At 46.0% G+C, this 71,345-nt stretch overlaps 2 protein-coding genes and 3 gene segments (V, D, J or C); 2 read left to right on the forward strand and 3 right to left on the reverse strand.

Moving 5' to 3' along the window:
- Positions 1-23,163: 23,163 nt before the first annotated feature.
- On the reverse strand, positions 23,164-24,003 carry LOC137359834 (T cell receptor beta variable 30-like). The segment is given in 2 exon segments: positions 23,164-23,576; positions 23,956-24,003. Coding segments are annotated over 2 exon segments (459 nt in total).
- A 728-nt stretch (positions 24,004-24,731) lies between these two features.
- On the reverse strand, positions 24,732-37,301 carry LOC137359835 (uncharacterized). Its single transcript, XM_068025534.1, has 3 exons — positions 34,588-37,301; positions 32,039-32,372; positions 24,732-25,126 (listed from the first exon to the last, which is right to left on the reverse strand). Exons 1-3 carry the CDS (start codon positions 34,657-34,659, stop codon positions 24,732-24,734), a joined length of 801 nt encoding a protein of 266 aa, XP_067881635.1. The 5' UTR covers positions 34,660-37,301.
- LOC137359854 (immunoglobulin heavy variable 4-34-like) lies at positions 37,302-38,914 on the reverse strand. The segment is given in 2 exon segments: positions 37,302-38,522; positions 38,781-38,914. Coding segments are annotated over 2 exon segments (678 nt in total).
- A 213-nt stretch (positions 38,915-39,127) lies between these two features.
- On the forward strand, positions 39,128-41,511 carry LOC137359836 (uncharacterized). The gene is made up of 4 exons (XM_068025535.1): positions 39,128-39,215; positions 39,997-40,195; positions 40,584-40,675; positions 41,144-41,511. Exons 1-4 carry the CDS (start codon positions 39,128-39,130, stop codon positions 41,509-41,511), a joined length of 747 nt encoding a protein of 248 aa, XP_067881636.1.
- Positions 41,512-48,582: 7,071 nt separating this feature from the next.
- LOC137359837 (T cell receptor beta variable 30-like) lies at positions 48,583-49,420 on the forward strand. The segment is given in 2 exon segments: positions 48,583-48,629; positions 49,008-49,420. Coding segments are annotated over 2 exon segments (459 nt in total).
- The last annotated feature ends 21,925 nt before the right edge of the window (positions 49,421-71,345 follow it).

Raw genomic sequence — 71,345 nt, forward strand, 5'->3', positions numbered from 1 at the left:
TGTTTAACAAAACTCTAACAATCTTGGATTTGAACTTATCAATTGACCACCAGTCTCAACAGTATTTTATTTTGTTGTGGGGGTGCGGGGAGAGTTCCTGATATCACCCCTGAACGGCTCGAATTTCAATTGTTCTGGACTCCCCCCAACCTGAAGAAGCAGTTTCTCTCTATCTATCCAACACCTCAAGCACCTCGATTATATCAGCCCTTTAATGATCTATATTCAAGGGACTGTCAGCTTAGTCTGAGTAACCAGTCCTCATGATTTAACCCCTTTCTGCATCTAATATCTGAACTTACTCCCCGCATATAAACCTAGATGTTGATCTGATAGGAAGAACAGAGTCCCTTACCGAAAACTGTTAACTTGGTCCCGTCGCCGAAGTAAGCTATGTTTCCTGCACAATGGTCTAAACCCAGTCATGATCTGGCCCGGGAACTGTTCCATTTGCAACTGAACGGGTCTGTGCCGGGCGGTTTACCGGGGAACACATCGCCAAGGGGGTGTCCCGTTGGACTGGTCTTTGCGAACCAGAAGGAAGGGCCAGTGTCGTTCCGGGGAGAGAAACACCGCGCCAAAGTGACAAACGGATGCTTGTGGCAGGAGGGAAATTAGGCGCAATTCTCGGCGGTCATGAGACAGATCTAACCGGCTGCCTAACTCGTTAAACTGTCCGGGGAGGAGGGGGGGTGGGGGCAGTAAGCTTGGAATGCACACAGCTAGACATGAAGGTAGAGAGAACAAAAGACCCCTTTATCTTACCTAACACCATCAGTTTGGTGCCGGTCCCGAAATTGAGTGGTGCTGTTGTAGCACATCAGCAAATCATGTTGCACGAACCCAGTCGAAAACAGTTTGCTAAAAGTGACCTGCTCAGCGTTTAGGAAGCACTGGTCAAGACAATCAGGACACACAAAGCAGCTTACAGCCAATGAAGCAGTTTGTTTAGGAAGTGGTCACCACAGGGAGACAGAGCAACTGATATTGTACCAAGGAAGTCCCATCAAACAGCAGTGAGATTAATGAGTAGATCATTGTGATGTTGGTTGAGCATCAATATTGGTCCCAAGACACCGGGGTGGTGTTTCAGGGGTTGAAGAGTAACCAGTTTTCACACAAATAACACACAGTTATTCTCTTTTCCAGAGGAATGCTCTACGTTATAAAGCTGGACCATTCTGAGGCATCTACAAGATTGAAAGGGCCCAGCTCCCGCCATAATCCAGAGGAGATGTTTATTCGTTTACTCTGTTGCCACTGCTCTTCTGCTAATCTTCCTCGAGGTATGCAGAGCGAGGTTTTTGTACGGAGGCTGCATTGGATTCTATCACAGTGTCCCCCCTGTCCCCACGGTGATAGACACTCATACAAAAAAGAACGCGAATTTTGCAAGGCCCTGCCTCTGAAAAGACTCCCGAGGGCTTCACTTGGTGAAGTCAGTTGAGATTGAGCTGCTGAAAGTTTTTTAGTCCTTTGGACCAAAATTAAAGGCCGTTCATTCCGTCTCAAAACTGTTAGCAGGAACAGGAGGTGGCCATTCCGCCCCTTCTCAGCCTGCTACACAGGTGCAGCAAGAGGCCATTCAGCCCCTCTAGACCTTGTTACACAGGAAGAAGAGGAGGCCCATTCAGCCCCTCTTGAGCTGCTTACACAGTAACAGGCCCATTCATCCACTCAAGCCTCCTTCCTTTCCTCTACTTCCTTCCTTCCTTCCTTCCTTCCTTCCTTTCCGTCCTTCCGTCCTTCCTCCCTTCCTTCCTTTCATGGTTTTTTTTCTTGCTTGCTTTCTCTCTTGCTTTCTCTCTCTCCATTCCATCTCTCTGTTGCACCCCTTCTCCCCTTCACCCTCCCCCATCCCTTACCCGCTTCATGATCCGCATTCTCTCTTCGACAACCTGCAGGACCTCAGGACATACCGGCCACGGGACCTCAAACAGAAGCCACTTACTCTAGACAGTAAATCGTTCACACTGTTATCTCTTATCTTATCACTCAGAGAGACCCATATCTGCCAAACTAGTGCAAGTTTCCCAGGTGTCGTGTTGATGTGTGCGGTGCTGTTATCATTCCTGCAGATCTCATAGCACACCAACCCCCATCGCCATGCACCTGACATGAGGGAGAAAGGAATAGAAGTTTAGATGGAGTAGGGTGGGGGTGGGGAGAGGAGGCTCGTGTTCAGTATCACCACTGGCTTCATGACACATTTCTGGGGGGATTTGAGCAAATTTTGAAAATGAATAATCCGCCCTCTGAGAAAATGGGTCAAAAAAGGAACTCCTTCCTTAACAACACTGTGGAAATACCTAAACCACATTGAACGCAGGCGTGACGCTAGCAAAATGATAATGTTGCTGGGCTAGTAATCCAGCAGCCCGGGTTAGTGTTCTGGTTGTGTGAATTCAAATGGCCGCAGATGGAATTTAAATTCAGCTGATTCATAAAAATCTGTCAGGGTGCCATGAAACTGTCGTCGATTGTCATAAAAACCCATCTACCATCTTATATGGGACTCCAAACCTGCAGCATGCAGTTGACTGTTAACTGCCCTCTGAAATTGCAAAGCACTCAGTTCAAGGGCAATTAGGGATGGGCAACAAATGTTGGCCTTGCCATCGGTGCCCACATCCCATGACAAGAATAAAAACATGGCCTAACAAACCACTCAGAAGGCAATTATGGGTGGGCAATAAATGCATCCCAGCACGAATTAACAATGACTTTTCCTGTTCATTTTTGTCTGTATTTTGCTCCCCATCTGTGTCTCTCTGTATATGGTTGCCTCCCTAGCCTTCCTCCATTCTCCACCTCGCCTTTCCTCTATGTTTAATTGTTTTAACCTTTGCTTCTTTACTGTAATGCTTACGGTTTATTTTTACAAATTTCATGTTCTCTCCCCTTTCTTCAAACGGAAGGGAGCAAACTGCCCAACAGTTTCAGTGCTAATTGAGCCCACTGATATATTTCGACCAATATTCTACTCACCCAGGACCGTTAACTTCGTGGCATCTCCAAAATATGATGGATGGTTACTTCCTGCTCCCACATCACCATGTCCTAACATTCCTCAATAGCGTCCTGCGAATGGGCATTGTCCCTATCATTAATATTTGATATTGGCCTTTGAGTGACATAAGCCAAAGCGAACTCATAAACTAACCAGGGTGTTTGGCAATTAAAACTAGCAACATTCCCAATACTGGCTCTCCATCAATGTATGGACCAGTTAGTCAGATGTCCACAGAAACAGCTCTGACAATACTGGACAATTTTACTTGGAGTTCGTCATAATTATTAAGTAAGTTGTGCATGCAGGATGGGGACCGAATAGTTCAGTTAGCTGGATGGCTCACGTGTGATTCAGAGCAATGTCAACAGCAGGGGTTCAGTTATCGTCTTGGTCAAACTAAAGTAACGGGAAACCGCCTTACCTACCTTTTTCCCTTGTCATTCTCATCTCTCCTGCTGGAGAAAAGGAGCAGAGAGCCATGGACGGAACATCTGCATGGCACAGGCAATATGAACCCAGCCATCCTGGCTTAATCGTATAAACATCTAACTCACCCAAAACTGTTAGAGTCCAGCCTTCCCCAAAATGCTGGGTGTTCCCGCCTACACTATACTAAACAACAGTACCAAAACACAGCGTTGGGTAGACAGGTACAGTCTCAAACAAGTAATGTATCGATATCTAAACACATAGATGGATGCACAGATACATTGTGGATCGATCGAACAATGGATATTTGCACATTTATGTAGATGGGATATTACCTAAAACTTAGATCCAGTTCCGAAGTATTAATATCAGCAGAGCAAAAGCTAAATCCCTGAATAAAACCTCTCACCTCTCTGTGGTTCTATCCCAAGAGAGCCTTTCACAACAATGGAGAACATACAAGTACAGGAATATTGGCTGACAGCAGCACGAGAGCATAAATTGACCGTTCAGCCCTTCGAGTGGGATCCGACATGCAAAAAGATCATGTATCTCAGTATCATCAAGGTGGATGGAAAGAAAGGTGCAGAGCTGAGTGGTTAAGTGCACAGCTCTCAATGGTGGATTGATGGAAATTGGACAGTCCAGAATTTCAGGATCACAAAGATCTCGGAGAGTTGTAGAGGCTGGAGGAGGTTACAGAGATAGGAAGGGTTGCAGGGGCTGGAGGAGGTTACTGAGATAGGAAGGGATGTAGGGGCATGGAGGAGGTTATAGACATAGAGAGGGTTGTCAGGACTGGAGGTGGTTACAGACATAGAGAGGGTTGTAAGGGGGCTGGAGGATGTTGAGGCGCTTTTTAAAAACTCCTTCATGGGATGTGGGCGTCGCTGACAAGGCCAGCATTTGTTACCCATCCCTAGTTGCCCTTGACAACTGCGTGGCTATTTCAGAAAGCAGTTACGAGTAAAGCAAAATAGTTAATAGGTAGAATGAGGTAGAAGTCGTGTTTCAGCTATACAAAGCCCTGGTTACAGCACATCTGGAGTTCCTCTGAGCATTTGTGGGCACCAGACATTAGGAAGGATATGCTGGTCTTGGGGGAAGTGTAGTGTAGATTAAACAGACTGATACTTGGACGCCAAGGGTTAAATTGCAAGGAAAGATTACACATTTCCTATTCTTTGGAAAAGAGAAGGTTAAAGGGTGGTTTGAGCAAAGTTTTCAAGATATTAAGGGGAATGCATGATGTAGATAGAGAGAAACGATCTCCATTAGTTGTGCAGTCTAGATCTACGGGACAGAGTTTAAGAATTAGAGCCAGAACTTTTCAGGCATAAAATTAGAAAACATCTTTTCACATAAAGGATGGTAGAAGTTTGGAACTCTCTTCTGCTGGAACAATTGTCAATTTTAAATCTCAAATTGATAGATTTTTGTTAACCACAGCTATTAAGGGATTATGGGGCAATGGGGGTAGATAGAGTTAGGTCACAGATCAGTCATGATCGCATTGATTGGCAGAACAGACTCGAGGGGCCGAATGGCCTACTCCTGCTCCTGTGTACCGATGATCCTATGTTCCTGTAACTTTTATTTAAACATAGAGTCAGCATTCTGCTTCAGTTAGAGTGTCCCAAATTCTGACAACTCTGAGTGAAAAGGAATCTAGTAATTGTCCTTGTAGATCTTTTGTCAATGATTTTAAATATCTGACCTTTGTTTATTGACCCATCCACCAGTGGAAATAATTTCCCCTTCAAGTATTTATCCAGTCCCCCTTTTGAAAGTTACCGTTGAGTCTGTTTCCACACCCTTTCAGGCAGCGCATTCCAGATAACAACACACCGCATAATTGTTTTATTCATCATATCACCCCTGTTTATTTCGTCAATTACCTTAACTCTGTGTCCTTTGCTTACCAACGAGCATTGGAAATTGTTTCTGAGCACGTACTGTGTCCAAAGCCTTCATTGCTTTGGACACCTCTGCCAAATCCCCCCTTAACTTTCTCTGCTCTAGTCTCTAGACGCAACTGAAGCCCCTCATCACTGGAACCAGTCGTATAAATCATTCGTGCAACCGCTCGAAGGCCTTGACATCCATCCTAACATGTGACACTCACAATTCTCCAGCTGGGACCCAACCAGCGATTCATCGAGGTTCAGCTTAACTCCCTTGCTCAACTCCTCGTCAATCCTTCATCAACGAAGGTGCTTTCCAGCTTCCTCAACTCTTCATTCTAAATCTCTTGATCGTCACGTATTTGTCCCTGTCCCTCACTCCTATCATCAACTCGTATTACGCCAATTTAGCCACATTAGGGACTGGATTAGACCATTCAACCTCTGATATCCAAGGTACTCATCACATGTCGATTTCCACATGCATAATACGTCTCTCGTTCATTTCAGGAAATATTCCATATGGGGCTCGGAAGTAATGCATGGAGTCTGAACACGAATACAAGGTGTATGTTTATATATAAGGTCCTCAGATCCACAACTAGGTTTGAATAATTTTAAATTTCAACCAGACATCCCTCTGATTCCACTTTCCTTTAAAGAGCTAATTCGATTCTATCTCACTTACCTAAAACCATGAGTTTTGAACTGCCCCCAAAAGTATAACCATCGTTGCCTGCCGCAATGTTATACTGTTGGAACACAACTTGCGTTTCTTCAACTCGATACACAATAGTTAATGAACATAGTTGGAACATTTTGTATTGTGTTATATTCATTATTCCACCCTATTGCTCTTTATCTTACATTCTGCTGCAATTGATCTCCTCGTCTCTGTCTCTTTTTTATTGTTTTAAATCTAATTTCCCATCTCCCTCCAGTTCTGTCTGCTGTTTTCTCTCCATCTGGAGTTAAGAAGAATGGGAGATGATCTTCTGGGAAATTCTAAGATTCTGAGGGCGCTTGACAGGGTAAAGGCTGAGAGAATGTTCCCATGTAGAATTAAAGGGCGCAGTTTCAGAATGAGGGGTCGCTCATTTAGGACGGAGTGGAGGAGGAATTTCTTCTATCAGGGAGTCGTGAATCTTTGGAATTCCCTCCTCCACAGCCCTGTGGAGACTGAGTCCGTGAATGCATTCAAGACTGAGATAGAGAGCGGAGCCAAGGATTATGGAGAACAGGTAGGAAAGAGGGATCGAGGCCAACATCAGATCAGCCATGATCTCTGGTTGCAAATTCCTCTCTCACCAGCCCTCCTCCAATCTCCTACATTTAGCTATTTACATTCTTGCTTCTTCAATGCAATGCTTACTCTTTTGCCTGTTTTCACATTCTCTCTCCTTTCTTTAAATTGAAGAGAGTAAACTAGTCGACGTTTTCAATGCTAGTAAGAGACGTATTTTGACTAACATCTCACTTACCCTGGACAGTTAATTTAGTGCCATCTCCAAAATACATAGGTTGAATACCCCCTGCTCCCACATCATCACCTCACATCACAAAAACATTCCCCAACTCTCTTCTGGAAGAAAAGAAACTCACTGGGCCATTCCTTAATATTTGATAGTGGCCTCTGGTTAACGCAAGCTAACTGTAAGTTAATGTAAACTCGTGGACTAACCAGGCAGTTTGCAGTTATAACTAACAGAATTCCCAAGACTGTCTGCCCCGTCTATATGTGGACCTGTTCATCAGTTATCCACCGTGGCAATCCTGACAATAGGAGATTTTCTCTAAGTCCCTCACAATTATTCATTCAATCCTTCTTGCAAGATGTTTACAGGTGACCCTTGCTTCACTGAAAACAAAGAAACTGAACTCACCCAAAATCGTCAACGTGGACACGTCCCCAAAATGTAGCAGGTTGGTATACCCGCCCGCACTGCACGAAACAACAATACCAAAATACAACGATGGGTAGACTGATGTCTTGACAAACAAATAGATAGATAGGTGGACAAACAGACAGACAGATGGATCCACAGTCCAACAAATAGATAGGTACATTGATAGATAGATAGATAAATAGATAGACTTACAGATGAAAAGATGTATTTACATATATAAATATCTACATGTGCAAACATAATCTTACCTAAAACAGTGAGTTTAGTCCCAGCTCCGAAATAATAAATGTCACCAGAGCACAATGATAAACTCATGTATTAAAACATCACCTGTCTTTGAGTCCTTTACCGAAGGAGCCCCACATAATAAGGGAGAACCTACAAGTATAAGGAAATTTTGTCCAAAGGAACATAGCAACTGGGGAACAGGAGTTGACCATTCAGCCCTTCGTGCTTATTCCGACATTTAATTAGATTATAAATCATTTGTACCATAACCCCATCGACCTGCCTTCCTGGTTCCATAACCTTTAGCATCTTTGCCGATCAAAAAATAATCAACCACACATTTGAAATTTTCGACTGACTCCCTCAGCTTTCTGTGGGAGAGATTTCTGGATTCCACGGGGCATTTTGTAAACAGGTCCTTCTTGACATCACTCCTGAATGGTCAAGCTATCAGTTTAAGGTTTTGCTCTCTTGTTCTGGACCCGTCACACCAGAGGAAATATCAGATCCTATCATTATCTTAAACACATCAATTGGATCACTCCTGAATCTCAAATTCTCAATTTACTGCAATCCTACTTTAAACAACACATCGTCATAAATTAAACTCTTTTAATACCGGTATTATCCTGGTGAATGAGGAAAGCTCTTGGGGCCCTTGACACCTCATTGTCCACTGGATATGGATAGCTCACCAGTTCGATTAGTAACTTGAAAATAGTGTGTCTCAAAATAGTTTCATCCATTGCTGCTCGAGGCCAAGAGGGAATATATAGAATTACATAGAATTTACAACACACAAACAGGCCATTCAGCCCATCTGCTCCATTCCAGTGTTTGCACTCCACTTGATACTCCTCTCATCCCCTTCATTTAATCAAATTTTTTTTATCCAATCTACTTTTTTAAACCCACTCCTTGTGGTAGTGAGTTCCACATTCGCACCACTGTCTGGGTAAAGAAATTTCTCCTGAATTCCCTACTGAATTTATTACTGACTATCTGACATTTATGCTCTCCCCGTTCTGGTCTCCCCACAAGTGGAAAAAACTTCGGTGTGTCTACCTTATCGAAACCCCTTTCAAAATCGTGCAGACCTCTACCAGGACACCCCTCAAACTTCACTGCTCTCGAGAAAGGAGTTCCAGTCTGTCCGACCTTCCCCAATAGTTATAACTTCCCAGTTTGGGCAGCACAGCTGTTAATCTGTTCTGATTTACCTTATCCAGAGCCTCTACATCATTTCTTTTATAATATGCAGACCAGAACTGCATACTAAACGATGCAATTGGACATTTTTCATTCTATCTCTGTGTCCTCATATTCTTCTCTCACAAGTGCAATCATTCTATTTGTATCTACATCGCTGTTTGTTCTGTTTCTTTTAGAGACCCTCCCTTCTGTATCCACTCAAACCCCTTCCCTACAGTGAAACAAATTCGGCAGTTGTAGATCTCCCCTTGTAACCTGAACAGACGAAAGAAATTCACCAAATTTCTATATTTTCACTCTTTCGACCACCCCACGTGAATTCCCAAATTGAATCAACTTTTCCAGTATTAGGAATGCATTCACTCACCTAAAACAACCAGTTTGGTCCCATCTCCGAAATATGCTTCGCTATTGGAGCACACTGATATGGGGCTGTCACAAAATCCCCCTCAATCCCCCTAGATTGTTAAGTCTGTTCCATTGAAGTTCCTATTATGTCAATGACCGTAAAGGTCGTAGGAACATGGGGACAGGAGGTGGCCATTCAGCCCTTCGAGCCTGTTCCACCATTCAATCAGATCAGGGTTGATCTGAATCTTAACTCCCGCCTTGGTTCTGTAATCTTCGATACGCAATACTCTATCAATCTTGGATTTGAATTTATCAATTGATCCCCAGTCTCAGCAGATTGTTTTTTATGGGGTGGGGGTGGAATCCATCATTTCCACTACCCTTTGTGTGAAGAAGTGCTTCCTGATATCATCCCTGAAAGGCAATAATTTAAACTATTCTGAGCTCCCCCCAACCTGAGGAAGCAGTTTCTCTTTCTATCTATCCAACACCTCAAAACACCTCCATTATATCAGACCTTAATGTTCTAGATTCGAGGGATTATCAGCTTCGTCTGAGTAACCATTCCTCATGAGTTAACCCTTTTATGTAGCTAATATCTGAACATTACTCCTGGTGATTTTTTAACTAGACATAGAGTCTGATCGATAGGAGGAACAGAAATACACAGTCGCCTTACCCAACACTGTCAACTTGGTCCCATCGCCGAAGTAAGCTATCTCTGCTGCACGATGCTCTAAACTCAGTCATGGACAGACCCGGGAGATGTTCCCCTTGGAACTGAACGAGACAGGACGGGGTGGTTTACAGGCGAGGGTGATATTGGACTGGTCTTTGCAAATCAGAAAGAAGGGCCATTGTCATCAGCCTGACTTTTTAAACTGCCCGTGGAGGGTTGGGGGGAACAAGCTTGGAATACAAACAGCTGGACATGAAGGGAGTGGGAAAAAAATGTCCCTTTTTCTTACCTAACACCGTCAGTTTGGTGCCGGCCCCGAAGTTGAGTGGTGTGTTGTAGCACGTCAGCAGATCACGTTACATCAACCCAGTCGGAAACTGATTGCTAAAAGTGACCTGCTCAGCATTTAGGAAGCACTGGTCAAGACAATCAGGACGCACAAAGCAGCTTACAGCCAATGAAGCAGTTTGTTTAGGAAGTGGTCACCACAGGGAGACACAGCAACTGATATTGCACCAAGGAAGTCCCATCAAACAGCAATGAGATTAATGAGCACATCATTCTTTGTGATGTTGGTTGAGGGATCAATATTGGTCCCTGGACACCAGGGTGGGGTTTAAGGGTTAAACAGTAACCAGTTTCCACACAAATGACACACTGCTGTTCTCTTTTCCACAGGAATGTTCTAGGTTATAAGGCTGGACCATTCTGAGACATCTTTAAGATGAAAAGGGCCCAGTTCCCGCCATAATCCTGGGCCATGTTGACTCGTTTACTCTGTTGTCACTGCTCTTCTGCTGATCCTCCACCAGGTGTGTTGAGCGAGGTTTTTGTACGGAGGTTGCATTGGATTTTATCACCGTGTCCCTGTTGTCCCCACAGTGATAGACACTCATACAAAAAAGAGGAACGCAAAACTTCCAAGTCCCCACCGCTTAAACGGCTCCCGAGGACTTCACATAGTGACGGCAGTTGAGACTGAGGTGCTGAAATTTAGTTAGAGCTACGGAGCACAATTAGAGGCCATTCAGCCCCTCTCAAACCTGATTCTCTGGAACAGGAGGTGGACATTCAGCCGCTCTACAGTCTGTTACACGGGAACAGGAGGTGGACATTCAGCCCCTCTCCAGTCTGTTACACAGGAACAGGAGGAGGATATTCAGCCCCTGTCCAGTCTGTTACACGGGAACAGGAGGAGGACATTCAGCCCCTCTCCAGTCTTTTACTCAGAAACAGGAGGAGGACATTCAGCCCCTCTCCAGTCTGTTACACAGGAACAGGAGGAGGACAATCAGCCCCTCTCCAGTCTGTTACACAGGAACTGGAGGAGGAAATTCAGCCCCTCTCCAGTCTGTTACACAGGAACAGGTGGTGGACATTCAGCCCCTCTCCAGTCTGTTACACAGGAACAGGAGGAGGACAATCAGCCCCTCTCCAGTCTGTTACACAGGAACTGGAGGAGGAAATTCAGCCCCTCTCCAGTCTGTTACACAGGAACAGGTGGTGGACATTCAGTCCCTCTCCAGTCTGCTGCACAGGAACAGGAGGAGGACAATCAGCCCCTCACGAGCCTGCTACACAGGAACAGCAGGAGGACATGCAGCCACTCTCCAGTCTGTACGCAGGAACAGGAGGTGGACATTCCGCCCCTCTCGAGCCTGTTACACAGGAACAGGAGGAGGACATTCAGCCCCTCTCGAGCCTGTTACACAGGGACAGGAGGAGGACATTCAGCCCCTCTCCAGTCTGTTGCACAGGAACAGGAGGAGGACATTCCGCCCCTCTCGAGCCTGTTACACAGGAACAGTAGGAGGACATTCAGCCCCTCTCCAGTCTGTAATACAGGAACAGGAGGAGGACATTCAGGCCCTCTCCAGTCTGTTACACAGGGACAGGAGGAGGGCATTCAACCCCTCTAGAGCTTGTTACACAGAAACAGGAGGAGGACATTTTGCCCCTCTAAAACATGTTACGCAGAAACAGGAGGAGGACATTCATCCCCTTCTCAAATCTGTTACACAAGAACAGGAGGAGGACATTCAGCCCCTCTGGAGCATGTTACACAGAAACAGCAGGAGGCCTTCAGCCCCTCTTGAACCTGTTACACCGGAACAGGAGGAGGCCATTCAGCCACTCTCGAATCGTTCTTTCTTTCTTTCTTTCTTTCTTTCTTTCTTTCTTTCTTTCTTTCTTTCTTTCTTTCTTTCTTTCTTTCTTTCTTTCTTTCTTTCTTTCCTTCTTTCTTTCTTTCTTTCTTTCTTTCTTTCTTTCTTTCTTTCTTTCTTTCTTACTTTCTTTCACTCTTTCTTTCTTTCTCTCTCACTTTCTTTCTGTCCATCTCAATTCCTTCCCTCTGTTGCACCCCTTATCCCAATCCTTGCCTCCGTTCCTTACGCTTTTCTTTACCTGCATTGTCCCTCTACAACCTGCAGGATCTCAGGAAGCACCGGCTACGGGTCCACAAACAGAACGCACTTAGTGTATATAGTAAATCGTGTACACTGCAATCTCTTCACCTATCACTCAGAGAGTCCCAGGTCTGCCAAACCAGGGGTGTGCAAGTTCCCAGGTGTTCTGTTGCGGTGCTGTTATCATTTCAGCTGATCTGTCTGCACACCAACACCCATCGCCCATGCACCTGGTCCTCAACTCTAACATTGAGGGTTTTACTCTTTTGTTCGGTTCTTATGCTGCTTGCTCTTCAGATGAAGGTAACGCGAGGTTCTGGGTTGAAGAGGTTCAAAACATTTCTAACAATAAAGGCGGACGTTGAATGAAGGATTGGGATATGGACACAAAACATTTTCAAAGAAAGGCGATTATGGAGTCATCAAAGTAAGTACATTTCCCTTTGTCCTTTTGCAAACATGGCACAAAGTAGGAATCTATTGCTGCTTCTAAATGTTCACTGGACATTATAGAGCGAGGAGAAGTCATGTTAAACTTGTATAGAATCTAGCTTAGACCACAGTTAGAGCACTTTTCCCAGTTCTGGTATTCATTTTAAAGAGATATAGAGATACAGGAGAAGGGGCAAAAAAGTAATGACAAGGATGATATCAGAACTGAGAGGTTATAATGATCAGGAAGGGCTGTAAAGAGAAGGCTGAGGGGGTGATCTGATGGATGGATTTAAGATTATGAAAGAGTTTTTGATAGGGTAGACGTGCAAAAGATGTTTTCACTTGTGGGGGAGTCAGGAACTCCGAACCATCAATAGAAAGAGAGTCACTAATAAATAAAATCGGGAATTCAGGAGAAACTTCTTTACCCAGAGAGTGGGAGGATGTAAGGAGTGGGATAAGGCGAATAGCGGAGATGTATTCAAGAGGGAATCTGGATCAACAAATGGGGTGGGGGAGATTTGGAAGGATCTACTGATGGGGTGAGATGAAGACGGGAGCGAGGGAGCTCGTGTGGAGGATGAACGCCAGCATGAATGTGTTGGGCCGAATGGCATGTTTCTTTGCGATTTGCCTCAGGACACAGTCCAAGGGATGTAGTGCGTCTCACCTGAGAAGGCAGACCAGCTGCTGGTTTAAAATCTCAGGTGCAAATTCAGCACTCCCTCTGTACTGACCGTCTGAGAGTGCAGCACTCCCACAGTACTGACCCTCGGACAGTGCATCACTTCCTCAGTACTGACCCTCTGACAGTGCAGCACTCCCTCAGTACTGACCCTCTGACAGTGCAGCACTCCCTCAGTTCGGACACTCAGACAGTGTAGCACTCCCTCAGTACTGACCCACTGACAGTGCAGCACTCCCTCAGTACTGACCATCTGAGAGTGCAGCACTCCCTCAGTACTGCCCCTCTGACAGTGCAGCACTCTCTCAGTACTGACACTCTGACAGTGCAGCACTCCCTCAGTACTGACACTCTGACAGAGCAGCACTCCCTCAGTACTGACCCTCTGACAGTGCTGCAATCCCTCAGTACAGACACTCTGTCATGCAGCACTCTCTCAGTACAGACACTCTGCCAGTGCAGTGCTCCCTGATTACTGACCCTCTGACAGTGCAGCATTACCTCAGTACTAACCCTCTGACAGTGCAGCACTCCCTCAGTACTGACACTCTGACATGTAGCATTCCCTCAGTACTGACCCTCGGACAGTGCAGCACTCCCTCAGTGCTGACCATCTGATGGTGCAGCACTCCCTCAGTACTGACACTCCAACAGTGCAGCACTCCCTCAGTACTGACCCTCCAACAATGCAGCACTCCCTCAGTGCTGAATTAACGAAATTGGCTGCATTGGCGATCGATGGGCGGTAGGTGGCGCTATTGTTCCGCTAATCCGAATCGCTTCTTCATTTCACGGCCGTTCCTTCCTCTGACAGCGACCTCAGGTCTGCCATTCCCTCCCAAACCCCCTCCACCTCTCTCTCCTCCAAAGCTGCCCAGCTTTGGCCCACACCTCGTAACAATTTCTGCTGTAACTCTGTGTCAAATAGTTGGCAGATTTACACTCTTCGGGCCGTTTATCTCGGGACGGTGAAGTCGCTATATAAATGCAAACTGCAGCTGTTTAATTACACGCTCGTGCTGACCTGTGAACAGGAGGTTTGGGACTTGGAACATGTCTTCCAGAAACGGACTCTGTCGGCAGTTTCGCTTGACGTTTCTTCCACGGGGGGAGACGAATTAAACTCTGCATTCACAGAAAATTTGATTCGAATTTGTCACGACCGGGATTTCGCGTCCTGTTGCTATAGTTTTCAGCACTTGTATGTTGTCGCTTGATGTAACGTCCTCTTAAAATCTATCACCATCCTCCTCACGGTTCACAATACTGCAAAGTTTGCAAATGTGCCCTGCACACCCAAGTCTATGTTATTAATATCGATCAAGACAAGCAGTGGTCCCTGGAGAACCCCACTATATACCTTCCTTCAGAATGAACACCAACTGTTTACCACTACTCTGTTCCATGTTGCTTTGTATCCATGTTGATAATGCCCCTTTTATTGCATGGGCTTTATCTTTGCTGACAAGCCTGTTATGTAGTACTTTATCAAACGCTTTTTTTGAAGTTCATGTGCACCACATCAACCGCAATACCCTCATTAACCCTCTCTGTTACCTCATCAAAAAATGTGTATCCGACTCTTGGTTTTCTGATTAGTCCACAGAGTGCTGGTTGTTTCAAAAGGCGGTGTAGCATTCGTCATCTCTACAGATGGGAGAACCTCAAAGCACCCTGTCTGACTGACCACTTCCTCTGATGTGTCTTTATATATCAGCCGTGGTTTAGTGGGGAGTACCTCGGCACTGAGTCAGAGGTTTGTGGGTTTAAGTCCCCGCACCATGATTTAAGCATAAAATCTGGGCTGACACTCACTGTGCAGGACAGAGGAAGTGCTGCACCATGTGGAGGTGTAGCACCGAGGTACTCTCTTTATTTTGGCTGAGATGTTAAAACGAGGTCCCGACTGCAGACGGGAAGGATCTCATAGCCACTATTTCGGAGAATAACAGGGGCATTCTGGAGGATTATCTGGGGCAATAGACATCCCTAAACCAACTTTACTAAAACAGATTGTCTGGTCATTCTCAGTTTCCACCAGGAGATGGCGCAGTTCTCCGCAGAACTTGTGGCTGCAAATTCGGATTCGAGCAGATGTCAGACAATGAATTTCCATTCAGCGAGTGATCGCGCCCTCTGGCGGCCGCAGAGGGAATTTTCATCACCATTCATCATTTGGATCATCCATCTGACGTAAAGGAGTCGCAGTCCGAGTATGATCAATGCTACCTACTTCCAGTGAGATGTCGGATTATTTATTGCCATGTGCAAAGATGACCAGATGGTGACAAATGGAGCGAAACTCCCCACCCCCGCAATCCCTCCACTAACACTATTGGATCTAAGATGCATCAGTTGGAATTCATTCCTGGTTATGTGCATTCACCTCACATTGGAATTTCGAGACAGGGTGCCAACCGGCAGTTTTATCACGCTGCTCGATCTTGGACCCTGCAAGTAAAGGGTTACTATCTTGTTGGCACGTGGAAAAGACTTCTGATCTGCGTCCCTGCAATTTTGCTTCAATCATCAGAGAACACATCAGCTAAGGAACTCACTTTCGACTCCACTGGCATAATAGAGGTTGGAAATGTGCACAGCATCTCGAATCCGTAAAGGCTGGAGGACATCTTACCGTCAGGAGCCCATTAAAAGTCTTCCACTTCATAAAAGCTAAAGAAAAGAAATGATGGCCTGTTGTAGATGTCGGGAACTCCAGTCCAATTTGAAAATATCTGGGGCTGCAGCAAAAGTGGTCGAGAAACAGGGTGAGTAATTTCAATGACAACATTCTTCTCATTATTGATACTGAAAGAGGGACCCGTGTATATGAATCAGAGCAATTTTACATCAAGGTACAGCAAGGAATTAGGAAGGCGAGTAACATGTTAGCTTTGAAACATAAGAGTAAGGAAATCTTTCTGCAGCTAGTTAGGACTTTGGTAACAACACACCTTTAGTGTTCTGTAGAGTGTTGCTCTCCTTATCTACGGAAGCATGTATTTGCCTTAGAGGAGGTTGCAACGAAGGTTCACTCAATTGGTTCCTCGGAGGAGAAGGCTGCCCTATGAGGAGAAATTGAGTCGAATGGGCTGTTATTCTCTGGAAGAATCAGAGGTGATCCATTTGAAACGTACAAGATGATGAGAGGGTTTGACAGGGGACACACTGAGAGGCTGTTTCCCCCCTGGCTGGAGAGCCTAGAAATAAGGGGTCGAATCTTCAGGATAAGGGGTCGTCTATCGTACTTAGATGAGGACGAATGTCTTCACTCAGAGGGTTATGACTCTTTGGAATTCAGAGAGCTGTGGAATTCTCAGTCATTGAGAAAATTGAAGACATGAGATCCATAGATTTTAGGCACCAAGGGAATCCAGGGATGTAGGAATATGGCGGGAAAGTGGAGTGAAGGTAGCAGATCCTCAAGATCTTCATTATGTGGAGGAGCAGACACGGCGGGCCGAATGGCTTACTCCTACTCCTATTTTCTAATGTTCTGATGTAAGTGGTTCCTGCGTGTTTGCAGTGTCAGATCATTGTGTCATCACAGCACATACCGTCTAAAATATTATCTTTCTCTTCCGGTCTAATCCGTGTTTCACTTGACCATGAAGTCTCGTCATGGCAAACCCTGAAGCCAGTTAAGGGCCAACAGATCTTGATAAGGGAAGTTTGTCGATTTCAGTGCAATTTCCAGGCGATCGGAATGAATTATAATCAGAGCAGAGAAAGTTAAGGGACCCAGAGGAAGGTGGTGTTGGAAATCAGGAAGGGTTTTGATAAATTGAACAGGGAGAAGCTGTTTTCTGTGGCAGGAAGGTCGCTAACCAGGGAGGCGCTGATTTAGGGTCAGTGGCAAAAGAAGCAGAAGTGGACGAGGAGAAAGATTCTGACTGGGACGGGTATTAATGATCTGGAACACATCGCCTGAAAGGGCAGTGGAATGGGATTCAGCTTTCAACAGGGAATTGGATAGATCCTTGGAGCAGAAGATTTCCAGGACTAGGGCAAAAGGGCAGGAGAGTGGGACTAACAGGATAGATTTTTCACAAAAGCAAACAGAGGCGGGATGATCTCCTCTGTGTTGAATCTTTCTGTGATGCTACAATGTGGACAGATCAGAAAGGAACAACTTGACATCATTGCCTTTATTTAAGAAAAGTAAAACTATTCTCCACTCTTTGGCATATGAAGCGTGACAACAAAGCTATTGGGAGTCGGTGAACCTTATCTGTTATCTCTATGGGTGCATTCTCACTGCAGATCGGGTTCCAGTCAAGCAAACCCTACTGATAGGGCGGCACAGTGGCGCAGTGGTTAGCACCGCAGCCTCACAGCTCCAGCGACCCGGGTTCAATCTGGGTACTGCCTGTGTGGAGTTTGCAAGTTTTCCCTGTGTGGGTTTTCTCCGGGTGCTCCGGTTTCCTCCCACATGCCAAAGACTTGCAGGTTGGTAGGTAAATTGGCCATTACAAATTGCCCCTAGTATAGGTAGGTGTAGGGAAATATAGAGACAGGTGGGGATGTGGTAGGGATATGGGATTAGTAGTGGATTAGTATTCGTGGGTGGTTGATGGTCGGCACAGACTCGGTGGGCCGAAGGGCCTGCTTCAGTGCTGCATCTCTAAACTCTTATATGGCTGCGTTGGAGTCGAAACTGCCCTGGGACAAATTCCTCCCAGCACGCCAGGGAATTCTGTCAAGAGCAGGCTGGTTATCATCTGAACAGGTCAGTGTTGAAGAGATTTACCATGACATGTGGAAGTATGTCAATGAGACACCGGTCATTCTTTTTTCAATAGGGGCCCTAAGACTGTGTTTGCCCCGTGGTATTGATCCATCCAAATCCAGATTTGATAGATTTCCTTCAGTGAGGAACTTTTTTGGGATGCAGTCGAGGATTAATTTGAGACATGACATGTGACAAGAGCTGCCTGCTTGGGAGGAACAGGGACTTTGGGCCTGACATTTTGGTGCTTTCCACACCTCATGCATGGGCCCTGTTGTAGATCAAGTCACCACAATTGGTTTATTTCTGTTCTGTTACGGGATGAGGGCTGGGGAGGGCCACCTTTATTCCCAAGTCTAACCGCTCTTGAGCAGACTTCTTCTTGAATGCAACTGCGTGGCTGACCAGGCCCATTCCTCAGGGCAGTTAAGGGTGAACAGCACTGCTGCCGGGGTCTGGAGTCACTGTGAGTCCAGACTGGGTGAGGGAGGCAAAATTCCTTCCCTAAAGGATATCACTGAACCAGGTGGCTCTTTCCGCCAATCCAGCAGCTTTATGCTGAGCATCATTGCTGGAATACAACTACTGTTACAAAGGCTGCCATCATCAACAACGACATTATTGGTCGACAAGGATGTCAGAAGATGAACGAGGTGTCTTGGTTTTTTTTGGCATCTAGCAAATCCTGCATTCCTAAGCCTGCCTCTTCAGAAAGCAGCCTTCCATACCAGTGCCCTGTTTAGCTTAGTGCTAGAACTCAACACAGTTTAATTCAGAGAGTACAGATCTGAGAGATGCCGGATAAACCTTATTCTTGAGATTCACTGTGACACCAGTGACGGTCTCAGTCAGCTCGATGGACCCTCCACCAGTTGGACCAAGTTTCAGCTGAAAGCCCGGCCCCAGCGCCTGGGAATTCCTGCTGCGCCTTCGTTAGACCAAAGTACGTGAATTGAATGCAGTTATGAGACAGTGCATTCCAGGAAGGTGGGGATTGCTCTACCTAGGTATATTGGAATGTAATTTCTGAAAATGAGATGGATAAGTTAGCGGTTTGTCAATAAAAATATACTGATACGCAGATTAACCACAAGCATTATTCATGGTTGGCGCTGGACAGGTTGAGAGAGCAGTTAATGAAGCATACAGTATCCTGGGCTTTATTAAAAGGGGCAGAGAGTACAAGAGCATGGAAGTAAGTTGCACTTGTACAAGACACTAGTTCGACCTCAGCTGGAGCATTGTGTCCAGTTCTGGGAGCCGCACTTGAGGAAAGAAATGAAAGAATTGGACAGAGTGAGGGAAAGATTCAGGAGAATGGTTCCACGGGTGAAGGACCTCAGTTATGATGATAGATTGGAGAAGTTGGGATTGTTTTCCTTGGAGAACAGAATAGATAGAGAGAAACTGCTCCCACTCGTGAAAGGATGGAGAATGAGAGGGCACAGATTTAAACTAATTGGAAAGAGAAGTAAAAATGACATGAGGAAAAAATTGTTTCACACAGCGAGTGGTTAATGTCTGGAGTGCAGGCTCAGAGAGGATGGTGTGGGCTGGATCAATCGGGGCATTCAAAAGGGAATTATGAAAAGGAACAATGTGCAGGGTTATGGGGAGAAGGCGGGGAATGGAACTGAATGAATTGCTCATTCGGAGGGCCGGTTCAGACACAATGGGCCGAATGGCCTTCTTGTGTACTGTAACAATTTTCTGATTCTGTGATTAGGAATGTCGATGATAAGTGGCAGTAACTTGATTGCTAACCGGATGATCAAGATTGGGTAAAATTTGTGATAAACACAACAATGTTCGGTTTAAACGGTACAGGGTGATATACTAAGATAATAAGATGTATCTATCCATCGGGACTTTGATGGCTCTGTCTTTCAGCAGAACCAAGCCATCTATTTATCACTTTAAGAGCAGTTTGCAAGCTGAAAGATAGAGATGCAGACTCACACAGACAATACCAGCACAGACGAAGAGATTTTTCTTTTAACTTGTTGACTTATTCTGATCAGGAATGCGATGCCTGAAAGGATGGAGCAAGCAGATTCAACAGTAACTTAGAAAGGAGATTGGGAAATATATTTGAACAGGAAATATCTGCCGCCCATTGAGGAAAGAGCAGGAGAGTGGGATGAAATAAGTAGATCTTCCGAAGTGATGGCACAGGAACGATGGGCCGAATTGCCTCCTCTGTCCTGTTTGATTGTCCAATTCTTCAGAGATTATTTCATCCGCTTTGGAAAGTACTGAAGTGGGGACTTGGATTTTGAGCTGTCTCTCTGGGAGCACTGAGAAACTATTGGATTATTTCTACACTCTGAAAGTTGTTGGAAAACTCTGCAAAGTTTCATCAATGAACAGCTGTCTTTATGAACTCTGCTTATTTGAGTTTTCCTCTCTAACACTCACAGTATAAGAGGGTGGTATGTTTTTGACCCAGCCCTGCTCCTCTTTGAATCACTGTGATCACTAGCAGCACAGTAATACACCGCCCTGTCAGTCTGATCCACCCTCAGTATTTTCAGGCTGCAGGTTTTAAGATCGGGTCTGGTGGCTTTAAATCTCTCCTTGAAACCCTCTTCAGGCGTTGAATCAGAGGTACCAACCGAGGTCACTATGAGCTGCAACCCTGCTCCGCTGTGCTGGCGATACCAGTACATGTAGGTATAGTCGGTGTCATTCTGGAAACAGTGCATTTCCGCCGTTTTCCCCTCTGCGACCGTCAGCCGGTCCCCCCACTGGGTAATGAGAGCGCTCCTGGACCGGGCTGTGGAGGAACATGAGAAACATATCGGGTCAAAAAGAACAGACACAATAAGGAGAGAGAGAGAGATTTAATGGTAAACCTCCCGATGCACACCACAGTCGATCAGCTCGCTGACGCCCCAGCACAGGGGTCATGTGCTGATTCCCAGAATCGCTGGGCACAACTGCAGTGGCGCTAAATAACGACACTTGTCCTCAACAGTAAAACCAAACCAGCAAATCTCTAACTGACTGGAGCCCTTCGATATCAACAGGAATTGTGTCTCAAAGCTGATTAACTGGGGCCTGAATTTCCCTCCAAGTAGAAGCAGTAACCTGGGAGCAGCAGAAACAGTAGATGGAGGTAAACAGTGCACAGCATGATGCAGGAATGTGAACCCTTCTTTCAACCTTCCAGCTTGGTCCAGCTCTCACGCACACTGCAGTCCTATTGGTGCACAGCCTGCTTTTGTGATGCAGTGTGGAAGTGACTTCATTGCAATGTCAACCAATAGAACTTCCCTTGTGTATCCAACAAAGAAGGTGGTTCTTTCACCTGTGTGGGTGCAGGAATTAGAATTACACAGGATTGACTTGCAAAGTCCCATCTATTGCAGGGTTTGGGGATGTTCATAAAGATTGGAATGATTGACATATATACCAACTTGATTGTATTTTTCGAGGAGGTGACTTGATGTGTAGATGAGGGGTAAGTAGTTGATGTCGTCTACATGGAATTCAGTAAGGCTTTTGATAAAGCCCCACAAGAGAGATTGGTTAAGAAGCTAAGAGCACATGGGATCCAGGGCAATTTGGTAAATTGGATTCAAAATTGGCTTATTGGCAGGAGGCAGAGGGTAAAGGTCGAGGGTTGTTTTTGCGAGTGGGAGCCTGGGTGGTTGATGGTCGGCGCAGACTCAGTGGGCCGAAGGGCCTGTTTCGGTGCTGTAACTCTAATCAAATCTAATCTAATAATCTGTGACCAATGGTGTACCACAGGGATCTGTGCTGGGCCCTTGCTGTTTCTGGTGCAAATTAATGATTTTGATGTGAATATAGCAGGTATTAAATATAAGTTCGCAGACAACATGAAAATTGTTGACGTTGCAAATAGTGAAGAGGGAAGCCTTAGATTTCAGGACGATATGGATGTACAGTTCTGGGCACCACACTATAGGAAAGATGTGATTGCACTGGAGGGGGTCTTGAGGAGATTCACCAGGATGTTGCCTGGGATGGAACATTTCAGCTATGATGAGAGACTGAAAAGGCTCGGGTTGTTTTATACCCAGCAGAGGAGGCTGAGGGGGGACCTGATTGAGGTATATAAGATTATGAGGTGCACTGATAGGTCAGATAGGAAGATTTTTTTCCCTTTATAGGAGGGGCAATAACCAGGGCATAGATTTAAGGTAAGAGGCAGGAGGTTTAGAGGGGATTTGAGGAAACAAAATCTCAACCAGAGGGTGGTTGGAATCTGGAACGCTCTGCTAAACGAGGTGGTAGAGGCAGGAAGCATCACAACATTTAAGAAATATTTAGATGAGCACTTGAAACGCCATAGCATGCAAGACTACGGGCCAAATGCTGGAAAATGGGGCGAGAATATTTAGGTGCTTGATGGCCGGCACTATTCGGTAGATGGGTCAATTCACTGCTGCATTGCTTGCTCAGTCTTTTCAGAAACAAGTGGGACTCAGGCTGCGGTGGAGCTCCATCCCCACCTCCTGGCTGTAACGTGTAACTACAGGCACCTGCGATTTGCACATTGCAATTGATAAAATAGGCATTATGAAGACATGCTTTGCAATTGCTCCATCTTCCTCATTTTTATCCATTGCTTCAGCTGGTGACGCTGGTGACATCGTATTAGATAGAATTTACAGCACAGATTCAGGCTAGTTGGCCCGATGGGCCCATGTTTCAGACTAGTCTGGGGCAGATGGCGGTGTAGTTGTCATGTCACTGAGCTAGTAATCCAGAGGCCGGGGGGTGGTGGTGGTGGGGGTGGGGGGAGGCGGATTCTCCAGGGGACATGCGTTCGAATCCCACCAGGTCAGATGGCAGAATTTAAATTCTGAATCTAAGGAATTCTGGAAAATCATAGCCAGCGCCTCCACTATCTATGCAGATATCTCTTTTAGAACTCAAGTATGTAATCCATCTGTTCCAGGGGACTTGTCAGATTTTAATCCCTGAAGTTTCTCCAAGACTTTTTCTCAATTGATATGAATATCCTTAACTTCCTCACTCTTTTTAGACCCCCACATTACTGTCTATTTCTGGTATGGAACTCAGTATGACGTGCTATTTCCTGCTGCCTAATGTTTTTATCCAGCATCCATTTACATATAACTGGTTGTGGGGAGTTAGAACATGGGAGTTCTGCGATTCGAACGGTCACTGAACAGATGCAGATCCGCATCCGATCACCCAGGGCTGCTCTTCACCGAATGCTGGATTAAATGCACCCGTTTGAAGGAAGACGTGTGAGGGTTTTTGTCAAGGCGGCCAATGACTCTGAACCGCTGTGTCCCATCAGCAGCTGCACAGAAATACACCGCCTCGTCTTTGGCGTTCACACTCTCGATCGTCAGAGTGGATTTCTTATTTTCCAGAGTCCTCGTGATTGCAAATCCGCTCTTAAATCCATCTTCATATTGAGGTTCACCTGCTGCTAATGTAAACCCGATTAACAGGAATCCTCTGCCGGGGGACTGACGATACCAGTACATGTTATCGCGAATCTTTCCTTTCTGCAGACAGTTCATTTCCACGGGTCCAGGTTGTTTAACAGCCAGTGACTGAGGCCATTGAAGTATCACATCACCCCGGCAAACACCTAGAAAGAGAAATTAGAGTGAATGAACTGGTATCGATGGAGTTACAATTGCGACGATGGACGTCGGTGTTGCACCGAATTAACGACGGAAATTCAGTCTGTGTCCTAATTTCCTGCAAGCATCTGGATCTGTAACAACTGTAAAATAGAATTGTGGAATCCACCAGCTTGCAAGTGGGTGCAAACATTAAAGAGTTAACATCATATTAATAGCACTTGTCTTCCCGAACTGGGGGACAGATGAATGAATTCACTGTCTGATATGAAATAATCGATTACTGATTTAACAAGTAATCGCTGCTCAGTTTTATTGAGATCATTAATCATTCCTTTCTATTATCAAATGTAGAAGAGTGATTGGGACAGAGTGTTAACCTACTCAGCGCCAGAAGGGAAATAGCAAAGAGGATGAAACTGAAAGGCATGTTTGCGGTGGATCTGAGAGACTTTCTGCTGGTTACTCTGGGTTTTAAGGGAGGGAGAGAGATGAGGTGTTGGCAGAGCGGATCGTCATAAGAGGAAGTTATCTCAAGGCAATGATCCCCGCCCCTACCTTTAAGTTGTCCCCCATTCTTTTGCTTGCTTCTTTATGCCACCGTTTCCCTCTTTATTCTCTCCCCTTGCCTCCCCCCTCGTCACTTTCTGCTCCACTGTAAATATCCTCATTCTTATCTCTTTGTGAGCTTGCTTTCACACCGAAGCCAGGTGATCTCTGAAGGTAGCGAGGTGTTGGAGAAGGGGATTTGTCCCAATCCTTTCCCTCAGACAGCATAACGGCTCCCCACACTCCTCCTTCCACCCTTTCAGCTCTGCCCTTTAAAACCCCTTTTCACCCCGCTCCTCATGCACTTGTTAATATATGGAGGCAACAGTGAAGAGAGAGGCGAGACAATCATTGACATGGCATTATTGATAACTCAAAATGAGTTGAACTCTTCTACATTTGCAGAGAGTAGGTCGACTAATCGATGTGAATGGTATATCATTTATTTAACGTCATGAAGTGAAGAATAGAGGCAGGTAGGTTAGTGGATGATAGATCGATAGACAGGTTGCAGACAGGTGGATGAGTGAAATGTATGCACAGATGCAGACAGACAGTTGTGTGTTTAGATAGACAGATTGATAAAGAGACATACAAGGAGACAGACAGACTCACAGGCAGACAGAGAGACAGATCACTCTGCCACAGTTAATTCCTGTCTCCTTTGGGGTTTTTGTTGAACAGCTGTATTTCTCTGAGTCACTGTGTAAACTCCAGGCACAGTAATACACGGCTGAGTGATTCTCCCACAGGCCGGAGGACTCCAGGTAAAAGTGAGTGCTGTCAGGTCTCCTGGCGGTGAAACCGTCCACCTCACCGGAGGGGGTGACCATGTCGATGTAGTTAGAATAGAAAAGGTCCTGAGGCTCACTGTCAGGGTGCCATCGGTACCAGTGGAAATACGAGTCAGCTGCTGCTTCAGTGCAAATGCACTCGATGCTGACTGGAGATCCCGGGGAATGGGATACAGAAGGGGGAATCTGTTGGATCAGCACGGCTCCAACATCTGTAAAACACAAAGTGAGCAGAGAGGTGTTAAGAATGATACACCATGAAGGGGTAAATGAATGGAGAGGTGGGAGTGTGTGTGAGAGAGAGACAGAGAGAGAGAGATTCGTGTTATAAAGACAGAAAAATAGAGAGGGAGAAAGAGTGAGTGAGAGAAAATGAGACATGCAGAAAGAGAGAGAGAGAGAGAGAGAGAGAGAGAGCATGACAGAAAGTTAAAGGTAAAACCAAGGGTAATCCATAGAACAAAGAAAGGGAAAGAGTGAGAGAAAGAGAGAGAGAGAGGAAAGCAGACAGGGACAGGGAGAATGAGAAACGGACAAAAGGAGAGTCAGACTAGAAAAAGAAAGAAAAAAGAGGATAGGGAGAGAGAAAGTGTGAAAAAGATAGGAAGAAAAAGAGAGAGATAGACCGAGTGATATATAAACCGATGCAGAGAGAATCTACACAGCCAAACGGTGTTAATAAACCTCGGAGGGGGTTAAACCCCAAAGGGGACATTCGGGGAAGGATCAGTGAGGATCACTGACATCTCCCAGTTCAGTTCCACCTTACCCCTTAACACCAGCAACACAACCCAGAGGTGAGACACAGTCATCTCTGGAGGGAGACAGATCCATGTGTTCATTGTGTGAAATCACTGAGCTGTTTTTTTGCAGAATATCTCAATGTTCTGAGTGGGATTTACTGTCCCCTCCTCCCCACTGTTAAATGGTCGTATGGGAGGAGCAAATCTCTTTGTACTTGTTCATTGCCTCCCACAAGGGGACTGTACTTTTCTGGGGCGGGGTTAAACCAGGACCTGAGTAATCGGCCGGGCTGTGTCCTCCCATTGATGGCGGGGTCTGGAGTTACTTTAAAACTGCAGCAACTCAGAGGATCCCTCTGAGATAGCAGTGATGTGAGGGAGTGAGGTAAGGGGAGTTACACTGTTTGTCTGACATCCCGATCTAACCAGTGAATGGGAGGTTTTACTCTGCACCTTATTGCTAGGTGGTGGGTCTGCCTCTGTACCTATCCAATGCGTGATAGGCTTAACTCTGTATCGAATCGGCATGTGATGGGATTGACTTTGTGGAAACATCCTCTGTAAATCTGCCCTATCAATCAGTTCCATCATTTTATAGTATTCTAAGTGTGTCTCTCTCCTTCCCCCTGTCACATTCCCCCCAGCCTGAGCCCAGCCTGTTGTGAGGGTTTTTGTTTTAGGAAATTCAGAAAATCGATCTTTGTCCTAATTTCCTACAAGAACCTGGAACTATACAACTGTAAAATTAAATAATGGAATCTACATGCTTGCAAGTGGGTGGAATTATTAAAGTGTTAACATCGTATTAGTAACACTTGGCTTCCCAAACCAGGGAACAGTTTAAAGACTTCACTATCTTATATTAAATGATTGATTGCTGATTTCACTGTTTTATTGAGATCATTAATCAGTTGATCAAATGTCGAAGAGTGATTGGAACAGAATTTTAACCTACTCAGCGCCAGAAGGAAAATAGCAAAGGTGATGAAGTTGAAAGGGATGTTTGGTGCGGATCTGAGACACTTTCTGCTGGTTACTCTGGTTTAAGGGTGAGAGGCAGTTGTAGTTCCCCTAGTGCAGAACGTCATTGAGATGGTCCCCGCCCCTACTTTTTAAGTTGTCCCCCATTCTTTTGTTTGCTTCCTTCCGCCCCTTTCCACTTGTTTCTTCTCTCCATTTCCCCCACCCCCCTTGCACCCCACTTTCTACTCTGCTGCAAATATCTTCACAAGCCTTTGTGAGCTTGCTTTCATGCCGCAGCGAGGGGAATTCTGAAGGTAGCGAGGTGTTGGAGAGGGTAGGTGAAAAAAACAAGGGGCGGTGCAACGATAGCTGCTTTGGGTGACTCCAGAGGTAACGGTGCAGAACAGGGGATTATTAACATCCTTTTGCAAATTAAAATCAGTAGTGGAGGAAAAGAAGGTGGATAGTTCGATGGCCTCGGAGGCGGCTCATATAACATCACTGTAAATTGGAAATCTAACTGCGTTTAGCCTTTAAAGTGAAAAGATTGCAGAAGCAGAGGAATTGACTCATTGATCAGCGGCGCCAAAGCCTGTGGTGGCGCGAAATATAGTGGAGCCACTGCGCCGACCAGTGGCAGCATGGTGCAACTGCAACAAGCTGTGTTTGTTACTTTCCCAGTGAAACCCATGCTGTGGGCTTCTTCAAGTCACTTCCCGAAATTCATCCTCCTTCTCAGTGTTTCATCCTCTCCTGCAGAGGATTATTACCCGCAGAATTAACGATACAAATTCAGTCTTTGTCCTAATTTCCTCCCAGTATCTGGACAGATGTAAAGCAGAATAGTGAAATCTACATGAGTAAAAGTGGGTGTAGATGTTATATGGTTAACAGTATATTCTTAACACTTTTGTTGCCAAAAAAGGGGTAACAGATTAATGAGTTCACTGTCTTATATTCAATAATTGATTGCTGATTTCACAAGTCACCGCCGCACAGTCTTGTTGAGATCATTAATCAGTTGATCAAATGTAAAACAGTAATTGTGACAGAATTTAAACATACTCAGCGACAGAATGAAAATAGCAAACGTCGATGAAATTGAATGGCATGTTTGCGGCGGATCTAAGACACTTTCTGCTGGTTGCTCTGGGTTTAAGGGAGCGAAGCTGAGGGAGGAAACATTATTTGGATTAGCATCCTTGAAAGTTGATAAATCACCAGGGCAGGATGAAATGAATCTTAGGCTGCAAAAACAAGCAAGAGAAGAAATAGCAGAGGGTCTGACTATCTTTTTGCAGTCCTCACAGGTGTGGTGCTGGAGGATTGGAGAATTGTTAATGTTGTGCCTCCGTTTAAAAAGGGAGAGAAGGATAGACTGACTAATTACAGGCCAGTCAGTCTGACCTCAGTAATGAGCAAATTATTGCAATCTATTCTGGGAGACAGAATAAACTGTCACTTAGAAAGGCACAGATTAATCCAGGATAGTCAGCATAGATTTGTTAAGGGATGAACTTGTTTGATCAATTTGATCGAATTTTTTGAAGAAGTAACAAGGAAGATAGATGAGGGTAGTGCAGTTGACGTGGTCTACCTGGATTTTAGCAAGGCTTTTGAAAAGGCTGCACATGGCAGACTGGTTAAAAAAAACAAAATCCCATGGGATCCAGGGAAATGCAGCAAGGTGGATACAAAATTGGCTCAGTGCCAGGAATCAAAGGGTAATTGTTGATGGGTGTTTTAGCGACTGGAGGGCTGTTTGCAGCGGCGTTGCACAGGGCTCAGTACTGGGTTCCCTGCTTTTTGTGGTATTTATTAACGATTTGGATGTAAATGTAGGGGGGCATAATCCAAATGTATGTAGACAACACAAGGATTAGCCGTGTGGTAGATCGCGAGGTGGATAGCTGTAGGCTGCAGGAAGATATTGATGGTCTTGTCAGATGGGCAGAACAGTGGCAAATGGAATCCAACTTGGAGAGGTGTGAGGTGATGCATTTGGGGAGGTCAAACAAGGCAAAGGAATACACGATAAATGGGAAAATACTGAGAAGTGCAGAGGAAGTGAGGGACCTTGCAGTGAATGTCTACAGATCCCTGAAGGTAACAGGACAGGTCGATAAGGTGGTTAAGAAGGCATATGGAATCCTTTCCTTCATTAGCTGAGGTATAGAATACAAGAGCGGGGAGGTTATGCTGGAACTGCATAACTCATTGGTTAGGCCACAACTTGAGTATGTGTGAAGTTCTGGTCACCTCATTACAGAAAGAATGTAATTGCACTAGAGAGGTTACAAAGGAGATTAACAAGCATGTTTCCCGAACTGAAAATGCAGCTATGAGGAAAGATTGGATAGGCCGGGGTTGTTCTCCTTGGAACAGAGAAAGCTGCGGGGAGATCTGATTGAAATGTACAAAATATTGAAGGGGCCTGGACAGAGTGGATGTGAAGGGTCTATTCACCTTGGCAGAGAGGTCAGTGATGAGGGACCATAGATTTAAAGTGATTGGTAGAAGAATTAGAGGGGAGATAAGGAAAATCATTTTTCACCCAGAGGGTGGTGATGGTCTGGAACTCACTGCCTGAAAGGGTAGTTGAGGCAGAGATCCTCAACTCATTCAAAAGGAGTCTGGATTTGCACCTCAAGTGCTGCAATCTGCATGGCTACGGACCAAATGCTGGAAGGTGTGATTAGAATAGGTGGATCGTTTTTCGGCCGGCGCTGATGTGATGGGCCAAGTGGCCTCTTTCTGTGCCTTATACCTTCTATGAGACTATTGGAGTGATAGAGTGTATGTGAAAGTGCCAAGGAATGAGAGAGAGACAGAGTCACAGAGGATGATATGGAGAAAAACAGTTAGAGAAAAAGAGAGGCAGTGATAGAGATAGATGGACAGAGGGAGAAAAAGATATGCCTGTCTGTCTATCTATATAGCTATCTATCTATCTATCACTGTAGCTATCTGTCTATCTTTCTCTCTATCTATCTATCTGCATGGCTGTGTGTCTGTCTCTCTATCTGTGTCAGTTTGTCTCTCTATCTGTATGAATCCGTCTGTCTGTCTACCTACCTATCTTTTTGTCTGTCTGTCTTCATATTTACCTATTTGTATATCTGTCTGTCTATCTATCTATTTGACCATTTGCCTATCTATCTGTCTACCTATCTGTCTGTCTATCTATCAATCTGTCTGTCAATCGATCTATCTGTCTGCCTATCTGTCTACCCATCTGTCTTTCTATTTATCTATCTGTTTATCTATCTATCTAATGTCTGTCTCTCTGCCTTTCCATCCATCCATCTATCTATCTATTTATCTATCTATCTATCTATCTGTCTATCTATCTGTCTATCTATCTATCTATCTATCTATCTATCTATCTATCTATCTATCTATCTGTCTATCTATCTATCTATCTGTCTATCTACCAATCTGTCTGTCTGTCGATCTATCTGTCTGTCTATCGATCAAATGTCTGTCTATCTATCCATCTGTCTATCGATCTATCTATCTAATGGCAGTCTCTCTGCCATCCTAGCTACCTATCTGTCTGTCTATCGATCTATCTGTCGGTCTATCTATCTATCTATCTATCTATCTATCTATCTATCTATCTATCTATCTATCTAATGTCTGTCTGTCTGACTTCCTAGCTACCTATCTGTCTGTCTATCGATCTATCTGTCTGTCTATCGATCTATCTATCTATCTATCTATCTATCTATCTATCTATCTATCTATCTATCTATCTAATGTCTGTCTGTCTGCCTTCCTAGCTATCTATCTGCCTCTTTATGCTGCCTATGATATGGTGCTGTACACCAATTGGCTTCCGTGTTTTAAGTACACTGCTCTCTGAAATGACCTAGCAAACTCTTCAGTTATCTACAAGGCATCACGCACCTTCTCCAGGGCAATGAGTGATGATGAATAACTACTGACTTTCTGAGACCCAGGCACCCAGAATGAATAAAAAAAAATTAAAGCAAGAGAAGAGATAGCAGAGGATCTGACCATCATTTTCCAGTTGTTAATTGGCTGTTTTGGGGCATCTTGAAGTCGTGGAAGACCTTATATATATATATCTTTTCTTATTCGTTCATGGGACGTGAATTTCTTTTGCAAGGCCAGCAATTATTTCACAATACTGATTGCCCTTGAGAAGGTGGTGGTGAGCTGCCTTCTTGAACCGCTGCAGTACATGTTGGATAGGTACACCCACAGTGCTGTTAGGAAGGGAGTTCCAGGATTTTGACCCAGTGACAGTGAAGAAACGGCGATATAGTTCCAAGTCAGGATGGTGTATGACTTGGAGGGGAACTTGCAGGTGGTGGTGTTCCCATGAGTCTACTGCCCTTGCCCTTCTAGGTGATGGAGTTGGTGGGTTTGGAAGGTGCTGTCTAAGGACACTCGATGCTTTGCTGCAGTGTATCATGTCGATGGTACACACTGCTTCCACTGTGGTGTAGGAAGTGAGTGTTGAAGGTGGTAGATGGGGTGCTGATCAAGCGAGCTGCTTTTTTCCTGACTGGTGTTGAGCTCCTTGAGTGTTGTTGGAGCTGCATCCATCCAGGCAGGTGGAGAGTATTCCATCACACTCCTGACTTGTGCCTTGCAGATGATTGATACTCTATACATCACTTCACAATGGTGATGTTAACTATCTGTCTTATTTACATCATTAATTAACCTTTTAATTAATCAAGTATAGGACAGAGACTGTGACTCAGTTTTAACATACTCAGTGCCAGAAATTAAACAGTGCAGACGAGGACCTTGAAATTTTGCAGGGGATTAGGGTGAGCCCCTGCCCGGCATACTGCCGATACCACAGCATAATACTCTTTCTACTGTCATTCTGGTAACAGTTTAATTCTGCTGGTTCGCCTCTCTTCACTGCCACCAGAGTTGGCCACTGGTGTATCACCTCTGCTAGAGTTTTGCCTTGAGAAATAAGGAGAATAGTTTAAAAAGTTTAGAACATATTGTGACATATGATAACCAACTATAACTATCAAAATAGTTAAGTAGATAATACTAGATAACTATATAGGCAGACAATATATAGTTAAATGATATATTGGTAGATATATAGATAATAAACAGATAGATATAGAGATTGAAAAATAATGTAGCAAGTGAAATGAGACAGACAAATTAACCCAGAATTAGGGCAAACTTATCGGTTAAAGATAGGTATAGTAGCGTCACGAATATATAAGTAACTTTCATTCAGTCAAAAATTTCATTAAGTAAATATTATTTACAGTGAAAGTAAAGTATGTAGTTTAAGAAATGACAGAAAATCGACTTCAATGATGTTGTATCAATCTAGTTTGATAGAAGTTAGTAGTGAATGAAAACACAGCATGTATTTTAGCACAGGTATCTTTATGAACAATGAATACCTACATGGAAGAAGAGAACAGACGATTAGGAAGAGTTTGACTAACTGCATCCTGCAGACTGGGGGCTGAATCTGTTCATGAACCAATATCAGGCGGCTGAAGATAAAGCAGAGAGCGGAAATGACAGCACTGGAAACAGGGTTTCCTTCTGACCCCTCACTTCTGGGTATGACAGAATAATAACACCCCCTGGCCGAAAGGAGATTGAATAAGGAACTGCTTCCCGTCTGTATCTGGCTCCCGTTGCTTGTGTCTGATTGGTGTTGTATAGGGTAGCTCTTTCGAACAGCTGGGCCAGGCTCGATGGGCTGAATGGCCTTTGCCTCTGCTGTATGATTCTATAAATATATAAGACGCATCAAGTTGCTTGTTTGTATTAGGCAAATAAAGATTTATTTTCCCTGTGTTAAACGACAATTCAAGGGCTATGTTTTACATTGGGGTGAAATCTTAGATACTTTGAAAAGCGACAGTGTCATGAAGAAGTGGGTTAACTGTTTTAAACAGATGCTCAAACCGTCGTCAGGAGGCAGGTGTTCCAGTGAGAGACCTATCTGGGGAGGTGTCTCACTTTTGCAGTGTATGAATCATCGGGGACATGTACAACAGGGAGCTATGTGTAACTCTTGTCACATACCACCGACAGCTCATTCAACAGGACCATGAGCCCATTTACCCCACCTCGGAATCTGTTCTTTACAGGTAGAGGCTGCCTTATCGAGAAGGATCTGAGCACCTTGCTGCAGTATTTTTAATAATTCATAATGTATTGATATACTCTGAGTCGAAGGAGAGCAAGAAGATGAAACTATCAGTAAAATACAAATCATGATATATCAATAATTAAACTGGTATGGTGCAAATAATGGTGTTCGATAAATGATAAACGTCAGATAAATTTGGATGCATATTTAGAGGTGAGAGACAGAGAGATAAATCGATGACAAATATATATATGATCGAGATAAATAGATAGATAAATGGTGCAAATAACCAAAAATGGACAGCGAGATAGATAAATAGATAGATACAGATGGATAGATAGATAGATACAGATGGATAGATAGATACAGTTAGATAGATAGAGACAGAGAGACGGAGAGATAGATAGATAGATAGATAGATAGATAGATAGATAGATAGATAGATAGACAGACAGACAGGCAAACACAAAGATAGATAGATTTATAGATAGATTGATAAACACATAGATAGATAGAAAGATAGATAGATACAGATCGATAGACAGATAGACAGACAGACAGATAGATAGATGCAGAGATGCACAAAGAGACACAGAAACTCGCAGATAGTCCGAGAGGCAGAAACACACTGAGATAGACAGACAGGCTTATCTCCCACAAGTGCTTTCCTCCCCCTTTATAGTTTTTGCTGAACTCCGGCACCTTTCTGAGTCACTGTGCTGTCTCCAGGCACAGTAATACACAGCTGATTGATTTTTCCACAGACTGGAGGACTCCAGGTAAAAATAAGTGTTGTTGGGTCTCCTGGCGGTGAAACCGTCCACCTCACCGGAGGAAATGACCGTTCCAGCAGAGGTGGAATAGAAAAAGTTCTCGGGCTTATGGTCCGGATGCCACCAGTGCCGGAAGAATGCAGAGCCAGCTACTGCTTCTGTGTAAATACACTGGATACTAACTGGACAGCCTGGGGAATGGGATATGGAAGGGGGAGACTGTTGGTTCAGCACGGCCCCTACATCTGTAAAACAGAGAGAGAGAGAGAGAGAGAGAGAGAGAGATAAACCCAGGGACAAGATTTAAATTGACATCGGCCACGATGAGGGGACAGGCACGATGGGCCGAACGATCTCCTGTGTGCCCTAAATGTCCCGTGTTTCTTTGTAAAAAGGGAGAGGTGGGAGAGGGAGAGATGCATAGAGAGAGAGAGAGACTCAGAGAAAGACATAGAATGATATAGAGTGAGAGAAAAGGAGAGAAGCAGAGACAGAGAGAGAGAGAGTCAGAGAGAGAGAGAAGCACACAGACAGAGGGAGAAAAACAGCAACAATCTATACATGGACAACAGACGTGAAGGAGCTAAGAGGACAGGGAGAGAGAGAAAGAGAGACAGAGAGAAAGGGAGAGTGGGAGGGACAGACATTGAGGTACATATATCGTTAGACAGAGAGAAAGAGATATGTAAATAAATATTGATAGATAGAGATTCTATATAGATAGATAGTGAAATAGGCAGATTATACAGATAATTAGATAAAATAGATAGACAGATAGATAGAATGATGGATAGAGAGACAGATAAATAGACGGAGAGATAGATAGATATAAAGATAGATATGCAGATTCATAGATAGATAGATTCAGAGAAAGGGAGATACAGAGAGATATATGGTGCAATAGACATTCTGATAAAGACCAGAGGTGTAATGAACAACAATACTGTCATGTATGGGGTAAATGTCACTCTAACACGTGCTTTTATTGTTTAGCTGCCAGTCTTAAAAATAAAGTACTGTTGTTCTGAAGGATTCACTATCACACCATTTGTACAAAATGAATACATTTTATTTACCTTCCAAACACTAATCTGCACACAGGATACAGATTTCCACTCCCCTTTGTGTGAAGAAGTGTTTCCTGACATCACTCCTGAATAGCCTGGCTCGAAGTTTGGGTTTAGACCACCTTGTTCTGCCCCCGTGCCCCGCCCTCAACAAGAGGAAATAGTTTATCTCCATCTACCCTATCAACCCATTCAATCATTTTAAACACCTCAGTCAGATCACCATTTAATCTTCTATACCTGAGGGAATAAGGAACAAGCAATGTAAACATGTTGGGTGTTGCATTTCCTTCACCCTTGATTGACTGATCAAAGATATTTTCAGAAACTCTGAACACAGGAAATCTTTCATAGAATCAGAGACTGGTTACAGTACAGAAGGAGTCCATTCCGCCCATCGAGACCATGCCAGCTCTCTGCAAGATCAACCCAGCTAGTGCAACTCCTCCTATCTCTCATGTCAATTCAATTTGTCGCCATAACCACCTGCAAATTCCTCTGCGCTGTTTCCTTCGCATGCTCTTGTGGAAGGACTTTGTCAGCACAACACAGCAACAGAATCGCATTGCACAGAGAGACACAGAGACAGGAAAGGCACCGTCAGGATGTGTGGTTATCAGAGTGCAGCTGTAAATGTTTCAACATGTTCACGGATGCAGCAAGAAAAAAACAGCCTGTTTTGTGGGTTTAACCGACACACATTTGTATTTTTCCACTCCTAGGCCCGAGGCAAAACAGTAGGTTAAAGGGTAAGGTAACAAAGTGTTATGTTCCTGGGCTAGTAATGTAAAGGCCTGGGCTAATAACCTGGAGATGTGAATTCAAATCCCAGCATGCTGGATTATTTCAATTCCCTTCATTAGATAAAGCTTGATTGATGAAAAGCTGCTCTCAGTCATGGTGAACATTAACCTACAGTATTGGACAAAAAACTCATCGTCACTGAGAGAAAGAAACCTGCCATCCTTATCCGCTCTGGCCTAAGAGGTGACTCCAGTCCCACAACAATATGGTTGATTCTTAAAGGGCCCTCTGAATTGGCCGGGCAAGACAGTCGGTCATACAAAAGCTGTGACGGGAACAGACAGCAATGGGGGTGGGCTCATCGCCATCTTCTCAAGGACGGTGAGGTGGTGGGCACTGAATACTGCATAACAGTGCCACAACCACATCCTGTGAATGAAAGCAGATAGAGAGATTGAGAAATATAATAGAATAGAGGCCTCAACACGGGTGTGTGTACACTGCATGGCCTGTCCTCACCCCCAGACACATCATCTGGTCTGTTTCAATCTTTCCCCTCACTGCTCTGTAGCTAACCCCAGCCTCCTCCATGCAAGCGATACATGCACAGTTACTTGGCTGAGCTCCCATCCAGCATCCCTCATTAACATTCCCCAGTAACCCTCCATCCTAAACTCCCACAAAATGCTCATGTGCCTGCTGTGTTATTTCCACCAACTTCACCAATCCCTTTCGACACCCCTAAATGTTGGTGTTGTTCTCCTGCTGAAGATGTTGTTGAATTTGTTGGTGTCTTCTTCCGACTGAAGTTGTTGTTGAACTTCTTGGTGCCTGCTTCTGACTGAAGTTGTTGTTGAATTTGTTGGTGCCTTCTTCTGACTGAAGTTGTTGTTGAAATTGTTGGTGCTTTCTTCCGACTGAAGTTGTTGTTGGATTTTTGGTGTTTTTCTCTCCTGCTGAAGTTATTGTTGGATTTGTTGGGTTTTGTTTTACTGCAGCTGAAGTTGTTGTTGTATTTGTTGGTGTTTTTCTCCTGCTGAAGTTATTGTTGAACTTGTTGGTGTTTTTCTACTGCTGAAGTTGCTGTTGAATTTGTTGGTGCTTATCACCTGCTGACTGAAGTTGTTGTTGTATTTGTTGGTGTTTTTCTCCTGCTGAAGTTATTGTTGAACTTGTTGGTGTTTTTCTCCTGCTGAAGTTGTTGTTGAATTGTGGGGCTTTTTAACTGTTGCTGAAGTAGTTGTTGTATTCGTTGATTTTTTTTCCTGCTGAAGTTGTTGTTGAATCTGTTGGAGTTCTTTACTGCCTGCTGACTTTGTTGTTGAACTTTTTGGTGTTTTTCTCCTGCTGAAGTTGTTGTTGTATTCATTGATTTTTTTTTTCCCTGCTGAAGTTGTTGTTGAATTTGTTGGTGTTCTTTAATCCCTGCTGACTTTGTTGTTGAATGTTTTGGTGTTTTTCTCCTGCTGAAGTTGTTGTTGTATATGTTGAATTTTTTTTCCGCTAATGTTGTTGAATTTGTGGTGTTTTTCTCCTGCTGAAGTTGTTGTTGTAATCGTTGATTTTTTTTTTTTCCTGCTGAAGTTGTTGAATTTGTTGGTGCTTTTCACCTGCTGAAGTTGTTGTTGAATTTGTTGATATTTTTCTTGAATTTGTTGCTGTTTTACTCCTGCGATGCAGTGTTAGAGGGGGCCAATTTGCTACCAATAATATTGTCCTCCTCAGCACAGATGCCACCGGATGTAAGGAACTATGCATAATGATCCAACAACAAAGCATGTGCTTCGACTACACAGGTCAATGGGATGAACAAATGAGAAACATTTCATTGGCTAGTATTGGGTTTTGTTTTGGTGACATCCTGGGACTGTACAGAGGACAACCTCTGATGTCCAGAAGGGCAGAACTGCACAGTCAGAGGGGGCAATCCTCAGCAATGATTATCCTCCAACCAAAATTGCTCCGACAATAACCACAGATGATCTGGACATTATTGCCTGTTTGATGGATCTTGCTTTGTAGAAACTGGCTGCCACTGTTCCTATCTTGCAGCAGTGGCTGCACTTCGAAGAAGTACTAGCAACGAATATGGGATTAGTAAAGCACTCGGGTTCTTGGGCTTTATAAATGGAGGCATGGAGCACAAGCGCTGGGAAGCTATGATGAACATTTCCAAAGCTCTGGTTAGGCTGTAACTGGAAGTTTGCGTTCAGTTCTGGTCACCACACTTTAGGAAGGATGTGAGTGTCCATGACAGGGTGCAAAGGAGATTTTACCAGAATGGTTCCAGGGATGTTACATGGTTATTTTGGAGAATCTGGGGTTGTTTACCTTGGTGCAAAGGCGATTGAGGGGAGATCTGATAGAGGAAACAAGATTGTGACAGTGTTAGTTAAGGTAGACAGAGTAAACCTGTTCCCATTAGTGGATGGTGCAAGGACTATTGGTCAAAGATTGATGATTCTGGACAATAGATACTGGGGTATTTGAGGAAGAACCTCTATACACAGTGAGTGGTAACAACAGGGAATTCACTGCCTACCATGGTGGTGGAAGTGGAGACAATGAATGATTTCAAAAGGAAATTTATTGGACACTTGAAGGAGATAATCTTGCTGGGCCACAGGGATAGAGAGGTAGAATGGGACTGACTGGATTGCATGGACTCGATGGGCAGAATGGCCTCCTTCTGTACCATACAGGCTGTATGACTTTCTGGCTAACTGGCTGTAAAGTGTTTTCAGATGAAATGGTGTTGCAAAGGTCACCAATAGGGATACACAGGGGCTCGTTGGTTTGCTGAGCTTTCACGATGATGCTGCTCACAGGTGGGTGTTTTAGGGGCAGGTTGGGAGGGTGAGGATGTTTTTGTCTCACTCTGCCGCAGGGTTGTATCGCTGTGCCCATACTCGCTGCACAGTAGTAGGTCGCAGTGTCTGTCGGCTGGGGGTCGACCAGCTGCAGGGAGAATCGGTTGCTTGCAGAGTCGTGTTGCACAGTGAACCGCTTCTCAAAGCCTGGCCCACAGCTGCCGTGCTCATTGCACATCCACTTTACTGCCTTCCCCTCCTGCCTGTACCAGTGCATGGTGTAGCTGCCCATGCTGGCTCCCTCCAAGCTGCAGCCGAGGGCGAGGGGCTTCCCCGGTCGAATAGAAGCCGCAGCTGGAGTCTGGACCGCAGTGGGTGCAGACTGAACCCCTGGAACACATTCCATAAAAGAAAGTAATTCAGAATCATGGAAGGAAAATGGTAGCATAAATCATAAAATCTAACAGAATAGAAAGAGGCCGTTCTGCCCATCGTATCTGCTGTTTGAAAGAGCTATCGAGTTAGTCGCACTTGCCCCTGCTCCTACCCCATTGCCCTCCCAATTTCCCCGCTCCAAGCACTGATCCAATAGCCATTTGGGAGATTACTATTGAATCTACTTCCTCCTGCTGAAGGGATACCACTTACACCAAATCCAATGTCCAAGCAATAAGATGACCAAGATTGAGATGTTTTTAGCTAAGAGTGCCATCGCCCTTCTCAGAAGCAGAGAGGCAGCCCTTACTGAGCAACAAGCCAGTGCCTGGTAAATGGAAATGCCACCACTTGTGATGAAGAGAGTGGAATGATTGGACGCCCATCCTGTACCTCGACCACGCCTGTCAGCAGAGTGAACAAATGAGGAGCACTTCCCTCGGCAGCATTGCTGTTATTTTTGCAGATTCCTGCAAGCCCCTGAGCCGGACTTTCTCTCTTCCCTTCCCAACATTCCCACATTTCCTTCCATGGAATATTGCCTTATTTTTTGATTGGTCATGAATGTGCTGACGATGCGAAAGATAGGTTGGAAAACAAATTGTGAGGAGGGCACAAAGAGTGTGCAGAGGGATATAGATAGGTTAAGTGAGTGGGCAAAAAATTGGCAGATGGAGCATAATGTGGGCAAATGTGAGCTTGCCCACTTTGGCAGGAAGAATGGGAATTCAGAACATCATTCCACCCAGTCTGTCTCTCCATTTTTGGTTATATTGCACCATTTATCTATCTATTTATCTTGATCATATATATATATTTGCCATCGATTTATCTACCTGTCTCTCACCTCTCTAAATATGCATCCACCATATATCTGACGTTTATCATCTATCTAACACAACTATTTGCACCGTACCAGTTTAATTATTGATATATCATGATTTGCATTTTACTGATAGTTTCATCTTCTTGCTCTCCTTCGACTCAGAGTACATCAATACATTATGAATTATTAAAAATGCTGCAGCAATGTGCTCAGATCCTTCTCGTTAAGGCAGCCTCTATCTGTAAAGAACAGATTCCGAGGTGGGGTAAATGGGTTCATGGTCCTGTTGAATGAGCTGTCTGTGGTATGTGACAAGAGTTACACATAGCTCCCTGTTGTACATGTCCCCAATGATTCATACAATGCAAAAGTGAGACACCTCCCCAGATAGGTCTCTCACTGGAACACCTGCCTCCTGACGGTGGTTTGAGCATCTGTTCAAAACAGTTAACCCACTTCTTCATGACACTGTCGCTTTTCAAAGTACCTAACATTTCACCACAATGTAAAACATAGCCCTTGAATTGTCGTTTAGCAAAGGGGAAATAAATCTTTATCTGCCTAATATAAACAAGCCACTTGATGTGTCTTATATATTTATAGAATCATACAGCAGAGCCGAGGCCATTCAGCCCATCGAGCCTGGCCCGGCTGTTCGAAAGAGCCACCCTATACAACACCAATCAGACACAACCAACGAGAGCCAGATACAGACGGGAAGCAGTTCCTTATTCAAGCGGCACAGTGGCGCAGTGGTTAGCACCGCAGCCTCACAGCTCCAGGGACCCGGGTTCGATTCCGGGTACTGCCTGTGTGGAGTTTGCAAGTTCTCCCTGTGTCTGCGTGGGTTTTCTCCGGGTGCTCCGGTTTCCTCCCACAAGCCAAAAGACTTGCAGGTTGATAGGTAAATTGGCCATTATAAATTGTCACTAGTATAGGTAGGTGGTAGGGAAATATAGGGACGGTGGGGATGTTTGGTAGGAATATGGGATTAGTGTAGGATTAGTATAAATGGGTGGTTGATGTTCGGCACAGACTCGGTGGGCCGAAGGGCCTGTTTCAGTGCTGTATCTCTAATCTAATCTCCTTCCGACCATGGGGTGTTATTATTCTGTCATACCCAGAAGTGAGGGGTCAGAAGGAAACCCTGTTTCCAGTGCTGTCATTTCCGCTCTCTGCTTTATCTTCAGCCGCCTGATATTGGTTCATGAACAGATTCAGCCCTCAGTCTGCAGGATGCAGTTAGTCAAACTCTTCCTAATCGTCTGTTCTCTTCTTCCATGTAGGTATTCATTGTTCATAAAGATACCTCTGCTAAAATACTTGCTGTGTTTTCATTCACTACTAACTTCTATCAAACTAGATTGATAAAACATAATTGCAGTCATTTTCCTGTCATTTCTTAAACTACATACTTTACTTTCACTGTCAATAATATTTACTTAATGAAATTTATGACTGAATAAAAAATACTTATATATTCGTGACGCTACTATACCTATCTTTAACCGATAAGTTTGCCCTAATTCTGGGTTAATTTGTCTGTCTCATATCACTTGCTACATTATTTTTCAATCTCTATATCTATCTGTTTATTATCTATATATCTACAAATATATCATTTAACGATATATTGTCTGCCTATATAGTTATCTAGTATTATCTACTTATCTATTTGGATAGTTATAGTTGGTTATCATATGTCACAATATGTTCTAAACTTTTTTAACTATTCTCCTTATTTCTCAAGGCAAAACTCTAGCAGAGGTGATACACCAGTGGCCAACTCTGGTGGTGGTGAAGGGAGGTGAACCAGCAGAATTAAACTGTTACCAGAATGACAGTAGTAAGAGCGTTATGCTGTGGTATCGGCAGTTTGCCGGGCAGGGGCTCACCCTAATGGGTCATTCTATTAATGGAATCCCAGTCACATACGAAGGAAAATTTGAGGAGGAGGTGAAGATTTTAAGGCCCGAGGAGAGACGATGCAGCCTGAGGGTCCTCAAGGTTAAGGCTGCGGATGCGGCGGTGTATTACTGTGCAGCCAGTGAGCACAGCGCTGCAGACTGCCTTAGTGCCAGGACAAAAACCAACAGGGTGAACAACACAACTCACTGACATACAGGAGCAATGACAATGGTTAATGTCTCTCCCTGCCTCACCGGCCATTTTCCAAGCTGGTGATTCCCGGATTCCTGAACCTTCATCAAGGGCTGAATGACAGGGAATAGCAGAAGGTACGAGGAAGAGAGAGAAGGAAAGAGAGAGATGTGTCTCAGATCCCCTGCAAAATTTCAAAGTCCTCGTCTACACTGTTTAATTTCTGGCACTGAGTATGTTAAAACTAAATCACTGTCGCTGTCTCATACTTGATTAATTAAAAGGTTAATTAATGATCGAAATAAGACAGAAAGTTAACATCGCCATTGTGAAGTGATCGATAGAGTATCAATCATCTACAAGGCACAAGTCAGGAGTGTGATGGAATACTCTCCACTTGCCTGGATGGATGCAGCTCCAACAACACTCAGGAAGCTCAACACCATCCAGGAAAAAGCAGCCCTTTTGATCATCACCCCATCTACCACCTTCAACACTCACTCCCTTCACAACAGTGGCAGCAGTGTGTACCATCTACAAGATGCTTTGCAGCAAAGCATCGAGCGTCCTTAGACAACACCTTCCAAACCAACCAACTCTACCAACTAGAAGGACAAGGGCAGCAAATACATGGGGGCACCACCACCTGCAAGTTCCCCTCCAAGTCACACACCATCCTGACTTGGAACTATATCGCCATTTCTTCACTGACACTGGGTCAAAATCCGAGAACTCCCTTCCCAACAGCACTGTGGGTGTACCTACCCCCCATGGCTCAAGAAGGCAGCTCACCACCACCATCTCAAGGGTAATCAGTGTTGTGAAATAATTGCTGGCCTTGTGAAAGAAACTCACGTCCCATGAAGGAATAAGAAAAAAAGTTATATCAGGTCTTCCACGACTTCAAGACGCCCCAAAGCAGTTAACAGCCAACTAAGAACTGGAAAATGATGGTCAGATCCTCTGCAACTTCTTTCCTTGCTTTGATTTTTTTTTATTCATTCTGGGGACCTGAGTCCCTCTGAGAAGGCCAGTAGTTATTCAACATCGCTAATTGCCCTGGAGAAGGTGTGTGCTGCCTTGTAGATAACTGAAGGGTTTGCTGGGTCATTTCAGAGAGCAGTGTACTTAAAACACGGAAGCCAACTGGTGTACAGCACCATGCCATAGGCAGCATAGACAGGCAGATAGATAGCTAGGAAGGCAGACGATAGATAGATAGATAGATAGATAGATAGATAGATAGATAGACAGACAGACAGACAGTCAGACAGATAGATAAAAAGACAGATGGGTAGACAGATTGATAGATAGACAGACAGATAGGTAGACGGATAGATAGACAAATAGGCAAATAGATTGTTAGATAGACAGACAGATATGCAGATAGGTAGATGTGAAGACAGACAGACGGATTCATACAGATAGAGAGACAAATTGACACAGATAGACAGACACACAGCCATGCAGATATATAGATAGAGAGAAAGATAGACAGATAGCTACAGAGATAGATAGATAGCTGTATAGATAAACAGACAGAGATCTTTTTCTCCCTTTCTCCATCCATCTCTATCACTGCCTCTCTTTTACTCTATCTGTTTTTCACCCTATCATCCTCTCTGACTCTGTCTCGCACTGTGTCTCTCTCTCATTCCTTGGCACTTTCACATACACTCTATCCCTCCAATAGAATCATAGAAAGTTTAAGGCACAGAAAGAGGCCACTTGGCCCATCGTGTCTGTGGCGGCTGAAAAACAATCCACCTATTCAAATCACACCTTCCAGCATTTGGTCCATAGCCCTGCAGATTACGGCACTTGAGGTGCATATCCAGACTCCTTTGAATTAGTTGAGAGTGTCTGCCTCAACTACCCTTTCAGGCAGCGAGTACCTGACCCCCACTACCCTCTAAATTTTTCCTTATCTACCCTCTAATTCTTCTACCAATCACATTAAATCTCTTCCCCCTCGTCACTGATCTCTCTGCCAAGATGAATAGACCTTTCACCTCCACTCTATCCAGGCCCCTTCAATATTTTGCACATTTCAAACAGTCATCCCCTCAGCTTTCTCTGTTCCAAGGAGAACAACCCCAGCCTATCCAATCTTTCCGCATAGCTGCATTTTCCAGTTCTGGCAACATCCTCGTAAATCCCCTCTGTACCCTCTCTGGTGCAATTACATTCTTTCTGCAATGAGGTGAGCAGAACTGCACACAGTACTCAAGTTGTGGCCTAACCAATGAGTTATACAGTTCCAGCATAACTTCCCTGCTCTTGTATTCTATACCTCAGCTAATAAAGGAACGGATTCCATATGCCTTCTTAACCACCTTATCGACCTGTCCTGCTACCTTCAGTGATCTGTAGACATTCACTCCAAGGTCCCTCACTTCCTCTGCACTTCTCAGTATTTTCCCATTAATCGTGTATTCCTCTGCCTTGTTTGACCACCCCAAATGCATCACCTCACACCTCTCCAAGTTGGATTCCATTTGCCACTCTTCTGCCCATCTGACAAGACCATCAATATCTTCCTGCAGCCTACACCAATCCTCCATGCGATCTACCACACGGCTAATCCTTGTGTTGTCTACATACATTTGGATTATGCCCCCCTACATTTACATCCAAATCGTTAATAAATACCACAAAAAGCAGGGAACCCAATACTGAGCCCTGTGCAACGCCACTGCAAACAGCCCTCCAGTCGCTAAAACAACCATCAACAATTACCCTTTGTTTCCTGCCACTGAGCCAATTTTGTATCCACCTTGCTGCATTTCCCTGGATCCCATGGGATTTTGTTTTTTTTAACCAGTCTGCCATGTGCAGCCTTTTCAAAAGCCTTGCTAAAATCCAGGTAGACCACGTCAACTGCACTACCCTCATCTATCTTCCTTGTTACTTCTTCAAAAAATTCGATCGAATTGATCAAACAAGTTCATCCCTTAACAAATCTATGCTGACTATCCTGGATTAATCTGTGCCTTTCTAAGTGACAGTTTATCCTGTCTCCCAGAATAGATTGCAATAATTTGCTCACTACTGAGGTCAGACTGACTGGCCTGTAATTAGTCAGTCTATCCTTCTCTCCCTTTTTAGACGGAGACACAACGTTAACAATTCTCCAATCCTCCGGCACCACACCTGTAATCAGTGAGGACTGCAAAAAGATGGTCAGATCCTCTGCTATATCTTCTCTTGCTTCTTTTTGCAGCCTAGGATTCATTTCATCCTGCCCTGGTGATTTATCAACTTTCATGGATGCTAATCCCATTAATGATTCCTCCCTCAGCTTCGCTCCCTTAAATCCAGAGCAACCAGCAGAAAGTGTCTTAGATCCGCCGCAAACATGCCATTCAATTTCATCGACGTTTACTATTTTCCTTCTGTCGCTGAGTATGTTTAAATTCTGGCACAATTACTGTTTTACATTTGATCAACTGCTTAATGAGCTCAACAAGACTGTGCGGCGGTGACTTGTGAAATCAGCAATCAATTATTGAATATAAGATAGTGAAGTCATTAATCTGTTCAACCTTTTTTGGCAACAAAATTGTGAAGAATATACTGTTAACCATATAATATCTACACCCACTTCTACTCATGTAGATTTCACTATTCTGCTTTACATCTGTACAGATACTGGGAGGAAATTAGGACAAAGACTGAATTTGTATCGTTAATTCTGCGGGTAATAATCCTCTGCAGGTGAGGATGAAACACTGAGAAGGAGGATGAATTTCGGGAAGTGACTTGAAGAAGCCCACAGCATGGGTTTCACTGGGAAAGTAACAAACACAGCTTGTTGCAGTTGCACCATGCTGCCACTGGTCGGCGCAGTGGCTCCACTATATTTCGCGCCACCACAGGCTTTGGCGCCGCTGATCAATGAGTCAATTCCTCTGCTTCTGCAATCTTTTCACTTTAAAGGCTAAACGCAGTTAGATTGCCACTTTACAGTGATGTTATATGAGCCGCCTCCGCTGCCATCGAACTATCCACCTTCTTTTCCTCCACTACTGATTTTAATTTGCAAAAGGATGTTAATAATCCCCTGTTCTGCACCATAACCTCTGGAGTCACCCAAAGCAGCTATCGTTGCACCGCCCCTTGTTTTTTTCACCTACCCTCTCCAACACCTCGCTACCTTCAGAATTCCCCTCGCATCGGCATGAAAGCAAGCTCACAAAGGCTTGTGAAGGTATTTGCAGCAGAATAGAAAGTGGGGTGCAAGGGGGGGAAATGGAGAGAAGAAACAAGTGGAAAGGGGCGGAAGGAAGCAAACAAAAGAATGGGGGACAACTTAAAAAGTAGGGGCGGGGACCATCTCAATGACGTTCTGCACTAGGGGTACTACAACTGCCTCTTACCCTTAAACCAGAGTAACCAGCAGAAAGTGTCTCAGATCTGCACCAAACATCCCTTTCAACTTCATCACCTTTGCTATTTTCCTTCTGGCGCTGAGTAGATTAAAATTCTGTCCCAATCACTCTTCTACATTTGATCAACTGATTAATGATCTCAGTAAAACTGTGAAATAAGCAATCAATCATTTAATATAAGATAGTGAAGTCTTTAACCTGTTCCCTAGTTTGGGTGCCCAAGTGTTATTAATATGATGTTAACACTTTAATAATTCCACCCACTTGCAAGCATGTAGATTCCACTAGTTTATTTCACAGTTTTATAGATTCAGGTTCTTGTAGGAAATTAGGTCAAAGACCCAATTTCTTAAATTTCCTAAAACAAAAACCCTCACAACAGGCTGGGCTCAGACTGGGGGAATGTGACAGGGGGAAGCAGAGAGACACACTTCGAATGCTATAAGATGATGGAACTGATTGATAGGGCAGATTTACAGAGGATGTTTCCACAAAGTCAATCCCATCACATGCCGATTCGATACAGAGTTAAGCCTATCACGCATTGGATAGGTACAGAGGCAGACCCACCACCTAGCAATAAGGTGCAGAGTAAAACCTCCCATTCACTGGTTAGATCGGGATGTCAGACAAACAGTGTAACTCCCCTTACCTCACTCCCTCACATCACTGCTATCTCAGAGGGATCCTCTGAGTTGCTGCAGTTTTAAAGTAACTCCAGACCCCGCCATCAATGGGAGGACACAGCCCGGCCGATTACTCAGGTCCTGGTTTAACCCCGCCCCAGAAAAGTACAGTCCCCTCGTGGGAGACGATGAACAAGTACAAAGAGATTTGCTCCTCCCATCCGACCATTTAACAGTGGGGAGGAGGGGACAGTAAATCCCACTCAGAACATTGAGATATTACGCAATAAAACAGCTCAGTGATTTCACACAATGAACACATGGATCTGTCTCCCTCCAGAGATGACTGTGTCTCACCTCTGGGTTGTGTTGCTGGTGTTAAGGGGTAAGGTGGAACTGAACTGGGAGATGACAGTGATCCTCACTGATCCTTGCCCGAATGTCCCCTTTGGGGTTTAACCCCCTCCGAGGTTTATTAACACCGTTTGGCTGTGTAGATTCTCTCTGCATCGGTTTATATATCACTCGGTCTATCTCTCTCTTTTTCTTCCTATCTTTTTCACACTTTCTCTCTCCCTATCCTCTTTTTTCTGTCTTTTTCTAGTCTGACTCTCCTTTTGTCCGTTTCTCATTCTCCCTGTCCCTGTCTGCTTTCCTCTCTCTCTCTCTTTCTCTCACTCTTTCCCTTTCTTTGTTCTATGGATTACCCTTGGTTTTACCTTTAACTTTCTGTCATGCTCTCTCTCTCTCTCTCTCTCTCTCTCTCTCTCTTTCTGCATGTCTCATTTTCTCTCACTCACTCTTTCTCCCTCTCTATTTTTCTGTCTTTATAACACGGAGCTCTCTCTCTCTCTGTTTCTCTCTCACACACACTCCCACCTCTCCATTCATTTACCCCTTCATGGTGCATCATTCTTAACACCTCTCTGCTCACTTTGTGTTTTACAGATGTTGGAGCCGTGCTGATCCAACAGATTCCCCCTTCTATATCCCATTCCCCGGGATCTCCAGTCAGCATCGAGTGCATTTGCACTGAAGCAGCAGCTGACTCGTATTTCCACTGGTACCGATGGCACCCTGACAGTGAGCCTCAGGACCTTTTCTATTCTAACTACATCGACATGGTCACCCCCTCCGGTGAGGTGGACGGTTTCACCGCCAGGAGACCTGACAGCACTCACTTTTACCTGGAGTCCTCCGGCCTGTGGGAGAATCACTCAGCCGTGTATTACTGTGCCTGGAGTTTACACAGTGACTCAGAGAAATACAGCAGTTCAACAAAAAACCCAAAGGAGACAGGAATTAACTGTGGCAGAGTGATCTGTCTCTCTGTCTGCCTGTGAGTCTGTCTGTCTCCTTGTATGTCTCTTTAACAATCTGTCTATCTAAACACACAACTGTCTGTCTGCATCTGTGCATACATTTCACTCATCCTCCTGTCTGCAACCTGTCTATCGATCTATCATCCACTAACCTACCTGCCTCTATTCTTTACTTCATGACGTTAAATAAATGATATACCATTCACATCGATTAGTGGACCTACTCTCTGCAAATGTAGAAGAGTTCAACTCATTTTGAGTTATCAATAATGCCATGTCAATGATTGTCTCGCCTCTCTCTTCACTGTTGCCTCCATATATTAACAAGTACATGAGGAGCGGGGTGAAAAGGGGTTTTAAAGGGCAGAGCTGAAAGGGTGGAAGGAGGAGTGTGGGGAGCCGTTATGCTGTCTGAGGGAAAGGATTGGGACAAATCCCCTTCTCCAACACCTCGTTACCTTCAGAGATCACCTGGCTTCGGTGTGAAAGCAAGCTCACAAAGAGATAAGAATGAGGATATTTACAGTGGAGCAGAAAGTGACGAGGGGGGAGGCAAGGGGAGAGAATAAAGAGGGAAGCGGTGGCATAAAGAAGCAAGCAAAAGAATGGGGGACAACTTAAAGGTAGGGGCGGGGATCATTGCCTTGAGATAACTTCCTCTTATGACGATCCGCTCTGCCAACACCTCATCTCTCTCCCTCCCTTAAAACCCAGAGTAACCAGCAGAAAGTCTCTCAGATCCACCGCAAACATGCCTTTCAGTTTCATCCTCTTTGCTATTTCCCTTCTGGCGCTGAGTAGGTTAACACTCTGTCCCAATCACTCTTCTACATTTGATAATAGAAAGGGATGATTAATGATCTCAATATAACTGAGCAGCGATTACTTGTTAAATCAGTAATCGATTATTTCATATCAGACAGTGAACTCATTCATCTGTCCCCCAGTTCGGGAAGACAAGTGCTATTAATATGATGTTAACTCTTTAATGTTTGCACCCACTTGCAAGCTTGTGGATTCCACAATTCTATTTTACAGTTGTAAAGATCCAGATGCTTGCAGGAAATTAGGACACAGACCGAATTTCCGTCGTTAATTCGGTGCAACACCGACGTCCATCGTCGCAATTGTAACTCCATCGATACCAGTTCATTCACTCTAATTTCTCTTTCTAGGTGTTTGCCGGGGTGATGTGATACATCAATGGCCTCAGTCACTGGCTGTTAAACAACCTGGACCCGTGGAAATGAACTGTCTGCAGGAAGGAGCAGTTCGCAACAACATGTACTGGTATCGTCAGTCCCCCGGCAGAGGATTCCTGTTAATCGGGTTTACATTAGCAGCAGGTGAACCTCAATATGAAGATGGATTTAAGAGCGGATTTGCAATCACGAGGACTCTGGAAAATAAGAAATCCACTCTGACGATCGAGAGTGTGAACGCCAAAGACGAGGCGGTGTATTTCTGTGCAGCTGCTGATGGGACACAGCGGTTCAGAGTCATTGGCTGCCTTGACAAAAACCCTCACATGTCTCCCTTCAAACAGATGCATTTAACCCAGCATTCGGTGAAGAGCAGCCCTGGGTGATCGGATGCGGATCTGCATCTGTTCAGTGCCCGTTCGAGTGGCAGAACTCCCATGTTCTAACTCCCCACAACCAGATATATGTAAATGGATGCTGGATAAAAACATTAGGCAGCAGGAAATAGCATGTCATACTGATAGGGCTGGATGAAGACATTGTTTATGTTCTTTCATCGGATGTTGGAATAAAATATGAGAATAAGCTAACCAGCAATATAAAAACAGATGGTAGGAGCTTTTACATAAAAAGCAAGAGAGTAGCTAAAGTTGACGTTGGTCCCTTGGAGGTAAAGACAGGAATAATTATCATGGGGAATGGGGAAATGGCAGGGGCATTGAACTAATATTTTGTGCCTGTCTTCACAGTAGAAGACACAAGTTCCATCCCAGAAATAGACAGTAATGTGGGGGCTAAGAAGAGTGAGGAAATTAAGGATATTCATATCAATTGAGAAAAAGTCTTGGAGAAACTTCAGGGCTTAAAATCTGACAAGTCCCCTGGAACAGATGGATTTCATACTTGAGTTCCAAAAGAGATAGCTGCAGAGAGAGTGGAGGCGATGGCTATGATTTTCCAGAATTCCTTAGATTCAGAATTTAAATTCTGCCATCTGACCTGGTGGGATTCGAACGCATGTCCCCTGGAGAATCCGCCTCCCCATACCCCCTCCACCACCACCCCCCCCCCCCCCCCGGCCTCTGGATTTCTAGCTCAGTGACATCACAACTACACTGCCATCTGCCCCAGACTAGTCTGAAACATGGGCCCATCGGGCCAACTAGCCTGAATCTGTGCTGTAAATTCTATCTAATACGATGTCACCCGCGTCACCAGCTGAAGCAATGGATAAAAATTAGGAAGATGGAGCAATTGCAAAGCATGTCTTCATGATGCCTATTTTATCAATTGCAATGTGCAAATCGCAGGTGCCTGTAGTTACACGTTACAGCCAGGAGCTGGGGATGGAGCTCCACCGCAGCCTGAGTCCCACTTGCTTCTGAAAAGACTGAGCAAGCAATGCAGCAGTGAATTGACCCATCTACCGAATAGTGCCGGCCATCAAGCACCTAAATATTCTCGCCCCATTTTCCAGCATTTGGCCCGTAGTCTTGTATGCTATGGCGTTTCAAGTGCTCATCTAAATATTTCTTAAATGTTGTGATGCTTCCTGCCTCTACCACCTCTTTTAGCAGAGCGTTCCAGATTCCAACCACCCTCTGGTTGAAATATTTTTTCCTCAAATTCCCTCTAAACCTCCTGCCTCTTACCTTAAATCTATGCCCTGGTTCTCGCCCCTCCTATAAAGGGAAAAAAATCTTCCTATCTGACCTATCAGTGCACCTCACAATTTTGTATACCTCAATCAGGTCCCCCCTCAGCCTCCTCTGTTGGGTATAAGACAACCCGAGCCTTTTCAGTCTCTCATCATAGCTGAAATGTTCCATCCCATGCAACATCCTGGTGAATCTCCTCTAGACCCTCTCCAGTGCAATCACATCTTTCCGAGAGTGTGGTGCCCAGAACTGTACATCCATATCGTCCTGAAATCTAAGGCTTCCCTCTTCACTATTTACAACGTCAACAATTTTCATGTTGTCTGCGAATTTATATTTAATACCTGCTATATTCACATCAAAATCATTAATTTGCACCAGAAACAGCAAGGGCCCAGCACAGATCCCTGTGGTACACCATTGGTCACAGATTATTAGATTAGATTAGATTAGAGTTACAGCACCGAAACAGGCCCTTCGGCCCACCGAGTCTGCGCCGACCATCAACCACCCAGGCTCCCACTCGCAAAAACAACCCTCGACCTTTACCCTCTGCCTCCTGCCAATAAGCCAATTTTGAATCCAATTTACCAAATTGCCCTGGATCCCATGGGCTCTTACCATCTTAACCAATCTCTCATGTGGGGCTTTATCAAAAGCCTTACTGAATTACATGTAGACGACATCAACTACTTACCCCTCATCTACACATCAAGTCACCTCCTCGAAAAATACAATCAAGTTGGTATATATGTCAATCATTTCCATCTTTATGAACATCCCCAAACCCTGCAATAGATGGGACTTTGCAAGTCAATCCTGTGTAATTCTAATTCCTACACCCACACAGGTGAAAGAACCACCTTCTTTGTTGGATACACAAGGGAAGTTCTATTGGTTGACATTGCAATGAAGTCACTTCCACACTGCATCACAAAAGCAGGCTGTGCACCAATAGGACTGCAGTGTGTGTGAGAGCTGGACCAAGCTGGAAGGTTGAAAGAAGGGTTCACATTCCTGCATCATGCTGTGTACTGTTTACCTCCATCTACTGTTTCTGCTGCTCCCAGGTTACTGCTTCTACTTGGAGGGAAATTCAGGCCCCAGTTAATCAGCTTTGAGACACAATTCCTGTTGATATCGAAGGGCTCCAGTCAGTTAGAGATTTACTGGTTTGGTTTTGCTGTTGAGGACAAGTGTCGTTATTTAGCGCCGCTGCAGTTGTGCTCAGCGATTCTGGGTATTAGCACATGACCCTGTGCTGGGGCGGCAGCGAGCTGATCGACTGTGGTGTGCATCGGGAGGTTTACCATTAAATCTCTCTCTCTCTCCTCATTGTGTCTGTTCTCTTTGACCCGATCTGTTTCTCATGTTCCTCCACAGCCCGGTCCAGGAGCGCTCTCGTTACCCAGTGGGGGAACCGGCTGACGGTCGCAGAGGGGAAAACGGCGGAAATGCACTGTTTCCAGAATGACACCAACGAGAACTACATGTACTGGTATCGCCAGCACAGCGGAGCAGGGTTGCAGCTCATAGTGACCTCGGTTGGTACCTCTGATTCAACGCCTGAAGACGGTTTCAAGGAGAGATTTAAAGCCACCAGACCCGATCTTAAAACCTGCAGCCTGAAAATACTGAGGGTGGATCAGACTGACAGGGCGGTGTATTACTGTGCTGCTAGTGATCACAGTGATTCAAACAGGAGCAGGGCTGCGTCAAAAACATACCACCCTCTTATACTGTGAGTGTTAGAGAGGAAAACTCAAGGAAGCAGAGCTCATAAAGACAGCTGTTCATTGATGAAACTTTGCAGAGTTTTCCATCAACTTTCAGAGTGTAGAAATAATCCAATAGTTTCTCAGTGCTCCCAGAGAGACAGCTCAAAATCCAGTTCCACACTTCAGTACTTTCCAAAGCGGATGAAATAATCTGCAAAGAATTGGACAATCATACAGGACAGAGGAGGCAATTCGGCCCATCGTTCCTGTGCCATCACTTCGGAAGATCTACTTATTTCATCCCACTCTCCTGCTCTTTCCTCAATGGGCGGCAGATATTTCCTGTTCAAATATATTTCCCAATCTCCTTTCTAAGTTAGTGCTGAATCTGCTTCCTCCATCCTTTCAGGCATCGCATTCCTGATCAAAATAACTCAACAAGTTAAAAGAAAAATCTCTTCAGCTGTGCTGGTATTGTCTGTGTGAGTCTGCATCTCTATCTTTCAGCTTGCAAGCAGCTCTTAAAGTGATAAATAGATGGCTTGGTTCTGCTGAAAGACAGAACTATCAAAGTTCCGATGGATAGATACATCTTATTGTCTTAGAATATCACCCTGTACCGTTTAAACTGACCATTGTTGTGTTTATTACAAATTTTACCCAATTTTGATCATCTGGTTAGCAATCAAGTTACTGCCACTTATCATCGACATTCCTCATCACAGAATCAGAGAATTGGTACAGTACAGGAGGCCATTCGGCCCATCGTGTCAGAACTGGCCCTCCGAATGAGCAATTCACTTAGTCCCATTCCACCGCCTCCTTCCCGTAACCCTGCACATTCTTCCTTTTTCATAAGTCCCTTTTGAATGCCCCGATTGAACGTGCCCTCATCATACTTCCTGGGCCTGCAGTCCAGACATTAACCACTCGCTGTGTGAAACAATTTTTTCCTCATGTCACTTTTACTTCTTTTTCCAATTAGTTTAAATCTGTGCCCTCTCATTCTCCATCCTTTCACGAGTGGGAGCAGTTTCTCTCTATCTGTTCTGTTCCGACACCTCATGATTTTGAATCCCTCTATCAAATCACCTCTTAGCCTTCTCTCCTCCAAGGCAAGTAATCCCAACTTCTCCAATCTATCATCATAACTGAGTTCCCTCACCCGTGGAGCCATTCTCCTGAATCTTTCCCTCACTCTCTCCAATTCTTTCATTTCTTTCCTCAAGTGCGGCTCCCAGAACTGGACACAATACTCCAGCTGAGGTCGAACTAGTGTCTTGTACAAGTTCAACTTACTTCCATGCTCTTGTACTCTCTGCCCCTTTTAATAAAGCCCAGGGTACTGTATGCTTTATTAACTGCTCTCGCAACCTGTCCAGCGCCAACCATGAATAATGCTTGTGGTTAATCTGCGTATCAGTATATTTTTATTGACAAACCGCTAACTTATCCATCTCATTTTCAGAAATTATATTCCGATATCCCTAGGTCGAGCAATCCCCACCTTCCTGGAATGCACTGTCTCATAACTGCATTCAATTCACGTACTTTGGTCTAACGAAGGCGCAGCAGGAATTCCCAGGCGCTGGGGCCGAGCTTTCAGCTGAAACTTGGTCCAACTGGTGGATGGTCCATCGAGCTGACTGAGACTGTCACTGGTGTCACAGTGAATCTCAAGAATAAGGTTTATCCGGCATCTCTCAGATCTGTACTCTCTGAATTAAACTGTGTTGGGTTCTAGCACTAAGCTAAACAGGGCACTGGTATGGAAGGCTGCATTCTGAAGAGGCAGGCTTAGGAATGCAGGATTTGCTAGATGCCAAAAAAACCCAGGACACCTCGTTCACCTTCTGGTATCCTTGTGGACCAATAATGTCGTTGTTGATGATGGTGGCCTTTGTAACAGCAGTTGTTCTGTTCCGGGGCGGGTATTCCAGCAATGATGCTCACCATAAAGCTGCTGGATTGGCGGAAAGAGCCACCTGGTTCAGTGATATCCTTTAGGGAAGGGATTTCGCCTCCCTCACCCTGTCTGGACTCACAGTGACTCCAGACCCCGGCAGCAGTGCTGTTCACCCTTCATTGCCCTGAGGAATGGGCCTAGTCAGCCACGCAGTTGCATTCAAGAAGAAGTCTGCTCAACATCGGTTAGACTTGGGAATAAACGTAGCCCTCGCCAGCCCTCATCCCGTCACAGAACAGAAATAAACCAATTGTGGTGACTTGATCTACAACAGGGCCCATGCATGAGGTGGGGAAAGCACCAAAATGTCAAGCCCAAAGTCCCTGTTCCTCCCAAGCAGGCAGCTCTTGTCACATGTCATGTCTCAAATCAATCATCGACTGCATCCCAAAAATGTTCCTCACTGAAGGAAATCTATCAAATCTGGATATGGATGGATCAATACCACGGGGCAAACACAGTCTTAGGGCCCCTATTGAAAAAGGAATGACCGGTGTCTCATTGACATACCTCCACATGTCATGTTAAACCTCTTCAACACTGACCTGTTCAGATGATAACCAGCCTGCTCTTGACAGAATTCCCTGGCGTTCTGGGAGGAATTTGTCCCAGGGCAGTTCCTACTCCAACACAGCCATATAAGTAGGGTTTGCTTGACTGGAACCCGGTCTGCAGTGAGAATGCACCCATAGAGATAACAGATAAGGTTCACAGACTCCCAATAGCTTTGTTGTCACGCTTCATATGCCAAAGGGTGGAGAATAGTTTTACTTTTATTAAATAAAGGCAATGATGTCAAGTTGTTCCTTTCTGATCTGTCCACATTTTGGCATCACAGAAAGATTCAACAGAAAGGAGATCATCCCGCCTCTGCTTGCTTTTGTGAAAAAATCTATCCAGTTAGTCCCACTCTCCTGCCCTTTTGCCATAGCCCTGGAAATCTTCTGCTCCAAGGATCTATCCAATTCCCTTTTGAAAGCTGAATCCCATTCCACTGCCCTTTCAGGCGATGTGTTCCAGATCATTAATACCCGTCCCAGTCAGAATCATTCTCCTCGTCCCGCTTCTGCTTCTTTTGCCACTGACCCTAAATCAGCACCTCCCTGGTGAGCGACCTTCCTGCCACAGAAAACAGCTTCGCTCTGTTCAATTTATCAAAACCCTTCCTGATTTCCAACACCACCTTCCTCTGGGTCCCTTAACTTTCTCTGCTCTGATTATAATTCATTCCGATTGCCTGGAAATTGCACTGAAATCGACAAACTTCCCTTATCAAGATCTGTTGGCCCGTAACTGGCTTCAGGGTTTGCCATGACGAGACTTCATGGTCAAGTGAAACACGGGATAGACCAGAAGAGAAAGATAATATTTTAGACCGTATGTGCTGTGATGACACAATGACCTGACACTGCAAACGCGCAGGAACCACTTACATCAGAACATTAGAAAATAGGAGCAGGAGTAAGCCATTCGGCCCGCCGTGTCTGCTCCTCCACGTAATGAAGATCTTGAGGATCTGCTACCTTCACTCCACTTCCCCGCCATATTCCTACATCCCTGGATTCCCTTGGTGCCTAAAATCTATGGATCTCATGTCTTCAATATTTTCATTGACTGAGAATCCAAAGCTCTCCGAATTCCAAAGAGTCATAACCCTCTGAGTGAAGACATTCCTCCTCATCTAAGTACGATAGACGACCCCTTATCCTGAAGCTTCGACCCCTTATTTCTAGGTTCTCCAGCCAGGGGGGAAACAGCCTCTCAGTGTGTCCCCTGTCAAACCCTCTCATCATCTTGTACGTTTCAAATGGATCACCTCTGATTCTTCCAGAGAATAACAGCCCATTCGACTCAATTTCTCCTCATTGGGCAGCCTTCTCCTCCGAGGAACCAATTGAGTGAACCTTCGTTGCAACCTCCGCTGAGGCAAATACATGCTTCAGTAGATAAGGAAAGCAACACTCTATACAACACTATAGGTGTGTTGTTACCAAAGTCCTAACTAGCTGCAGAAGAATTTTCTTACTCTTATGTTTCAAACGCCTTATAATAAAAGCTAACATGTTACTCGCCTTCCTAATTCCTTGCTGTACATTGATGTAAAATTATTCTGGTTCATATACACGAGTCCCTCTTGCAGTATCAATAATGAGAAGAATGTTGCTATTGAAATTACTCACCCTGTTGCTCGACCACTTTTGCTACAGCCCCAGATATTTTCAGATTGGACTGGAGTTCCCGAAATCTACAACATGCCGTCATTTCTTTTTCTTGGCTTTTATTAAGTGGAAGACTTTTAATGGGCTCCCGGCGCTAAGATTTCCCCCAGTCTTTACGGATTAGTGATGCTGTTCACATTTCCAACCTGCATTATGCGAGTGAAGTCGAAAGTGAGTTCCTGAGCTAATGTGCTCTCTAATTATTGAAGCAAAATTGCAGGGATGCAGATCAGAAGTCTTTTCCACGTGCCAACAAGATAGTAACCCTTTACTTGCAGGCTCCAAGATCAAGCAGCGTTATAAAACTCCCGGTCGGCACCCTGTCTCGAAATACCAATGTGAGGTGAATTCACATAACCAGGAATGAATTCCAACTGATGCATCTTAGATCCAATATTGGTAGCGGAGGGGTGGGTGGAGGGAGGGGGGGAGTTTTGCTCCACTTGTCACCATCTGGTTATCTTTGCACATGGCAATAAATAATCCTACGTCTCACTGGAAGTAGGTAGCATTGATCATACTCCGGCTGCGACTCGGTAACGCCAGATGAATGATCCAAATGGTAAATGGTGATGAAAATCATTCAGGCTCCATCGTATTGCCTCTGCGGCCGCCAGAGGGCGCGATCACTCGCTGAATGGAAATTCATTGTCTGACATCTGATCGAACTCGATTTGCAGCCCCGGGTTCTGCGTAGTACTGCGCCAACTGAGAATGACCAGATAATATGTTTTAGTAAAGTTGGTTGAGGGATGACTATTGTGCCTGGAAACCCTGGAGAATGCCCCTGTTATTCTCCGAAATAGTGGCTTTGGAATCCTACCCGTCTGCAGTGGGGGCCTCGTTTTAACATCTCAGCCAAAATAAAGAGAGTAACTCGGTGCGACACCTCCACACGGTGCAGCACTTTCTCTGTCCTGCACTGGGGGTGTCAGCCTAGATTTTGTGCTTAAATCTCTGTACAGGGTCTTCAACCCACAAACCTCCGACTCAGTGCCGAGGTGCTCCCCACTAAACTACAGCTGATATATAAAGACACATCAGAGGAAGTGGTCAGTCACACAGGATACTTTGAGGTTCTCCCATCTGCAGAGATGATGAATACGACACGGCCTTTTGAAACAGCCAGCACTCTGTAGACGAATCAGAAAACCAAGAGTCGGATACACATTTTTTGATGAGGTAACAGAGAGGGTTAATGAGGGTAATGCGGTTGATGTGGTGTACATGAACTTCAAAAAAAGCGTTTGTTAAAGTACTACATAACAGGCTTGTCAGCAAAGATAAAGCCCATGGAATAAAAGGGGCATTAGCAACATGGATACAAAGTGACAGGGAGCAGAGTAGTGGTAAACAGTTGTTGTTCAGACTGGAGGAAGGTATATAGTGCGGTTCTCCAGGGGCCACTGTTTTTCTTGATCGATATTAATGACCTAGACTTGGGTGGGCAGGGCACAATTTCAAACTTTGCAGATGACACAAAACGTGGAAGTATTATGAACCGTGAGGAGGATGGTGATAGATTTTAAGAGGATGTAGAATGGCTGGTGGAATGGGCGGGCAAATAGCAAATGCAGTTTATTACATAAAAGTGTGAAGTGTTTCATTTTGGTGGTGAAAACGAGGAGAGACAATCTCAAATAAAGGATACAATTCTAAAGGTGGTGCAGGAACAGAGAGACCTGGGGGGTATATCAATGTAAATTACTCAAGATGACAGGGCAAGTTGAGGAAGTGGTTAATAAGGCCGACTGAATCCTGGGCTTTATCAATCGAGGCATCAAATTAAAAAGAAAAACAAAGAGGTTATGGCGAACTTCTACATAACACGGGTTCTACCTCAACTGGAATATTACACCCAATTCTGGACACCACACTTTAAGAAGGATGTAAAGGGTGCAGAAATGTTTTAAGAGATTGGTTCCAGAGATGAGGGGGCTTCAGTTACGTGGATAGATTGGAGAAGCTGGGGTGGTTCTCCATAGAGAAGAGAAACTTGAGATTAGACTTGATAGGGTTGTTCCAAATCATGAGGGGTGCGGACAGAGTAGATAGAGAGAATCTGTTCTCATTGGCAGAAGTCTGGAGAACCAGGGGACACCAGTTTAAGGTAAACGGCAAAAAAACCCAAACAAACAAACGTGACAGGGGAAAACCCTTTTCAACACAGTGAGTGTTATGATCTGCGATGCACTGCCTGACAGTGCGATGGAGATAGAGTCAATCGAGGTCCAGGATAATTACCTGAAGAGAAACAAAAATTTACAGGACTACAGGGAAAAGGCCGGGGAATGGGACAAGCTGAGTTGTTAGACTGGTGGTGATGTTACTGGACCAGTAAGCCAACAGCCCGGGCTGGCGCTTTGGTAGTCGCGAGTTCAAACCCCACTGCAGCCTTCAGAAGAGTTGAAGTTCAATTGATTGAGATAAAGTACCAGTGACATGAATTATGACCATGAAACTACCTGATTGTTGTTGGTTCTCTAATGTCCCACAGGAAAACATTTGCCCTACTTACCCCCTTCTACCTGACTCCTGGTCCACATCAATGTAGTTATCACTTAACTGTTCTCCCAGTGCCACTCAGTTGCATCAAGTGACGACAGGCAAGTGCTGAAAATTGGAGCAACAAAACGCGAAATCCCGGTCGTGACAAATTCCAGTTACTTTTTCTGTGACCAGTTTAGTTCGTGTCTACCCGTAGAAGGAACATAAAGCGAAACTGCCGGCAGAATCAGTTTCTGGAGGACATGCTCCAAGTCCTGGACCTCCTGTTCACAAATGTGACTTGCATTTATACAGCGACTTCAGCGTCCGTAGAGAAAACGTCCCGAAAACGGTCCGGTTTGGAGGAGAGGGTGGTGGAGAGGGTTAGGGAGGGAATTGCAGAGCTGATGTCGCTGTCAGAGGAAGGAACGGCCGAGAAATGAAGAAGCGATCAGGGTTAGTGGAGCAATATCACCACCTACCGCCCATCGATCGCCAATGCAGCCAACTTGGTCAATTCAGTACTGAGGGGGTGTTGCACTGTTGGAGGGTCAGTACCGAGGGAGTGCTGCACTGTCAGAGGGTTAGTACAGAGGGAGTGCTGCACTGTTGGAGGGTCAGTACCGAGGGAGTGCTGCACTGTCAGAGAGTCAGTACTGAAGGAGTGCTGCATTGTTGGAGGGTCAGTACTGAGGGAGTGCTGCACTGTCAGAGGGTCAGTACTGTGGGAGTGCTGCACTGTTGGAGGGTCAGTACTGCGGGAGCACTGCACTTTCAGAGGATCAGTACTGAGGAAGTGCTGCACTGTCAGAGGGTCATTACTGAGGGAGCACTGCACTGTCAGAGGGTCATTACTGAGGGAGCACTGCACTGTCAGAGGGTCAGTACTAAGGGAGTGCTGCATTTTCACCTGAGATGTTAAACCAGCGGCTGGTTTGCCTTCTCAGGTGAGATGCACTATATCCCTTGGTCTGTGCCGTGAGGCAAATAGCAAAGAAGCAGCCCATTCGGCCCAACACATTCATGCTGGTGTTCATCCTCCACTCGAGCTTCCTCGCTCCCGTCTTCATCTCTTCCCATCAATAGATCCTTCTAAATCTCCTTCCCCCTATTTATGTACCTAGCTTCCCTCTTGGATACATCTCCGCTATTCGCCTTATCCCACTCCCTACATCCTCCCACTCTCTGGGTAAAGAATTTTCTCCTGAATTCCCGATTTTATTTATTAGTGACTATCTTCTGTTGATGTTTCGGAGTTCCTGACTCCCCCACCAGTGAAAACATCTTTTTCACGTCTACCCTATCCAAAGCCCTTTCATAATCTTAAAGCCCTCCATCAGATCACCCCCTCAGCCTTCTCTTTCCAGCTCTTCCTGATAACTATAACCTCTCAGTTCTGATATCATCCTTGTCATTACTTTTTTGCCCCTTCTCCTGTATCTCTATATCTCTTAAAATGAATAACAGAACTGTGAAAAGTGCTCTAACTGTGGTCTAAGGAAGATTCTATACAAGTTGAACATGACTTCTCATCGCTCTATAATGTCCAGGGAACTTTTAGAAGCAGCAATGGATTCCTACTTTGTGCCATGTTTGCAAAAGGACAAAGGGAAATGTACTTACTTTGATGACTCCATAATGGCCTTTCTTTGAAAATGTTTTGTGCCCATATCCCAATCCTTCATTCAACGTCCACCTTTATTGTTAGACATTTTTGGAACCTCTTCAACCCAGAAACTCGCGTCACTTTCATCTGAAGAGCAAGCAGCAGAAGAACAGAACAAAAGAGTAAAACCCTCAATGTTGTGGCTGAGGACCAGGTGCATGGGCGATGGGTGTTGGTGTGCAGACAAATCAGCTGAAATGATAACAGCACTGCGCACATCAACAGAACACCTGGGAACTTGCACACCCCTAGTTTGGAAGACCTTGGACTCTCTGAGTGATAGGTGAAGAGACTGCAGTGTGCACAATTTACTGGATACAGTAAGTGCGTTCTATCTGAGGACCCGTAGCCGGTGCTTCTTGAGATCCTACAGGTTGTGGAGGGACAATGCAGGGAAAGAAAAGGGTAAGGGACGGAGGCAGGGATTGGGATAAGGGGTGCAACAGAGGGAGGGAATTGAGAGGGACAGAAAGAAAGTAAGAAAGAAAGTGAGATAGAAAGAAAGAAAGAAAGACAGAAAGAAAGAAAGAAAGAAAGAAAGAAAGAAAGAAAGAAAGAAAGAAAGAAAGAAAGAAAGAAAGAAAGAAAGAAAGAAAGAAAGAAGGAAAGAGAGAAAGGCTCGAGAGTGGCTGAATGGCCTCCTCCTGTTCCGGTGCAACAGGTTCAAGAGGGGCTAAAGTGCCTCCTCCTGTTCCTGTGTAACAGGCTCTCGAGGGGCTGAATGTCTTCCTCCTGTTACTGTGTAAAAGATTGGAGAGGGGCTGAGTGTCCTCCTCCTGTTCCAGTGTAACAGACTGGAGAGTGGCTGAATGTCCGCCTCCTGTTCCTTTGCAACAGACCGGAGAGGGGCTGAATGTCCTAATCCTGTTCCTGTGTAACAGACTGGAGAGGGGCTGACTGTCCTCCTCCTGTTCCTGTATAACAGGCTCCAGAGGGGCTGAATGTCCACCTCCTGTTCCTGTGTAACAGACTGGAGAGGGGCTGAATGTCCTCCTCCTGTTCCTCTGTAACAGACTGGAGAGGGGCTGAATGTCCTCCTCCTGTTACTGTGTAACAGACTCTCGAGGGGCTGAATGTCCTCCTCCTGCTCCTGTCCAACAGAGCGGAGAGGGTTTGAATGTCCTCCTCCTGCTCCTGAGTAACAGACTCGAGTGGGGCTGAATGTCCTCCTCCTGCTCCTGTCTAACAGACTGGAGAGGGGCTGAATGTCCTCCTCCCGTTCCTGTATAACAGGCTCCAGAGGGGCTGAATGTCCTCCTCCTGTTCCAGTGTAACAGACTGGAGAGGGGCAGAATGTCTTCCTCCTCTTCCTGTGTAACAGCCTGGAGAGGGGCTGAAAGTCCTCCTCCTGTTTCTATGTAACAGACTGGAGAGGGGCTGAATGACCTCCTCCTGCTCCTGTCCAACAGATGGAGAGGGGCTGAATGTCCTCCTCCTGTTCCTGTATAACAGGCTCCAGAGGGGCTGAATGTCCCCCTCCTGCTCCTGTCTAACAGACTGGAGAGGGGCTGAATGTCTTCCTCCTGCTCCTGTGTAACAGACTCGAGTGGGGCTGAATGTCCTCCTCCTGCTCCTGTCCAACAGACTGGAGAGGGGCTGAATGTCCTCCTCCTGCTCCTGTCTAACAGACTGGAGAGGGGCTGAATGTCCTCCTCCTGTTCCTGTGTAACAGACTCGAGAGGGGCTGAATGTCTTCCTCCTCTTCCTGTGTAACAGACTGGAGAGGGGCTGAATGTCCTCCTCCTGTTCCAGTGTAACAGACTCGAGAGGGGCTGAATGTCTTCCTCCTCTTCCTGTGTAACAGACTGGAGAGGGGCTGAATGTCCTCCTCCTGCTCCTGTCTAACAGACTGGAGAGGGGCTGAATGTCCTCCTCCTGTTCCAGTGTAACAGACTCGAGAGGGGCTGAATGTCCTTCTCCTGTTCCAGTGTAACAGACTCGAGAGGGGCTGAATGTCTTCCTCCTCTTCCTGTGTAACAGACTGGAGAGGGGCTGAATGTCCTCCTCCTGCTCCTGTCTAACAGACTGGAGAGGGGCTGAATGTCCTCCTCCTGTTCCTGTAGAACAGGCTCCAGAGGGGTTGAATGTCCTCCTCCTGCTCCTGTCCAACAGACTCGAGAGTGGCTGAATGTCCTCCTCCTGTTCCAGTGTAACAGACTCGAGAGGGGCTGAATGTCTTCCTCCTCTTCCTGTGTAACAGACTGGAGAGGGGCTGAATGTCCTCCTCCTGTTCCTGTATAACAGGCTCCAGAGGGTCTGAATGTCCTCCTCCTGCTCCTGTCCAACAGACTCGAGATTGGCTGAATGTCCTCCTCCTGTTCCAGTGTAACAAACACGAGAGGGGCTGAATGTCTTCCTCCTCTTCCTGTGTAACAGACTGGAGAGGGGCTGAATGTCCTCCTCCTGTTCCTATGTAACAGACTGGAGAGGGACTGAATGTCCTCCTCCTGTTCCTGTGTAACAGACTAGAGATGGGCTGAATGTCCTCCTCCTGTTCCTGTGTAACAGACTGGAGATGGGCTGAATGTCCTCCTCCTGTTCCTGTATAGCAGACAGGAGAGGGGCTGAATGTTAACCTCCTGTTCAAATGTAACAGACTGGAGAGGGGCTGAATGTCCTCCTCCTGTTCCTGTGTTTCAGACTGGAGAGGGGCTGAATGTCCTCCTCCTGTTCATATGTAACATACTGGAGAGGGGCTGAATGTCCTCCTCCTGTTCCTGTGTAGCAGACTGGAGAAGGGCTGAATGTCCTACTCCTGCTCCTGTCTAACAGAGCGGTGAGGGTTTGAATGTCCTCCTCCTGCTCCTGTGTAACAGACTCGAGTGGGGCTGAATGTCCTCCTCCTGCTCCTGTCTAACAGACTGGAGAGGGGCTGAATGTCCTCCTCGTGCTACTGTCTAACAGACTGGAGAGGGGCTGAATGTCCTCCTCCTGTTCCTGTATAACAGGCTCCAGAGGGGCTGAATGTCCTCCTCCTGCTCCAGTCTACAGACTGGAGAGTGACTGAATGTCCTCCTCCTGTTCCAGTGTAACAGACTGGAGAGGGTCTGAATGTCTTCCTCCTCTTCCCGTGTAACAGACTGGAGAGGGGCTGAATGTCCTCCTCCTGATCCAATGTAACAGACTGGAGAGGAGCTGAATGTCCTCCTCCTGCTCCTGTATAACAGGCTCCAGAGGGTCTGAATGTCCTCCTCCTGCTCCTGTCCAACAGACTCGAGATTGGCTGAATGTCCTCCTCCTGTTCCAGTGTAACAAACACGAGAGGGGCTGAATGTCTTCCTCCTCTTCCTGTGTAACAGACTGGAGAGGGGCTGAATGTCCTCCTCCTGTTCCTATGAAACAGACTGGAGATGGGCTGAATGTCCTCCTCCTGTTCCTGTATAGCAGACAGGAGAGGGGCTGAATGTTAACCTCCTGTTCAAATGTAACAGACTGGAGAGGGGCTGAATGTCCTCCTCCTGTTCCTGTGTTTCAGACTGGAGAGGGGCTGAATGTCCTCCTCCTGTTCATATGTAACATACTGGAGAGGGGCTGAATGTCCTCCTCCTGTTCCTGTGTAGCAGACTGGAGAAGGGCCGAATGTCCTACTCCTGCTCCTGTCTAACAGAGCGGTGAGGGTTTGAATGTCCTCCTCCTGCTCCTGTGTAACAGACTCGAGTGGGGCTGAATGTCCTCCTCCTGCTCCTGTCTAACAGACTGGAGAGGGGCTGAATGTCCTCCTCGTGCTACTGTCTAACAGACTGGAGAGGGGCTGAATGTCCTCCTCCTGTTCCTGTATAACAGGCTCCAGAGTGGCTGAATGTCCTCCTCCTGTTCCAGTGTAACAGACTGGAGAGGGTCTGAATGTCTTCCTCCTCTTCCCGTGTAACAGACTGGAGAGGGGCTGAATGTCCTCCTCCTGATCCAATGTAACAGACTGGAGAGGGGCTGAATGTCCTCCTCCTGCTCCTGTCCAACAGACTGGAGAGGGGCTGAATGTCCTCCTCCTGTGCCTGTACAACAGGGTCCAGAGGGGCTGAATGTCCTCCTCCTGCTCCTGTCTAACAGACTCGAGAGTGGCTGAATGTCCTCCTCCTCTTTCTGTGTAACAGACTGGAGAGGGGCTGAATGTCCTCCTCCTGTTCCTATGTAACAGACTCGAGAGGGGCTGAATGTCCTCCTCCTGCTCCTGTGTAACAGACTCGAGTGGGGCTGAATGTCCTCCTCCTACTCCTGTCTAACAGACTGGAGAGGGGCTGAATGTCCTCCTCCTGCTCCTGCCTAACAGACTGGAGAGGTGCTGAATGTCCTCTTCCTGTTCCTGTATAACAGGCTCCAGAGGGGCTGAATGTCCTCCTCCTGCTCCTGTCTAACAGACTCGAGAGTGGCTGAATGTCCTCCTCCTGTTCCAGTGTAACAGACTCGAGAGGGGCTGAATGTCTTCCTCCGCTTCCTGTGTAACAGACTGGAGAGGGGCTGAATGTCCTCCTCCTGTTCCTATGTAACAGACTGGAGAGGGGCTGAATGTCCTCCTCCTGCTCCTGTCTAACAGACTGGAGAGGGGCTGAATGTCCTCCTCCTGTTCCTGTAGAACAGGCTCCAGAGGGGCTGAATGTCCTCCTCCTGCTCCTGTCCAACAGACTCGAGAGTGGCTGAATGTCCTCCTCCTGTTCCAGTGTAACAGACTCGAGAGGGGCTGAATGTCTTCCTCCTCTTCCTGTGTAACAGACTGGAGAGGGGCTGAATGTCCTCCTCCTGTTCCTATGTAACAGACTGGAGAGGGGCTGAATGTCCTCCTCCTGCTCCTGTCCAACAGACTCGAGAGGGGCTGAATGTCCTCCTCCTGTTCCAGTGTAACAGACTCGAGAGGGGCTGAATGTCTTCCTCCTCTTCCTGTGTAACAGACTGGAGAGGGGCTGAATGTCCTCCTCCTGTTCCTATGTAACAGACTGGAGAGGGGCTGAATGTCCTCCTCCTGTTCCTGTATAACAGGCTCCAGAGGGGCGGAATGTCCTCCTCCTGCTCCTGTCCAACAGACTCGAGAGTGGCTGAATGTCCTCCTCCTGTTCCAGTGTAACAAACACGAGAGGGGCTGAATGTCTTCCTCCTCTTCCTGTGTAACAGACTGGAGAGGGGCTGAATGTCCTCCTCCTGTTTTTGTGTAACAGACTGGAGAGGGACTGAATGTCCTCCTCCTGTTCCTGTGTAACAGACTAGAGAGGTGCTGAATGTCCTCCTCCTGTTCCTGTGTAACAGACTGGAGATGGGCTGAATGTCCTCCTCCTGTTCCCGTGTAGCAGACAGGAGAGGGGCTGAATGTTACCCTCCTGTTCAAATGTAACAGACTGGAGAGGGGCTGAATGTCCTCCTCCTGTTCCTGTGTTTCAGACTGGAGAGGGGCTGAATGTCCTCCTCCTGTTCATATGTAACATTCTGGAGAGGGGCTGAATGTCCTCCTCCTGTTCCTGTGTAGCAGACTGGAGACGGGCTGAATGTCCTCCTCCTGTTCCTGTGTTACAGACTGGAGAGGGGCTGAATGTCCTCCTCCTGTTCCTGTGTAACAGACTGGAGAGGGGCTGAATGTCCTCCTCCTGTTCCTGAGTAACAGACTGGAGAGGGGCTGAATGTCCTCCTCCTGTTCCTGTGTAACAGACTGGAGAGGGGCTGAATGTCCTCCTCCTGTTCCTGTGTAACAGACTGGAGAGGGGCTGAATCTCCTCCAGCTGTTCCTGTGAAGCAGACAGAAGAGGGGCTGAATGACCTCCTCCTGTTCCTGTGTAACAGACTAGTGAGGGGCTGAATGTCCTCCTCGTGTTCCTGTGTAACAGACTGGCGAGGGGCTGAATGTCTTCCTACTGTTCCTGTGTAACAGACTGGAGAGCGGCTGAATGTCCTCCTCCTGTTCCTGTGTAATAGACTGGAGAGGGGCTGAATGTCCTCCTCCTGTTGCTGTGTAACAGACTGGCGAGGGTCTGAATGCCCTCCTCCTGTTCCTGTGTAACAGACTGGAGAGCAGCTGAATGTCCTCCTCCTGTTCCTGTGTAGCAGACTGGAGAGGGGCTGAATGTCCTCCTCCTGTTCATATGTAACATACTGGAGAGGGGCTGAATGTCCTCCTCCTGTTCCTGTGTAGCAGACTGGAGACGGGCTGAATGTCCTCCTCCTGTTCCTGTGTTACAGACTGGAGAGGGGCTGAATGTCCTCCTCCTGTTCCTGTGGAACAGACTGGAGCGGGGCTGAATGTCCTCCTCCTGTTCCTGAGTAACAGACTGGAGAGGGGCCGAATGTCCTCCTCCTGTTCCTGTGTAACAGACTGGAGAGGGGCTGAATGTCCTCCTCCTGTTCCTGTGTAACAGACTGGAGAGGGGCTGAATCTCCTCCAACTGTTCCTGTGAAGCAGACAGAAGAGGGGCTGAATGACCTCCTCCTGTTCCTGTGTAACAGACTAGTGAGGGGCTGAATGTCCTCCTCGTGTTCCTGTGTAACAGACTGGCGAGGGGCTGAATGTCTTCCGACTGTTCCTGTGTAACAGACTGGAGAGCGGCTGAATGTCCTCCTCCTGTTCCTGTGTAATAGACTGGAGAGGGGCTGAATGTCCTCCTCCTGTTGCTGTGTAACAGACTGGCGAGGGTCTGAATGCCCTCCTCCTGTTCCTGTGTAACAGACTGGAGAGCAGCTGAATGTCCTCCTCCTGTTCCTGTGTAGCAGACTGGAGAGGGGCTGAATGTCCTCCTCCTGTTCCTGTGTAACAGACTGGAGAGGGACTGAATGTCCTCCTCCTGTTCCTTTGTAACAGACTGGAGAGGGGCTGAATCTCCTCCAGCTGTTCCTGTGAAGCATACAGGAGAGGGGCTGAATGACCTCCTCCTGTTCCTGTGTAACAGACTGGTGAGGGGCTGAATGTCCTCCTCGTGTTGCTGTGTAACAGACTGGCGAGGGGCTGAATGTCTTCCTCCTGTTCCTGTGTAACAGACTGGAGAGCGGCTGAATGTCCTCCTCCTGTTCCTGTGTAACAGACTGGAGAGGGGCTGAATGTCCTCCAGCTGTTCCTGTGAAGCAGACAGGAGAGGGTCTGAATGTCCTCCTCCTGTTCCTGTGTAACAGACTGGTGAGGGGCTGAATGTCCTCCTCGTGTTCCTGTGTAACAGACTGGCGAGGTGCTGAATGTCTTCATCCTGTTCCTGTGTAACAGACTGGAGAGCGGCTGAATGTCCTCCTCCTGTTCCTGTGTAATAGACTGGAGAGGGGCTGAATGTCCTCCTCCTGTTGCTGTGTAACAGACTGGCGAGGGGCTGAATGTCCTCCTCCTGTTCCTGAGTAACAGACTGGAGAGGGGCTGAATGTCCTCCTCGTGCTACTGTCTAACAGACTGGAGAGGGGCTGAATGTCCTCCTCCTGTTCCTGTATAACAGGCTCCAGAGGGGCTGAATGTCCTCCTCCTGCTCCAGTCTACAGACTGGAGAGTGACTGAATGTCCTCCTCCTGTTCCTATGTAACAGACTGGAGAGGGGCTGAATGTCCTCCTCCTGCTCCTGTCCAACAGACTCGAGAGTGGCTGAATGTCCTCCTCCTGTTCCAGTGTAACAGACTCGAGAGTGGCTGAATGTCTTCCTCCTCTTCCTGTGTAACAGACTGGAGAGGGGCTGAATGTCCTCCTCCTGTTCCTATGTAACAGACTGGAGAGGGGCTGAATGTCCTCCTCCTGTTCCTGTATAACAGGCTCCAGAGGGGCGGAATGTCCTCCTCCTGCTCCTGTCCAACAGACTCGAGAGTGGCTGAATGTCCTCCTCCTGTTCCAGTGTAACAAACACGAGAGGGGCTGAATGTCTTCCTCCTCTTCCTGTGTAACAGACTGGAGAGGGGCTGAATGTCCTCCTCCTGTTTTTGTGTAACAGACTGGAGAGGGACTGAATGTCCTCCTCCTGTTCCTGTGTAACAGACTAGAGAGGTGCTGAATGTCCTCCTCCTGTTCCTGTGTAACAGACTGGAGATGGGCTGAATGTCCTCCTCCTGTTCCCGTGTAGCAGACAGGAGAGGGGCTGAATGTTACCCTCCTGTTCAAATGTAACAGACTGGAGAGGGGCTGAATGTCCTCCTCCTGTTCCTGTGTTTCAGACTGGAGAGGGGCTGAATGTCCTCCTCCTGTTCATATGTAACATTCTGGAGAGGGGCTGAATGTCCTCCTCCTGTTCCTGTGTAGCAGACTGGAGACGGGCTGAATGTCCTCCTCCTGTTCCTGTGTTACAGACTGGAGAGGGGCTGAATGTCCTCCTCCTGTTCCTGTGTAACAGACTGGAGAGGGGCTGAATGTCCTCCTCCTGTTCCTGAGTAACAGACTGGAGAGGGGCTGAATGTCCTCCTCCTGTTCCTGTGTAACAGACTGGAGAGGGGCTGAATGTCCTCCTCCTGTTCCTGTGTAACAGACTGGAGAGGGGCTGAATCTCCTCCAGCTGTTCCTGTGAAGCAGACAGAAGAGGGGCTGAATGACCTCCTCCTGTTCCTGTGTAACAGACTAGTGAGGGGCTGAATGTCCTCCTCGTGTTCCTGTGTAACAGACTGGCGAGGGGCTGAATGTCTTCCTACTGTTCCTGTGTAACAGACTGGAGAGCGGCTGAATGTCCTCCTCCTGTTCCTGTGTAATAGACTGGAGAGGGGCTGAATGTCCTCCTCCTGTTGCTGTGTAACAGACTGGCGAGGGTCTGAATGCCCTCCTCCTGTTCCTGTGTAACAGACTGGAGAGCAGCTGAATGTCCTCCTCCTGTTCCTGTGTAGCAGACTGGAGAGGGGCTGAATGTCCTCCTCCTGTTCATATGTAACATACTGGAGAGGGGCTGAATGTCCTCCTCCTGTTCCTGTGTAGCAGACTGGAGACGGGCTGAATGTCCTCCTCCTGTTCCTGTGTTACAGACTGGAGAGGGGCTGAATGTCCTCCTCCTGTTCCTGTGTAACAGACTGGAGAGGGGCTGAATGTCCTCCTCCTGTTCCTGAGTAACAGACTGGAGAGGGGCCGAATGTCCTCCTCCTGTTCCTGTGTAACAGACTGGAGAGGGGCTGAATGTCCTCCTCCTGTTCCTGTGTAACAGACTGGAGAGGGGCTGAATCTCCTCCAACTGTTCCTGTGAAGCAGCCAGAAGAGGGGCTGAATGACCTCCTCCTGTTCCTGTGTAACAGACTAGTGAGGGGCTGAATGTCCTCCTCGTGTTCCTGTGTAACAGACTGGCGAGGGGCTGAATGTCTTCCGACTGTTCCTGTGTAACAGACTGGAGAGCGGCTGAATGTCCTCCTCCTGTTCCTGTGTAATAGACTGGAGAGGGGCTGAATGTCCTCCTCCTGTTGCTGTGTAACAGACTGGCGAGGGTCTGAATGCCCTCCTCCTGTTCCTGTGTAACAGACTGGAGAGCAGCTGAATGTCCTCCTCCTGTTCCTGTGTAGCAGACTGGAGAGGGGCTGAATGTCCTCCTCCTGTTCCTGTGTAACAGACTGGAGAGGGACTGAATGTCCTCCTCCTGTTCCTTTGTAACAGACTGGAGAGGGGCTGAATCTCCTCCAGCTGTTCCTGTGAAGCATACAGGAGAGGGGCTGAATGACCTCCTCCTGTTCCTGTGTAACAGACTGGTGAGGGGCAGAATGTCCTCCTCGTGTTGCTGTGTAACAGACTGGCGAGGGGCTGAATGTCTTCCTCCTGTTCCTGTGTAACAGACTGGAGAGCGGCTGAATGTCCTCCTCCTGTTCCTGTGTAACAGACTGGAGAGGGGCTGAATGTCCTCCAGCTGTTCCTGTGAAGCAGACAGGAGAGGGTCTGAATGTCCTCCTCCTGTTCCTGTGTAACAGACTGGTGAGGGGCAGAATGTCCTCCTCGTGTTCCTGTGTAACAGACTGGCGAGGTGCTGAATGTCTTCATCCTGTTCCTGTGTAACAGACTGGAGAGCGGCTGAATGTCCTCCTCCTGTTCCTGTGTAATAGACTGGAGAGGGGCTGAATGTCCTCCTCCTGTTGCTGTGTAACAGACTGGCGAGGGGCTGAATGTCCTCCTCCTGTTCCTGAGTAACAGACTGGAGAGGGGCTGAATGTCCTCCTCCTGTTCCTGTATAACAGGCTCCAGAGGGGCTGAATGTCCTCCTCCTGCTCCAGTCTACAGACTGGAGAGTGACTGAATGTCCTCCTCCTGTTCCAGTGTAACAGACTGGAGAGGGTCTGAATGTCTTCCTCCTCTTCCCGTGTAACAGACTGGAGAGGGGCTGAATGTCCTCCTCCTGATCCAATGTAACAGACTGGAGAGGGGCTGAATGTCCTCCTCCTGCTCCTGTCCAACAGACTGGAGAGGGGCTGAATGTCCTCCTCCTGTGCCTGTACAACAGGGTCCAGAGGGGCTGAATGTCCTCCTCCTGCTCCTGTCTAACAGACTCGAGAGTGGCTGAATGTCCTCCTCCTCTTCCTGTGTAACAGACTGGAGAGGGGCTGAATGTCTTCCTCCTCTTCCCGTGTAACAGACTGGAGAGGGGCTGAATGTCCTCCTCCTGATCCAATGTAACAGACTGGAGAGGGGCTGAATGTCCTCCTCCTGCTCCTGTCCAACAGACTGGAGAGGGGCTGAATGTCCTCCTCCTGTGCCTGTACA

The sequence above is a fragment of the Heterodontus francisci genome, unplaced genomic scaffold (assembly GCF_036365525.1).
Source record: "Heterodontus francisci isolate sHetFra1 unplaced genomic scaffold, sHetFra1.hap1 HAP1_SCAFFOLD_419, whole genome shotgun sequence".
NCBI classification, from domain to species: Eukaryota; Metazoa; Chordata; class Chondrichthyes; order Heterodontiformes; family Heterodontidae; genus Heterodontus; species Heterodontus francisci.

What these genes read in the sequence shown, in the direction of transcription:
- LOC137359835 (XM_068025534.1), bottom strand. Translation starts at nt 34,659, where the DNA reads ATGTCAGGAAACACTTCTTCACACAAAGGGGAGTGGAAATCTGTATCC. An exon ending in TGCAGATTAGTGTTTGGAAG is followed by an intron (nt 32,373 to 34,587) that starts GTAAATAAAATG and finishes ATATATTTATAG; the next exon opens with AATCATACAGCAGAGGCAAA. An exon ending in CGTCTGTTCTCTTCTTCCAT is followed by an intron (nt 25,127 to 32,038) that starts GTAGGTATTCAT and finishes TGTGTTTTACAG; the next exon opens with ATGTTGGAGCCGTGCTGATC.
- LOC137359836 (XM_068025535.1), top strand. Translation starts at nt 39,128, where the DNA reads ATGAATGTGCTGACGATGCGAAAGATAGGTTGGAAAACAAATTGTGAG. An exon ending in GAGGGATATAGATAGGTTAA is followed by an intron (nt 39,216 to 39,996) that starts GTGAGTGGGCAA and finishes ATATATTTATAG; the next exon opens with AATCATACAGCAGAGCCGAG. An exon ending in CGTCTGTTCTCTTCTTCCAT is followed by an intron (nt 40,676 to 41,143) that starts GTAGGTATTCAT and finishes TTATTTCTCAAG; the next exon opens with GCAAAACTCTAGCAGAGGTG.